At 32.9% G+C, this 72,089-nt stretch overlaps 5 protein-coding genes across 5 annotated transcripts; 2 read left to right on the forward strand and 3 right to left on the reverse strand.

Annotated features, from left to right (window-relative positions):
* Window positions 1-354: 354 nt before the first annotated feature.
* On the reverse strand, window positions 355-3,898 carry LOC11432266 (uncharacterized). Its single transcript, XM_003626437.3, has 7 exons — window positions 3,202-3,898; window positions 2,945-3,031; window positions 2,161-2,436; window positions 1,809-1,979; window positions 1,429-1,482; window positions 1,157-1,303; window positions 355-1,051 (listed from the first exon to the last, which is right to left on the reverse strand). The coding sequence occupies exons 1-7, from the start codon at window positions 3,409-3,411 to the stop codon at window positions 674-676; spliced, it is 1,323 nt and encodes a 440-aa protein (XP_003626485.1). The 5' UTR covers window positions 3,412-3,898; the 3' UTR covers window positions 355-673.
* Window positions 3,899-5,298: 1,400 nt separating this feature from the next.
* On the reverse strand, window positions 5,299-35,688 carry LOC25499723 (protein ILITYHIA). The gene is made up of 60 exons (XM_013595129.3): window positions 35,373-35,688; window positions 34,262-34,641; window positions 34,006-34,137; window positions 33,529-33,910; window positions 33,276-33,422; window positions 31,664-31,848; window positions 31,440-31,566; window positions 31,259-31,332; window positions 31,107-31,183; window positions 30,973-31,009; window positions 30,733-30,899; window positions 29,364-29,547; window positions 28,107-28,184; window positions 27,448-27,567; window positions 27,260-27,319; window positions 26,335-26,460; window positions 26,158-26,257; window positions 25,891-26,060; window positions 25,386-25,688; window positions 25,193-25,309; window positions 25,003-25,104; window positions 24,757-24,906; window positions 24,024-24,188; window positions 23,780-23,956; window positions 21,916-22,038; window positions 21,711-21,791; window positions 21,469-21,585; window positions 20,749-20,921; window positions 20,489-20,566; window positions 20,246-20,393; window positions 18,981-19,103; window positions 18,838-18,894; window positions 18,653-18,763; window positions 18,387-18,578; window positions 18,133-18,306; window positions 16,926-17,036; window positions 16,762-16,831; window positions 16,581-16,659; window positions 16,251-16,353; window positions 16,006-16,176; window positions 15,790-15,912; window positions 15,595-15,708; window positions 15,380-15,486; window positions 15,243-15,294; window positions 15,043-15,149; window positions 14,878-14,937; window positions 14,673-14,787; window positions 14,421-14,531; window positions 14,165-14,302; window positions 13,960-14,082; window positions 13,769-13,840; window positions 12,045-12,157; window positions 11,081-11,239; window positions 10,324-10,420; window positions 10,046-10,228; window positions 9,315-9,509; window positions 9,062-9,241; window positions 8,848-8,980; window positions 8,051-8,129; window positions 5,299-5,701 (listed from the first exon to the last, which is right to left on the reverse strand). Exons 1-60 carry the CDS (start codon window positions 35,494-35,496, stop codon window positions 5,659-5,661), a joined length of 7,899 nt encoding a protein of 2,632 aa, XP_013450583.1. The 5' UTR covers window positions 35,497-35,688; the 3' UTR covers window positions 5,299-5,658.
* A 3,776-nt stretch (window positions 35,689-39,464) lies between these two features.
* LOC11433340 (NAC domain-containing protein 101) lies at window positions 39,465-43,465 on the reverse strand. Its single transcript, XM_024771134.1, has 3 exons — window positions 43,028-43,465; window positions 42,667-42,828; window positions 39,465-39,770 (listed from the first exon to the last, which is right to left on the reverse strand). Exons 1-3 carry the CDS (start codon window positions 43,463-43,465, stop codon window positions 39,465-39,467), a joined length of 906 nt encoding a protein of 301 aa, XP_024626902.1.
* A 13,714-nt stretch (window positions 43,466-57,179) lies between these two features.
* Window positions 57,180-61,471, forward strand: LOC11434206 (GDSL esterase/lipase LTL1). Its single transcript, XM_003626444.4, has 5 exons — window positions 57,180-57,494; window positions 57,620-57,747; window positions 57,852-58,094; window positions 59,667-59,919; window positions 60,978-61,471. The coding sequence occupies exons 1-5, from the start codon at window positions 57,242-57,244 to the stop codon at window positions 61,208-61,210; spliced, it is 1,110 nt and encodes a 369-aa protein (XP_003626492.1). The 5' UTR covers window positions 57,180-57,241; the 3' UTR covers window positions 61,211-61,471.
* Window positions 61,472-66,423: 4,952 nt separating this feature from the next.
* On the forward strand, window positions 66,424-68,510 carry LOC11420861 (GDSL esterase/lipase At5g33370). Its single transcript, XM_003626445.4, has 5 exons — window positions 66,424-66,748; window positions 67,020-67,147; window positions 67,277-67,519; window positions 67,752-68,007; window positions 68,106-68,510. The coding sequence occupies exons 1-5, from the start codon at window positions 66,520-66,522 to the stop codon at window positions 68,336-68,338; spliced, it is 1,089 nt and encodes a 362-aa protein (XP_003626493.1). The 5' UTR covers window positions 66,424-66,519; the 3' UTR covers window positions 68,339-68,510.
* Window positions 68,511-72,089: the final 3,579 nt, after the last annotated feature.

Below are 72,089 nucleotides of genomic sequence, written 5' to 3' on the forward strand. Positions count from 1 at the left end.
TTTATTAGTGTTTAAACGGGTTTACGATCCTCTTAATTTCTCAAATCAATAGAGGAATACTGTCTCGGTCAAAATTAATGTAATTTATTTTTTTTGAAACATAGTATATATGATGAAATGCATTGGTTGTTTTTTTTTTTTTTTTACAAAAGTTACACATTTTCAATTAACATTTTTTACCGCTGCTTTAGCATTTTTCTTATAAAGAACTCATGAGTGAAAATGAACAGTTAAAAAATATTTGGGCGAAAACAATTTGTAGTTAATTTTTATTTTGAAAAGTGTACTTTAAAGTCTTCACTACTTATACTAGAAAAAAGGTAGGGGGAAAACAACATATTGACAAAATAAAAATTGGGGGAAAATTGAGCTTGGCATTTGATATATTAAAGTCATTCAAATGTTACCATTTCCAGTCATGTTTTATGCACTCAATCAACAAACAAGAAGGACGTAAGTGGCAGAAACAAGAATGGAAATGGCTCAACAACAATTTTATATTTACGTACAAGTAAAGAATATGTAACATGAAACTAGCTATCAGAGAAAGATGACTTGGACGTGAATTAACTAGCTAATTAATTTTAGAATTATACTACATATATATAATTAAGTACTAAACTGGAATGAAAGAAATAGTGATGATCACCAGTTTAATATAATCATTTGATGATCACGAGCATTGTGGATTGTTGCCAGGGCCACCATAGTAAAAGTATGTGCCCCATTTGTTGTTGTAGGAGCTCTTGATATTGTAACAGTTTTTGTTCTGGGCTAAGGTTAAGATGTTGGTCGCGGAGGTGAGACTGTTGTCGGTGTCTACGATCTCAAGGTTCCTGAAGTAGCTTGCTTTTCCAAAGCCATCTTCAGCAAAGTGGCCGGAACCCATTTGAGTGGAGGTGTGTTGGCCATTGGCGCGACTGTTCACTACCTCGCCACCCCATTGGACCATGGTGGCACGGTCGGCTAAGTGTGTGAATAACTCTACTGGCCAATACCCTATCAATGTGCCGTCACCAAATCTCATCCACCAGTTCCCAAGTTGTGGATCCTAAATTGACAATTATTAGGCAATGTATACTACATATATATATATATATATATTATTTTTACAATGAAAATGTATATAGTAAAATTGTATGTATGAGAAATAAACCTTCCAGATGAGTATGGTGATGTCAAATTGCTTGGCATTATAAGAAGAGAGAGGAGAAATGGAAGCTCCAATGGCTATCTTGCTATTTGTTTGAACAAAACCAGCACAAAGAAGGTTGTAGCATCCAGTTGCTTGATATGTGTCACTCTGCGTGCTTATAAATTGTTTAATCAACAAGAATTTTAACGAGTAAAATTAGAGAATAAACCCAACAAAAGAAATATAAAATCAAATGCAATGGAAAAAAGAGAAAAAGATGATGAAATGCTAACCGTCCAGTAAGTAAATAATCTGGGTCTGCTGTCACCATAAAGCTCCGGACTGACCTAACTAGTGCAATTATCAAAAGCTTCAGAATAATGTTTTTTTTTTTAATTTGAATTTCTTCATATCGAATAATGTTTCTTCTGACCTTGGTCAGATATTGAAAATCCTTCTTACATTTTTTTACAAATACTACTATAAAATAGTGTATTATGTGTCCTTTTTGTGGTGTATGAAAGTTTCTGAAAAAATCTTTTTGCATATGATGTCTCTATTAAACAATATGTACTTCATAGTAATTAGAGATATATTTTAAAGGATTAAATATTACTTTTGACACAATGTTACTATAATCTGAAATTGAAAATTGGAGTTTAGAATAAAATACCTGCCAACCAGCTTCAATGCTATTAAGATCTGAGCCACCAAAAGATCCAGAAAGAATCCAAATTTGAGAAAGACTAAATTCGTTGACTACTTCCACCGTTGGATCCCACACATTTATTGTTGCTTTTGCCCCATACACCTCTTCCCCCGATTTTGTGAACGCAATCGCATGCTACACTCAAGGAAATTAATGCAAATTTCGTTAATTAATTTATATTTTTATAAATGCGATATGGACAGTTAGGGACATAGGACCAACATAAATAAATGAATAGTAGCTATCCAAAGACCAAAAATAGAGACAATTAGAGCAAACAAAGCAATATGAAATGATGATTAATACTAATACACACCTCATGTCCCTCTCCGTTATTAACAACTTCTGGGGGCTCATTGCGACCGAATAAAAGTTGTGACCGTCGTTGTTTCTTCCCATATTCATACAAAGATTTAGCTCTCAACACATCATGCACCGTGCTCCGCCGTATCGGTACAGTTCCTTTTGGACAACGTGTCCCATTTTGGTGCCACATTTGCCATGCCACACCACTCTTACTACTTCTCTCATCTTCTCTAGACTCTTCATTAATATTCATATCCATTCCCTTTGGCATCGTCGTTGGTCTTTTCTGTTAATACATTTTTAGTATTAAAACAAAAACTAATCAACCCTAGGAGTCAAGTTAATTGGATTCAACACTCTTCCCTTTCAAACCAATAAATAAATACAAATCAATAGAAAACGTTTTGCTTTGGTATTTAAATATATATTTCATAGTATATAATTCATCAAAAAGTGAAATAACCAATATTATCTTATCTGTTGAAAACAAGTTAGTGACATTATTTTGGAAAATAATATCATGTTATATGAATCAGTATAAGGACTGCTTCAACTCATTACGAAGGAGTCCGAAAACCAACAGAAAAAAAAAAAAAAAAAAAAATTAGACATGCATAGCAAAATTATAAATTAAATATAAAATCTTTTTTGATTAATACTAACTACTCATTTTAGAGGGGACAAATTTATAATATTAAGGAATGCCAGGAAACGCTAGTACAAAATGAAAATAAAATGTAGATCAAGTTTAAAAAGAAAAGTAGAATAACCATATGTGTGATAAAAACATATACCTGGATTTTGTGATTCTTTAAAAGAGGGTGATCTAAGGCTGGTTGCTTTCTTTTGTGAACACAATCTATGAGATCACCATCTTGACTCTGAAGTAACAAGATTCAATAGCAAGTATTTAATTTATAATTATCATATAAGAATAAAGGAAAAACAACAATATAGCTAGGCTTAGCGTACACACAAATTTTAATATTATGAATTAATAATAATAATAATAATAATAATTTTTATAAGAATTAATTGGTAATAATATTACCTCTATAGTAAGGACAGGAGGCTTGTTAATCTTGTTCAAGTGCCTCTGAATCCTTTCAAGTCTCAAACTACTAACTTGCCTGTACTTAGTGTAGTTTAGGTTGATGCATTCAACTCTAATAGTTGTTTGTAGAAGGAAGGTGAACGAGAAAGCAAGAAGAAGATGAAGAGTGGAAATTCTTTTCTTCCTCTCAACAATAATAGTGTCCATAATTTCTCTTTCAACGCCAAGAGAGAAGAAATAGGTAAAAAAAAGGAGCTACAAAACCAATACTAGTAATGCAATCAGCACAAAGTAAATCTAACTTTCATGGACATTTCCATTTTACCATATACCCAAACAAATAAACCTAACAATGAAAAGGGAAATTGAAAAACGACTTTTCTTGAGAGGAAGAAAATAGGAAGGTAAAAAAACCTTCTCTTTCTATTTCTCTTTCTTTTCCTGTCTTAAATATTGTATTAATGGTGAGGAAAGGATGGTGGGTGAGGTTAATTAAATTTTTAGCTAAGAGAGACCCTCTTGGACTATCATGTTATGATTGCATTTTATTCATGTATATGATAGTAGTAATAATGGTACATATATGATGAATGAGCTATAAACACATTGATTTTATGATGCTAGCTGTTCAAGGTTGCACAAACGTTAAGGAGATGGGAAGAAAAGAGAAATTTGCGGTTGGCATGGCTGGCATCAATGTTGAAACATAATGAAAGCATTATAAAAACTCAAACCTACCCAACTGAAAACAATCCCCTTTTTATTGCACTCCTTCAATGTGCATCTGCCACCATACACATTTCCATTAATATTTCCATCCAAACTGATATCTACCCTTCTAGTAGTAATTTATTTCCAGCCTCTTTCCTCTATCCAAACTAGTACATACTCTCTCCATCCTTAATATTTATAGTCCTTTAAATTTTGACACACATTAAAAATGATAATAAATTTAGATAAGTATAAAAAAATTTACCCTTAATTAATTTACCATAAGTTTAATACATTCAACATTGTTTTTGTTTTTGTAAGGGAACTCCGATTTTACTGAACAAATAATGTATGTGGTCTAAAAAATAAAAGGTTGTTTATAAATGAATTGAAGGGGGTATAATTTATTGTATAAACAAGTGTCCTTACGAAATTAAGAAATCAAAATAAGTAACCTGCAAATAAAAATTATGAAGTTTTACTTTGTCTAGTGTTTGAATTATATTTCCAAGATAAATTATTTTTATTTATTTCTTTCATCTTAAATTATATGATATTTTGATCATTTCACACAAATTAAGAAGTGTGTAATTATCATCCATTAATGGAATAAGATAAATTATAAAATTGAAAGAAGAAAGAGTAGTAAATAATTTTTTATATTAATTCATAAGTTTTCACTAATGAAAATTGTATCTTCATTAGTTATTTTTCATAAACTACTTTAACAAGCTTATGAATAATAAATAAGAGCTTATTTATTTGCATAAATTGTTTTGTATAAGCTCAAAATAAGTTCAATTTAAATGGGCAACCCCGCGCGATCAAAATCCAACACAATTTAATCTTGCTAGTAAGGTAAAAACCGCAAAATGCAAATAAAACAAATGCAAATTTATTTAGGCCAAATATATAAGGAAAAAAAAAAGTGCGTGTTGAGTTAAATAGGAACAATTCAATAATAATAACTTATCTTATTTAGAGTAAAAGGCCTTTTAATAGAATGAAATTTGCATTTTCGTCAGATATAAATAAATAATCCCTTTGTCCCTTATTATAAGCATCCTTAATGCTTTCCATATATATTTAGAATGTTAGTGAATTTAATGGGTTAAATGTTATATGGTGATCTTCCACAAATACCTTTTGCATTTTAGTTAAACTTTAGTTTTTCAAATTCCAAGATAAAATAAATAAAATTATAAGTGGTATGTTTGGGGGAAAAAAATAAATAAAATTATAAGTGGTATGTTTGGGGAAAAAATAAACGCAACTAGTAATATGCATAGGCCTATATTTAGTGACAAAATTTCCTCAAAAGAGACTTATAACTAGGGATGGAGGAATTACCACAATTGAAAATGCAATAATTATATTGATGCGTAGAGTGAATAAACAGTCTATTGAATAAACGGCCATCAGAAATATAACCAGCAATTATGGAAATACAGTTGCAGAGAAGGCCTCCCGATTGACTAATGAACACAAATACATTACAGAAAAAATACATATTACCACCAAAATTGAATTGGTATTAAAAACAATATAGTTACAGACAATTTGCCACATAATTTACAATTATATTGACACAATCAAATACCCAGGCCGAAAAAATTGGGTAAAAGCCTCACATTGCGTATACCTATCTATATCTTTTACTCTAATGTGGTGCCATTACACATTTTGGTTATCGATGGATATTCTGTATCCCACCCTTTTAATGTGAAATGAAAAGCAAACATCTTAGCTAGTTGACATATCTTCGTCACTGTCTCCACTGTCATCACTGCATTGCAGGAAATATAACCACGAGAGAAATTCATTAATAATTTCAGATATCGAACAGAATTTCAGTCATAATGATAATGAGTAATTAAATTTTTTCAAAATTTTCTTCATAACTCAACTATGATAATCTAAGCTAGTAAAAAGAACTCCATACTTTTCATCTTTTCATATATTACCATTGCAGAATATAACCCTAAAACCTATCCAATTTTGCATATCTTTATCTTATATAACCACATTTAAACATATCTTAAAAGAAAAATGTTAAAAGTATTTGTAATGTTTTGACCATTAAAAAAATGTGAAGTATTTTTGCATTATGTATTTATTGTATTTCTTCCATAAAATTAAATATGAGCATCATTTATAAAAGATCAAATAAAAGATCTAAATTGAGAATCGAAATGACCACCTTAGGTCGTATGACTATCACGACAAAATGAAGATAAAGAACGTTACAGATAAAATAGGAGACCGGAGAAGGGAAACCACATAGGGAAACTACCAAAAATGAGGTGTTTGACACATGTCATTTCGGCATGAGTGTTGGCCCAAGTAGATGGTCACAATCCTATCTAGACTATACAATGGTGGGAACTTTCTTCGCACTAGGATGCGTTTTTTATGTAGCTTTTGTAAACTGATGAAACATAATTGCCATTGGTGCTGCAAACAATGGTTCAACCCATTAGATGGACCTACCCAGACTAAGTCTGAATGGGTTAATGTCAGGGTACAAGGTTCAGTCTGACACAACAAGCCTTTTTTTTTTAAGAAAAAATGGAAGGAGGGAAGTTAATGGAGAGAAAATGAGGTGATAATGCCACTCTCTGGTTTGATTGGGAAGATAAAACAGAGACAGCTGGGAAAATGCTAGGATTTGCATAAATATTTCTCCCTCATTTGAGAAAAGAATTGGAGAAAAGAGGAAATTTTGCGAGGATAACAAATTTATACATCTACCAGTGCCCACCACTTGTGTTTTCCCCCTTTGTAATTTTGTAGTCCCCCTCTCAATTTACTCCTAAATTTTGCAGAGGTGACATCATTTATTAGCGTGGCATCCAGCACTCATAGCCAGCGTGACTTTTCTTTGAGATTAAAACTAAAAAATGTCAAAAATCAACCAGTACAAGTGAGAGCGAATGAAATCCCTAATTAGGGTTTTAAACTTTCACGTTTTTTCGCATTTTAAACTACCAAATTATAAAGGGTGGAAATATATCACACAATTGCAATGCTTAAGGCCAATAGTGTAATTAAGCCTTAAATGAAAAGACAAAACTTGGGTGTTGTTCTACAGGTGCTGTTAGTACTGTTGACCGATTTTGAGAGTTGCACACTGAGATTACCTAAGAGAGTTTATAAGTAGGAGGATACCCTCACCTTACAAACCTGTTTTGTAGAATTGAGTTAAGCCCAAGACAAAAATCTATGAACCAATTTTAACATATCAACTGGATTGAATTTTACAGTTAAATTTGAATTTATATGGGTTCTATTAGTATTACCATATGCATTATCCATGTTCCCATTGTGATTAGAGAACAGGAAAAACAAAGCAGAGAGTTTCACCTATGTTCTATCCTAACTCATACATATAAAGGGTATAGAAAGTTTTAAAACAAACATTTCTTTCCTCTCACTTTGCTTTCCATTCAAGCTGCAGAGAAACTTACTTTCTTCTTAGATTCCTTTTCCGACCATCCAAACAGTACATAAATTCAGCCTATTTTACAGATTGTGGTTGAAAAATTGTGTTGTCATGATCATTAATTTGGGTGGTTTGAAAAAGGGACTAGTTTCCGGTATTATTAAGTTGGGCATAATTTGAAAAGTAAATTCATGAGGGGAGTAAAAAAACCATTAGGTGGGTTTGATAAAAAAAAGAGCATGCTGACCAACTTCACCAGGGCTCACAGGATTGGGTTTTCTCCAATCCACAGCTCATGGGTTGGATCTATGTTAAACTGTTCGAAAGCAAGGAAAGACAACCCATAATAGACAACTCTAATTGCCTAGCCATTGCCAATATACTAATAGACTGAAATGCATCAAGCATTATTCTTAAAGAATTTATTTGACTTGTTTTCAAGTGGTGAGCATATTTTTGTATGTTATCATTTTAATTTCACCCTAAAATATATCATGTCGGTGTTAGTGCAGCTGTGTGACTGCCTAGCTTTGTAGTCCAGAGGGACAGTTCGAATCCCACTGAGGAATATATGACGTAGTACCTCCCACTATATTAATAATAATATTCCTCCTCCCTGATTCTTAAAAAATAAATTAGATCTTTCTCCTAAAGTGATTATTTATGAAAATGCACATTTAATAATATAAGTACCTAAATTCAGGAAACTTTGATAGACGTCTAGCATCCAAGCCAGTAATATACTTCTGTACTGCTTGAACATTTTCAGAACCTGGAAAACCCAAAACAATACAAGAGTGTAAGAAGCATATATGGATTCCAATTATTAGTTTCTAAGGTATTGATAAATTGGTGGATTTTTTTATACATGCAAGGACAAGAATTCTCTGAAAAAGAAAGGAAAAAAAAGCTGAGCTATGTTGGTTCAGTAGGCCTAGGATGGGGCCAAAAAAAGCATATAAGAAATGTGGAGGAAAAAAAGGGAAATCCTAACTTGTGCCCTTGGGGCAAAAATTTAGAAACTAAACATAGAAGCTTTTTCTTGGAAATGATGCATTTACTATCTTAAAAATTTAAAATTTAATCTTTTCAATACAAAATTGACTTTTATTCCTTTTTTTGTTTGTTCCCTTTAGCCTTTAGGGAAGGCACAAGTTAGCATGACCCAAACATGAACAAACTAACCAGGGGATATTGATTCAAAAAACTAGAGTTATTCAAACTTGATATGAGAACATTATGGTGGAGCACATTACTAGTAGTGTCATGTGGGAAAAAAACAAACTGTTTGATTAGATTCAGATTCCTTATTTCTGTTTATGATTTCAAGACTAGACATGTTTATGATTTCAAGGCTAGACGTATAACTTAATTTGTCATCTTTTGTCATTAATCAATAGATGTTGAGAACAAATTTATAATCAACATAGCTCATCAATAATGTAAGAATATAAGATAAAGAGCATATGCAAAAATGCAAGTAAATGTACCCTTTGTTAGTTGGAAGGCATGTATAGCACATCGTTCTGCAGCAAGTCTAACTGGGGTATTTGCATCTTTTAAACATTCTGCTAATGCAGGGCCAATAACCGTGCCATGTGACATTATGGCTGAAGGGTTTGCCTGCAATGTTTCATTAATTAATCAGAATATAAAATTGTAACAATAATATTCTACAGAAGGCAAGATTGTTCAAGTTCATACTTTGGCAACAGCCTTTATGGCAGATAATGCTCTTCTCCTAACTTCACTGGATTCGTCACGTGTAGATGTAACTAACAATGAAAGAACATCTTTGTAAAGTACTGTGTCAGAGGGATCCTCTTGAGCTCTATAAAGTAGCAGCCTTCCCAATGCCTTGGTCGAACTTTCTCGAAGAGGGAACTGTTATACAGAAAATTAAAAGAAATTAGAAAATAGTATAATATAACAAGATAATAGTTCAAGGTTTACAAACCTTCTCATCCTTCAATGCGTCTCTAAGGCAATCGACAACAGTTTGGAACAACGACGATGAGAAAATTGGAGCTGGATTGCGATAGAGCAAGGAAGAGATTGTAAGGATGGAGCCATGCCTAGGAGGCCAGTTTGGTGAATTAGCTAAACTAGTAACTTCCTGAATCAACTCTGTGAATTGAACAGCTTCGAGGTACTGCAGTTAGATTACAGGGAAATCAGACAAAAACAATAACATAATCCATCAATGAAGCAAAGTTACGCAACTATGACGAATACATAGAATGATAGTAATGGTAATGACATAATCAAGAAACAATTATCAATGCATCTACAGTAAAATTGTATCTATCAAAACAAAGTTTAAGAGTTACAAATGATCATTCAAATACATAAATAAGATTAAGAAATGAAATATATAAAGCTACAGAAAGAACTGTAGCATGTATTTGCTTAGCTGTTCTAAAACCTTCTTCAGTCTGTCAGGATGTTATAGACTTTTCTATGATTACATGTCATTTATAATAGCTAAAGGTTTCTGTTCAGAGAATATCTTGCAAGGCAAACTTGGGTCTTTGTATTAATACTTCGGTGGCTATCTGACTATGGATTGCTATTTGAAAATTGTATGCTTAATTTGCTTTGTGTAAATTTAAGTCTATCTCTAACTTATTTTTTCTCGCTCAAGTTCGAACAGTTTGTAAATGCAATTCTCTTCAACAATATACAAACCTGTGTCAAGACACCCAATATGCTGGCAGCATACACTCGAACTCGATCGTCATCATGATGAATTAAATCCTTCAGGACACTGTAAATACGACTACTAACAGCAGAGCTCACATTCTTCCCGGCATGCTTCAATACACCTTTCAAAGCACTCAAAATAGCTTCACGGACACCACCATCAGATCCCTAAAACATTTCAAAATCCAACAGTTTTGCAATATTGCATTAGCTTAAGTCAGAATAATAGCTAGGGTAAACTAGAATAATAGTAATAAAATTACCTGCAGACTGGAAAGCAAATCACTAACTAAAGGGTCAACCCTGGTATTGAGCCCACTGAGCATCCCAAGGGCCACGGCAGCACCAGAACGAATAGTTCTGCAGTAACATAATACCTAATAAGCAACAATAAAAGTACATACAATAATCGTTTGCAGAGTGTATCCTCCTCAGCTACAGAAAATAAAATCTAAACTTTGACACAAAAAGTCAACCAAGTAAATTGAACAAGACCAACTTAAATAGTGATGCAGTTATATAATAGATGGCTAAGCCACTAATAATTCACTTGGATCTGATTTTTTTTCTCCCTTATGGTGTTGTTAATGTCGGATTTCAATTATTAATTTTCCTTTACTTGCCTCACTCAAGGGTCATTTGCCCCTTGTGTGAGATTAGTTAATACTTGTACTTCTTTCTAGCACTTTAATACTTCAGCTAGGCCTAGTCAGTTATATTGTACTTCATTAGTTAGTTAAAGCTCTGTTAGTACAGTGATAGTTGTCACTTGATGATTAGTTAGCTTAAGAATCTAGCACTGGAAGTCTTTCAGTTAGTTAGTGATAGTGTTGAGGCTATTCATTGCAATCATGTTATAATATTACCACTCAATACAAAATTGAATTCTTGTTATCTCATTCAACCACTTAAGTCAAAATTGAAGGGCCTCTGTTGTAACTTATTCTAAATATTAGTGTAAAACAAATGGCAGACTGACAATAGATGAAGGCGAAGAGTCAATTATTATTTCATACGAACCTTGTATTATCCTGTAGACACTTGACAAAGGTTGTTTGCAGTTGAGGAAGAAAAGGTTTCAGAGAGATGCCACCCTTTCTGATCATGATAGTCAGAGTAGACAAAATTGCACTTTTTACTTGCCATGGGAAACGGTCACCTATTATGCGAATGAGAGGCCTGTGATATACATGGTTGGTAAAGTCAGAATGTATAAAAGATCAAACATCCCAGATATAGTAAATAACAACTAGTATCTCATTTGGCCATGAATCATGGAGTGCCCGCTACGCCCGGTACCGTGAGGTGATATTACGCACAATAATAAGAATGGATGAGCAAGATCAAGCTCTTAATCTACTAGTCAAAGTTGCACTTACCATATAAAAACAAGAACTGTCTAACAAAAATAATTTGACATTTCTTACAACTATAAAATATTTGACTCGATGAAGATTGTGTGATTGGGCCCCTTCTATCAAAGAGAATTCTAAACAGAAAATATCAAAATCAAATCATTTTCAAGTCACATTTTGTTTTTTAGAGATTTTTGTGTAAAGTAGAAGTTAGTTCACATTTGTTTGCAATCATAAGTCACTTTTAAATTTTTCTTTCATCTACCACAGTACGACACCCATTACAATCAAATTATTTATACTTTAGCTTCTCATTTTGATCAGATTTTATATTTTGAAGATTTTCAAAAACTGAGGCATGTTTAATCTTTAGATTTTTCTTTCATCTACCACAGTACCACACCCATTACAATCAATTTATTTACTTTAGCTTCTCATTATGATCAGATATTATATTTTGAATGATTTCAAAAACTTACGCATGTTTAACCTAAAAATGATTATTTTCTTAAAATAAAAGTTTTCCATAAAATAATCTTCAAACAAAATGACATCATCTGAAGCATGCACAGTGAAAATATAGAGATTGAAATGTATAATCTACATTAACATTTTTTACCACCACATACCCTGTTATTGGGATCACAACCTCCTTGAGCGATTGTTCACCGGCCACCTCTATCAGTTCACCGAGTCCCAATGCTGCCTGCTCTCTCAATTCGGCAGACCCACTTATGAGACCCTGATAGCATGAAGTTTTAACTAAATGAGTTTTATGTATAATCTTCAAACAACAAGTATATCACTCAAAGGAGCGTTAAGACAGCAATACTAATATCCATCGAAAGCCTCTTGGGGAATAAATTTCATCAAAGCAATGCAAAATTAATTTATTGAACTTGATGAGAAACCCGTGAAAAGGTTTTAATAGAAAGGTTAGATCAAGGCTTGGAGCGGAGAAATTTTAATTTGGGACATGGTGTTCAGGAGCTATGAACAGCGAGTCAATTGCAGCTAAATGAGATCACTCGGCTCAGACAACTGTTGCAGAGGAAAAAATGAATTCACTCCAGAGGATGTTCTTTTCAGCAACAGAAATGAGAGGAGAGTTGACGCCTGTGGAAGAATAGGAGGTAGCACGCACCGCCACACGCGGAAGAGGCTGTGATTTTAAAGCAGCGAATATAGACAGCATGTGAATCCTGATCTTGGCGGAAGATTTTGGGACTAGGTAGATTGGTGCACAGTGACTCAAATGGCGGTGTTTTCATCATGAATCTCACCAGGAAAAACTAAAAACGTGGCGGGATAAAGAATAACACGACAGCAGTAACCGGTTGAAACAAAAAGTAAAGAAAAAAAAGGCCAAATTGGAAGAGTCAGAATTCTAGGAACTAATGGCTGGGTTTCAATAGCAGTTTCCAGACTTCCTCAGCAAGGAGATACTGTGAGTTATGAAAAGCAAGGGGAGTTGATAAAGACCCTGAACCCCAAGTTTACCAAGTACTCCCTCAGTCCCTAGTTATAGGATCTATTACAAAAATTGCTGTCCCTAAATATAAGACCCTCTACAAATTTCTAGATGCATTTATTTATCTTTTTTCAAAGAGTCATGCTAAATTGTGCCCTAAGGGCACATTTTAAGAAACCCAAAAGTAGAAACATTCTCTTAAATTATGCATTCAATTAATTACAAGTAAAAAAATATTTAAATTCAAATGCATTGATTAAAGCAATATTTCTACTTTTGACTCGTTAACATGTGCCTTAAGGAAACAGATTAGTATTTCTCTTTTTCAAATATATCCCTTATTAATACTACAAATTTATCTTGGAATATGAAAAGTTAACATTGAATATATCTATATGCAAAGGGCAATTTAGTAATATTCACACATTTGTGACAAATTTACTACGCCGGAAACTTTTCTTAATACGAGTGATTTTTGTTGGAAGGTCCTATAAGAAGGGACGGAGCGAGTATACAAGAAGAGACTGAATAGGTGCCACTCGCGTCGTTATCTTAAAAACTGTGTTTCACCTGATAAAAATTAGGGGAGAGAGAGAGAGAGAGAGAGAGAAGTTTTGGCCGGAATTGAAATCGTGGGGATATGCACAGACAAGTCACACTGAAAATTGTGTTGGTTCCTTTCATTTGGTTTCGTAAATTTTCTTCATTATAATCGCTATAAAGTGTATGACTCAGATCAGAACTTCTTTTCCATTAATATACCAAATACAGTTCATTTTTTATTCTCTTGTTGGTACATATCACCAAGTAACTAGAGTAGAAAACACAAAGGGCTTATACAAAACAAAAATTCAGAAATTTCAATGAAAATAAAAAGCATACTTGGAGAAAAATTGGCAATATGGGCTGCAGTGATTTAGGAAGACAAAATCCAGGTATGAGAACTGGTCCTCCCTGCAAAACAGTTACACAAAACATAAGCATTAGTAACAATCAAAGTAGCGCCATAAGGAACTTTAAAGACAATATATGAGCGCCACAATAATGAATAATTTTCAAAATTACAGCTCTACCTTCTTCTTCCTTCGTTCCTTGTCTCGGGAAGAGGATACAGCATCACGAACTAGTTTTATATAAGAAGGGAGTACCTCCTTGGGTACCGACATAATGACCCTTGACAAAGCTTCCCAAGCAACCTTAAGAAAATTAAATTCATAAAAAATATACTCAATCTCAACAGGGTATGCAAGTAAAATATCAACAACTAATTCAGCTTACAGTAACAGTAGATGAATCAGGATCGCTCAACAAGACAATTAGGGTAGATATCATGTTTGGAGCTTCATCAACCAGATATAACTTGCTATTTTTGAAGAAATATCCTATAAGATATGAACTGGATCTTCTGATAGCAGCCTGTTCACATAAATTGTCAAAAAAAAAAAAGTTTGGAGGACTAAGTCCTGCGGTGCAATTAAGTTCCAATGATTTTACTTATTACAAGACAGATTTAACTTTATTACAAAACAGGTACCTGGCTATCACTAACACCTTTCAAAAGCTCTGATATGAGTGGCTCAACACCTTCTTCATCAATAACCAAGACTACTGTTTCAGCAGCCTTCTTAGCAGAAGTTTGAACCTCCTAGAAACAACAATCAACAAAAGAGGATTAAGTAATAGTATACTTCTACATTCAATAGAACAAAAGTTCATGATGTAGTCAAGTAAAAATTGCAAACAAGATAAAAACGTATTATCTTCAAATTATGTGTGTACTTTATACCTGGTCAACATCACTCATTGCTGATAGCAAAGGAGGAAGCACAGTACCAAGATGAAAGTCAAGACCAGGCCCAGCAACCTCTGCTAAAGCCCCCAGAGCATGCGCATTGAAGGCACTGACCATGTACCAACAAATTTTTAGTTAAGATGCAGATGATAAATATCCAGAACAAATAAAAAAAAAAAAAAAACATAAAGACACGTACGACAATGGAGGATGAACAAGCTTGGGTAGAATGTGAGGCAAGACTGCACTTGTTCTTACACTATAAAAAGAAAATGAAATAGTTAAGTCAATTGACAAGTAGTTGGAAAAAACAATAGATTCACTATTCACCAGCCTATGACAGTGATAGCACCACACATGTTACCTCAGAATTTGTTTAAGGCCGTCAAGTGCAGTGTCAGAAGTTTTATCATCCTCCAATGCATGTAGAAGAGTCGGGACAATCTCGTCGATAGCTTGCATTCCAGCACTCTGCATTGCAATTTTTCAGGGATTAGGTATAGTAGTAAAACACTTGGGTTTAATCTCAGATCCCACTAGCATAAGCTTGAAGAAAAGGACAACCTTGTATAGAGTGCTGAAGGCTAGGCCCGCTGATTCACGAACTGCAGGCTCACTGTGAACATATCCATCCAAATATAAGATAATGGCATGCAGTCTAAAAAATTCAGAAATTAGTAAACTTGTTAAAATACACAAACCTATCACAAAGAGCAGTCCGAATAGTAGGGATGAGATCAGTCATGAAGGTCATCAACTGACTCTTCCCAGCGCTTGCCATCACTTCACTCAGACCAGAACATACACCCTTTCAAGCAATGCAAATTATAATTGTATCAAATAACATGAGCTATTGGCTTTTTGACATGTTCATTGAATATTTTTTATTCATTTGAAAACCATAAACAATTCTTACCTGTCTTCTGCTGCTGTCAGGGTCACTCAGACCTTGAGATAAAATTGGGATTATCAAGGGAAGCACGCGTTCACCAAGCTTTCCCACAAGCTCACCCAGTGATCGTCCAGCAACCTACATGAAAATCAGCAATAGGGACATGTAATTTCTAAAAGTTGCGACTGAAGATAAGTTGAAACAGATTCAAATGCATACCTGCCGCCTTTCAGATGATGCTGATGCAAGGGATGCAATTAAAGTATCCATCAAAACTGGCATAATTTCCCTAAGAGTCTTTGGAGTATTTGCCACAATAGTTTTCCACACGTGTAAAGCAGCCTGAGAAAAGAAGCATTCAGTTTTGACAGTCGAGATTTATATTCCCAAATAATAAACAACCCTGAAAAAAGTGATGAGTAGATAAACCATTACCTGCCGTACTGACAAGCTAACATCTGCTCGAACCATATACAATGCAGCAAGTATTTCATTACGCTTTTCACGGCCCAGAACCTCAATGATGGCACGTCCGTGAGCCTCAGTACTAGAACCTTCATCGTCACTTCCCCCTTCCAGTAAAGCTTTGCCAGAAGTTCCAGCAACCTGAAAGGAATAAATAGGCTCATAAATCAAATCAAGTTAGATAATTGAATTGATGTAATAGGACCACTGCATACTTTGAATAATAGGTCACCCAACAGCTCCACGGAGCTCTGTCGAATACGCCAACTATCATTAATTATGCCATCCTCAACAGCTGGTAGGAGAAGAGGCAGAGACCTGTGAAAGTTTAATAGAAAAAATTAATGGCAAGGCATTCATCATTAATATACTCCAAGAAATAGCAAAAAGAGCAACAGCTCTAACATGAATAATTCAATGGTTCGTTATCACTTAACTTCACACAGACACATTTTGTCATTTAACTTCAGACAAACACATTTTGAGAAAATCAAGATCAATAAGAAGTATAGACTGCGATGCATAAAAACAAAGATAAAGCGTACGTTGTTGCATAATGTTCGACCAAGACATGGCCAGCCCCTAGTGCAGCATCACGGACAGATTCATTCTCATCAGCGAGACCTAAAAAGATTAAAAACAAGGCATGCGAAAAAGTTTAGAGATAACAGACCATGGACAGAAATAAAAGCACATTGCCAGGCCCAAAATAGAAAGGTATCATACCATCTAAGATAGCAGGCAGCACCTGGGGAAGATATTTTTGGAACTGGACTCCTAATGACCTTGGCAAATACTATAATATTTGGGAAAACTGATTAAACAAACTTCTGTAAAAATAATCTTCCAAAACTCTAAATGAGAACAAAAATCCACTTTAATTGTTTCACCTTAAACAGTGTCAAGTAACCATCTCGAACAGATGCTTTTTGATGGGAGCAGTTTCGAATAATGTCTGGGAACACATGCTCAAAGAACTCAACACCAAGTGCAGCTAAGACCTGAAGTTTGTTCAAGTGATGAAGGAGTGCATCAAATAGGTTTAAATTAAACAAGGTGAAATTACATCCTCAAAGAGTATTGTTATAGTAAATTCGGACCACAACTAATATTTGATAAATAGTCGAGTCTGGTTCTACTCAAGTATCTAACTCACATAACATCCACATTATTTCTTTTCATTAATCAAAGTACATATAATTTTAGATGTTAGTTTTTGACAGTAAGACCTCTACCAACATCGATATAACAGAGTGCTTATGAAGCGAAATTTGGATATATGATGATGAGTGAAATGGGATAGAGGAATTCAATGAAACTTCCAATCATTGTTTGATTAGTTTTATGATTGAAAGAGGGAAGGTTCAGTTCCACCCCATATAACCCAAGAGACGGTAGAGGGAAAAAAACTTCTTGGACAGAATGAAATGAATATTTAATCAGGTTTCATTCCAATTCATCTTATTTTGAATAATCCAAACAATTGAACCTAGCACCATTCCATTCTTTTCCACCAATTTGATCATAGCTTCAAAGAACCAAGTCAACATCAAACTTCAGTTCAGCCATAAAAATATATGCGGATTCGTCATACAAATTTTGTTTTAATATCTCAACCCTCTTAACATGTATTTATTCAATTATGTCGGTTGTCCCTAGAGGCTTCTCAACAACCAAACAAATAAACCACAACTTGCCATACCAAATCAGAAGCTGTTAGAAACGTATTAAAAAATTTACCCATGTCTTTATTTACCCAAGAACTAAAATTTATGAAATAGTAGATCATTCATGACATGATATCAAAGCAACTTTGTCCAAGTGATCTAGACTAGAGTTTAATCCTTGCCATCCCATTCCTTCAACAACAAGCTAAATATTAGCACAAGTGGGGCTGCTTGTGCATTATTCATTTTTCAAGCCATAAGGATACTCAAGTTAAGGGGCGAGTCAGAAATGTAAAATAAAACAACTGATGTATTTTTAGCAAACAGCTTAAGTCTTTGGAAGAATTGGTTCATGATAAAGCCAAGGGTAACTATATAAAGGTCTAAGTTGCTTAAAAAATATAAAAATAAGGGAGGGGGAGAGACTGACCTCACTCAGGCCTTGAGCTGCTCCAGAGCGTTCAACATTACTATTATCAGACTTAAGAGTTTCAAACAACCATGGGACAAGATCAGGGAAATTATCTTCGCCCATTCCTCCTATAAGGGATCCAATGGCTCTAGCAGCAACTGACCGAACTTCTGGGATAGGATCCACAAGAACCTGATCTCATGATATAAACATGAAATGAACAAAGGGTCAGGGCCAATACAGCTACTGCAAAATCTATCATGAGAAAGTACCTTTTTTACTTCAGGGAGCAACAATCCTATGTACGGAATCATATCCTTAGGCTCTGTAACCAAGGAACACATGTTTCCAACTATTTGTGATGCTCTCTTCTTAGTGTCAGCACTCCGCACCCTCAGTCCTCTGTGTACTATTGGTACCAACAATGCAAGTGACGGGGCATCAATCGAATTAACAAAGGTTGTCTGCAACCAACAGATCAGATTAACAGCAAGAAAATCTAAAATTTAAATCACCAAAGTACATGCCATAAACCTACTTGGAGAAGAATATCAAGGGAATATTTTGTATGCTCATTAGGATCACTAAGTCCCTTAAGTAGTGTAGGGACAAGAGCAGCTATTTCTGGATTCTTTATCACACTTCCAACCTGAAAAAAGAAAATATAAAAATATAAATAAAATGCAAGAATAGTCGAAGCAGAAGATAATACCCAAGGCTAACCTGTTGAAGGGCCGTTTGCCCAGCTGACTGGACTTTAGGGTGGGAATCAGTCAAAACCTTCAAATAAAGAGATGGATTTAGGTAATACAACCAATAAAGTACAAGAAACATACTTGTCATAATGTGATTGTTTAATCTACTACCTCGGTCAATTTTGGTACAATCTTAGGAAGGCACTGAGACAACTGTTGAGGAGCACAGTAAGCCATAGCGCCAAGTAATTGTACGCTACTTTGTTTTGTTCTCCAAGCTTTATCTTCAAGACCCTGAGCAAAAAGATTAAATTAACTATAGAATAGTTCTTTGCAATACAAGCACAGTAAATGTCACACAAAAGACATAGTAAAACCTTTATAACTGAATAATGTTGGGACGATAAAGTCTTATAAATTTTGAGGTATTTTTTAATCAATAACTTTATAATTTAAACAGTATTTTCTCAATTTACAGAATATCTATTTTATTACGTAAAAAATCATTGGGTATAACTAACTAATATTACAGTACAAGTATTTATGAAAGCACATAATATTTTTCAAAATATGTTGTTGTAGTTTGAGCATATCAGTATCAATTTTGTTGATTCCAGATAGAGGTTAAGCGCATCTGACCGCAAAACTGGGATACCAGGGAGATGGCATGTGGTGGGATGGTTGCTATTTGAATAGTTTTTGGACAGATTACATGATTGACGGTGTCAACACATGGTGATCCTAAAATTAACCAAATAACCCAAAATTCATGAAATATTCATAATTGGCAACAAATAAAATTAATATTCACAAGTCTTCAGCAAAACATGCATGTAAATACCAACAAAAGTCAACGAAACGAACAAGTTTACGCCTCTATGACTTAAAGTACCGAAAGATTACGACACAAATTAAAGTTCTAGTCAATAGGGATTCAAAGATAAACAAAGTCAAGACTCAGATGAAGTTTCCATGGCTGAACAGAGGAATAAACACAAAAAACAGAGCCTACTCTGCTCTATTAGCAAAAAAAAGAGGAAAACATAGAGACAAGGTAGAAACACATATTGGGTCGCACAGAAAGTGTGTTGCTAGGAGAATATAGATGTGGTAGTAAGGGTCGACGGCATCCGGGTCAGCGGCGGCAGTTGATGGAAGCTGCTCAGGATGTCTTCACTCATGTTCTGCTCTCGGGTGGAGGAAAAGAGATGGAAAGGTAAGAATATGAAGTTATAGCACAAAGTACAGAAAAATGACTCTGAAAATCTCTATTTTAAGGTTTTTCTTGGGGCTTTGACACCCTACACTAAAGCAGGTCTGTTGGCAACCAGCTAATGTACTGTGCTGCACTGGCGTGATTCTGGCACTCAATGCACTATTGACATTCTAGATTTTCACACAAAATACCATTCATAATGATAAGCAATGTCAATCACCTTCAAAAGAGATGGAAGAACAAGCTTGACTCCTTGAGCACTAAGTTGAGACATCATTGCACGGGCTGCACATTCAGCTGCTTCTCGAACTGCAGCTACTTGATCAGAGAAAGAAACCAAAAGCAGTGGTAACATCTGAATCACGTACCTGAACACAATCATGGTGAGAAGAATATAAAAGCATAAAAAAAAAAACTACATTTACAAATCAATAACTTATGTGTCAAAAACTTGTCAACATACGGTTCAAATAGTTTTCCAAGCGTCTCACAAAGACACTCAAATCCAAGTAAGGCTCCTTCACGAGATTTTGCAGAGTTCCTGTAGTTTGAAAATAACAGAATATAAGGCAGGTATATTCCTTTTTCTTATACATCAATGGTCAAGGGTCTAAAAAAACACAAACTGCATCTTTTCTTAAAATTCCATACAATGCTGGGAATATTGAAAATCGTTGCTCGTTTAAAAATACAGAAAAAAGCATAAATAAAGAACACTCCAACCTTTCAGCAAGACACTCTTGAAGAATAATCACAATCTTATACTTTTTCAAGCAAGAAAGGCCAAATCCTTTAACCACTCCTGCGAGTCCAAAAGCAGCCCCGCGGCGCTCTCCGTATTTTTCACTTTTCATCATCTGATCCAACAATCGAGTAACAAGAGTATCTGCTTCATCCTAATGGTAGAAGATATCAAATCAAATAACGAAACATTACAATTCAGTAAACATATGGCAAATTTAATCATATGTTAAGTATGTAATTATGTTGATAATGGTGTGCACTGAATAACTAACAAACTTAAACTCTTGACAAAATGAATTGCTATCAATGAATTGCTATCAACAAGGAGATGGATACTGCAAGAATCTGCCAACTTGTTCAAGTATAACATTCAGCAAAAGACTGCTTGACAAGTATATAAATGTATCAAAACATCATGACCCAAAATGGGCAAGAATAATTGCACGCAAGGATTCTTATACCCCCCCCCCCCCCCCCCCCCCCCCCCCCCTCTCTCTCTCTCTCTCTCCCCAAGTATGGATCTCCCTCACCCACCGGAATCCATCTTCCTGTAGACTCTTTTGATATGGCTTGAGCAAAGTGGAAATTATATTTTTATATGATGGCAAAAGGAGCTCTTTTCAAAATGTATCTAATAATCTTCCAAAGGAGACAGAACTAAATGCATTGAATAATAACAATAAGACTGCTATTACATACCTGTTTTGACTGCATTAGGGGAGATAGACACGCGGAGACGGCCCGTTGAACAGACTCTGAAGGAGTGTTCAAAACATCCAATAATTTGTCCACAACAGCATGAACCTTGGGATCATCCTGCTCAAACAGGAGTATAACTATTATAAAACAGTTCAAATTAAACTTGCTATTAAAGCCAAAAACAATCCATTAAAATGGGACTTCAGTAATAAGTAATAACAGAGTGGAACATTAGTAATAACCTTTGCCAAGTGTTTTGCCAGAGCTCCAGTGAAGATAACCACGCCCTCACGAACCAAGTCATACTGTTCTTCGTCTGGTGCCTAAGAAATTTGGGAGAATCTATTAACAAAAGACCACCTATAACTCTTATAAACTAATTATGTGTCTGATTACAGAGAAGGCAAAATAACAGGAGGATTATTCACAATATGACATGGAACTCACCGTTTTGTTCAAGTAGTTCTCAAATATGGGGAATAACAGCGAGACATTGTCTTTTCCATTTTTATCAATGATCAATATACCAGAATTAATCATTCTGCCTCTAACATCAGCATTCAGATCAGCCTGCATATGAAATCAACCCCACAGTCAAAAGGTATTAGCCATTTAATGTTAAATTGCTTTACAAAAATTACCCTCTAGAACATGATAAAAGTTCATTAGCATAATTGACACAAACACTACCATCAACAAAGCATAACCGTGAAGATCAGAGAGCCTTAACATGTTTACTTTTAAATTTAGGCAGATTCTTTTGTCATGGTAATATACTTCCATTATAGAAAGTAACAAGCATTAGAATCCTTTTTAATAATTCAATTTTCTCATCAGATAAATATTTGCTTTACAAAATTACCCTCTAGAACATGATAAAAGTTCATTAGCATAATTGACACACTACATCAACAAAGTATAACCGTGAAGATCAGAGAGCCATAACATATTTACTTTTAAGTTTAGGCTGATTCTTTTGTTATGGTAGTATACTTCCATTATAGAAAGTAACAAGCATTATAATCCTTTTTAATAATTCAATTTTCTCATCAGAGTTTGGTACACTATATTTCAATTCTAATGAGAATACACCAATAGTTTTTTTTTTAATAAGCCAAACTAGCCAACCGAAATTGGCACCAGGGAGAATAGAACCTGAGACCTTGCGAAGGAGCATACTCCAAGATCGCAAGCCAACACCACCAGGCCAACCCAAGTGGGTTGAATACACCAATAGTTAATAATTATAAATTTATATCATTCTCTTTCTTTCATTTATCATATAGGAAGTGTTGTTTGTGTTTATGGTCTGTCAATCTTCACTGCTATAGGGGGGCATTTGTGTTCCTCAAATGTGATGTTTAAGCATGTAATAGTTGGCAGCTAAAACCTTGCTTAGCAAGCTTCTATTAGATTTAGCGACATCTGTTAGATTGTTACACCTGTCATAACTCTTGGCATCTATAAATACTTGAAGCCACTTCAGATTCAGTGAACAATAATAAACTCAATTACAATTCCAATACTCTCTCACTCTTCCTCTCTCCTCTAACTGTTTTCTGTTTCAAGCTTTCTCAATCTCATCACTGGAGATTCTCATCTTCTATCATGATGCAACAAAACTATTTTTCGTTTTTATTTGGAATTTCCACGCTTCTTTAGTAAGATTATTAACAGTCAAGGTCAGACTTCTTCAATAATCATCAGGCAAGATTCAAAAAGGCATTGATTTGACTTCACTTGAATATATTAATATAATGAACCTTGCAAAGCAAAAATTTAAAGTTCAATCCAAAAATATTGCTATTCACTTGACATAAGCTCAAACATACACGATGTACAGAAAATGGCTTCAATAAGATATTAAGAGGATAATGAATCCTATTTATCTCACTGAAAAAATATTTCATTTTTTACTTGGACAAAACTAATATTTACCCTCATCAAGGTGATGACTCTGTTTGAACATGTTCACTTTTTCTTTAAAAAATCTTGTTTGTATCCTAATTAATTTAGAGTAACTAAGACTATCTTCTTATATTTTGCGTTTTAAAACCATCTTTATATAGCATCACATGCCTCCTTGATTAGGAGGATTACGAGTGCAGTATCACTATAAGTAAAAATTAGAGCTTTGTCTTCTATGATTAACATCAAACATGGCATTCACATTTATATACATAATTTTACAATCATGAGTATTCCTAATTATATAACTTTAACAGATCCCAAATATCAGCAACTCAGCAGGAAAGTAGGTTTCAGTTTGAAAAATGTAATGAAATTTTTCAAAAATGCAAGTAAAAATTACCAGAGCTCTCGATATTAGAAATGTCATTACAACAGGTAGGTCTTTTGTTCTCAACACATCAGCAGCAGAATGTAGTGCTAGTGCTACACCTTGCCTACCCAGCCAACCAGCATCAACATTGTCATTTCCAATTCCCATGTCACGAATATACAGTGAAAATAAAGTGGAAAGGGACTCCTGAAAAATATTAGTAGTTATGAGATAAAATGACCAACGAAGGGTTGAAAGTAATAAGCAAGCATACTTGTATCAAATCTGGGTGCTCATCTAAGGCAGCAGCTAAAGCTTCTGCAGCTGCTAAGCGAACATTGTAGTTAACATGAGAAAGTGCTTTGAAAATTCCCGAAAAGTCTGTTCCAAAGTCAAACCCATAATGATCCCATATGTCTTCCGCCACTTCAGCAACTGACTGAAATGCCAGACATGGTAAATTAGTTGTCATAATATAGTTGGAATTAAAGGAATTGTATGAAAATTATACAGTAGACATCCAACCAAACTCTCCAAGTGCAAGAAATAAGAGCTTCTGTAGAGATATATACAAGAAAAATAATTGTTAACTGCTAAGACTCCATGTGCACAACATAAATGCTGTTGTAGTACGCAACAGCATTTGTTTAGTTAGGGACACGGAGCAATTAGATATAAAGAATAATTGTAAACTGCAAAGTAAAAGCAAAATTATTAATCAATGCACTACAGCAGAGAAATACTCTTAAAAGAAAATTTCATGTGACGAGGAAGTAAGAACTTTGAATAATGGAATTAAATCAGCCTCAGACCGCATATTTGACCCTGTCATACAAGACTTTCATAATGGTAGGTTGTTCTACTCAAAAGAGAAATAAAATTATATATAAATAATCCAATACATCATATCAAACATTTTGCAAGGCCTCGGTTTATTCCCTGGGGACATGAAAAATTTAAAGAGCAAGAATGGACCATGTAAATTTCGAGAGTAAAAGGGGGCAAACCTTCTCAGGATCATGCAATGCTATCCAAATACTTGTTGCAACCTCAGTATTCTGGGGTAGAGAACGACTAGAAACAGCAGGGATACACTTGACAGCATTTAAGCATGCCATTCTCACGTGAACATCCTTTGCATAAACCCCATAAAGTGCCTTTAAAATCGCAAATTGAGAACTAATATAAGCATTTTTACAGAGATACATTACTCAGACAGAGAGAGCAATTCAAATAGAGTAAAGCATACGTACAGAAGCAACTTCATCGGGCTGGAAACCAAGACTCAGCTCATTTAGAGCAGGTCCTATTGATGCTTTATAAGCTGGAACAACACTAAGGGCGTGGTAAAGAACCTACATAAAATAGTTTTAATACGATGGAAAGCAATTGGAAAAAACAAAACAGATGACTTAATAAAGCATGCAATGTTGGAAAAATTACCGATAGCATTCGAACCCTAGGAAGTGGTAGATGAGCATCCATGTGTAGGTAAATTAACCGAAGGACATCATCATGAAATTTGGTTTTCTTTGAGCACAGAAGAATTCTCTCCATTATCTATTCAGAAACAGAATAAGAAACACAGAAGCATTGCTAAATTGATTGAATTGTGTTTGAAAGTATAATTTCTTACAGGGAATACAAAAGTAAAAGAATCAACAGGAAGTGCTCCTGATTTACACGAAGTGGATAAGCCATCTATGATTCGCTCGAAAAGGCCATGGGATGGCTTTTGGTTGACCTGTTCCTCAGCAACTGATGGAACAAGATCCAAGAGAAGATGAACTTCATCCGTCACAACTAGACGTAAGGCAGTGGAAATGTCAAGGGCCCAATCACATAGAGGAGAAGCTGTGCATCTTGATAACATCACCAGGGTTTCAAAGGCCTCGTCACTTACAATAGGAGATCGCAATAAAGGTTCAACAAATTTGACCTGACAAATATTTAAACTCAGAATCGTACTAATACTTATTACATTCATATAAAAATTAATATACATCAGGAAATAAATAAATGCACTAAAAATTTAACGAAAAAAACACAATAGTTTTGAATCTCGGAAGGATAGTAGTTCAAGTGGCATCACATATATATGGCAACAAATCAACAAATATTAGCAGGAAGCATTCCAATACCATTGAAGGAAGTCTACTATGTGCAAATATTGAGTTCGCAATGGCCATATTTCCAAGAGTTCTTAGCATCAAAGACAAATTTTTCTGTATTTCACGGACTCTATCGCGTATGGAAGCCTCCTCCTTGAGTAGTGATTCTCTTGCCTCTTCTTTTGCAGTCTTCCCTTTGTCTAAATGAATCACAATAAGTCGTCAATCAAAACTATGCAATGCAAACTTCAAGTTCAAAAAATACAAATTTCAGGCCAATAGAAGTGGAAAACTTGCCAGCCTTCTTTGTTGTCTTCCCAGAATCCTTTTTCCCTGCACCAGCAGCTTCTCTACTAGGTTGATCTCTCTTCATTGAATGGTTAGATTGGGTATGATCCTGGTCAGAAGAACAGAACATAACTATGCAAAACTCACGACGAATGGAGCAAAGAAAACAGAAAAAATTAAACGTACCAAGCCATCTTCTTCACCATACATCCGGAATCGGCCCTTTGCTTGTTTTGTGTTCTTAAAAGCAACAGATTCAGCAACATAAATGCCTTGCTCGGTGGAAAGCATTCCTTCAGGCGTATGAAATATCTGCAAGTGACGTATAAAAAGGCAAACTGATATTGGTATGCCCATTGTACACTCTACATAAACAGATCAGGTAATTATGTTTGTTGTTAAGACTTTGTTACTACAACAGACTGCCAAGTGACAACTACCTGCAATTCGTTTTATCAATTGATATGCCCATTGTAAAGTATACATAAACAGAATCAGATAATTATTTTTGTTGTTAAGAGTTTGTTACAACAGAGTGACAAGTGACAACTATCCTGCAACTCAGCTTCTTGATTGACTGTAAAAATATCAAAACCCCATCCTGAGTTCATTTCAGAAATTGAATTGCAAAGAAAAGAAAAAAACTATCCCCTGTTTACGTTTTCTGAATTTCTTTTACTCTGCTTCACTTTCTCACTCAAAACACAAATATTACTTACAGAATAAATGAAATTGAAAAGAGTCATACTCACAGATATTTGAAAAACTTAAGTTCCACATTATCTAGAGATAAGGCCTAAAAAGAGCTTATAAAGCTTAACCATACCCCAAAACCTAAGGTGGTATATTAAAGTCTATCTTAAATCCGTCTAAGGGCCACCCACATTATCTACACATCAAGTTTTATAGTGTTCGGCTTGAGGGGGTGTCCTGAGAAAAACCCTATTGGGTCTTACATTGGCTACAGATAAGGCCTAAACAGAGAGTTATACGGCATTATCTTACAAGTCAGTTTTGAGAATTGACTTGGGGCTTAAAACCTAAGACAGTGTAGAAAAAACATCACAATTATAATATCAGTTGACTGTGCTATAGGCATCAGGTGAATTACCTGGATGTCATTCTCTGAAAGTGCATTATGAGAAAACCGCTCGGGAAGATTTAGCAAATGCTGGCATCAGGAATATGCAGTATGGTAGTCAGCAATAAGAATTCACATTTACAGATCAATCACGGGCTTCAAAGTTTAGTCTCCAAATGAACAATAAACAAACTAAAAATATAGAATAACATGCCAACCTTCTCAAACTCTGTATACGTATCTCCAGGGATTATAGACATCAAGTTGGACAGTGATGATATTGCTGCTTCTTGTTCTAGTGGATTAGCACTCCTCAAACCCATCGGTCCAAGTAAGACCTGCAACAAACATACCACCTGACCAGTTAGCAATACAAAATTAACCTTTCTCAAAAGAGATACAGTTGTATGTGATCAAACCAAACGGACAAAAGTAAACAATATACACAGCAAGACAAATATAGACGAAAAAAAGAGAAAAATGAAGTTTCCATAAGCTAGAATGTCAGTTTATCAAATGCACGCGCGTAATGAAAAAATAGTGTGTAGCCAATTCTATAGTGCAACTACTGTACCATCCCAAACAATAGGTGGAAATTTTGAATGATGCAATTACATATCAGATTCAATCAAGCGAACCAAAAATAATCATATGAGCAGCAGTACTTGTGCAAGTATGCAACCAACTAAAGCAGGTAAATAGGCTTTGCCATAGTACAAGGGAAAAGAAAATTTAGATATTTAATATATTAATCCTTCAGAAAATTCAAATCAAACATTTTAGATATTTAATATATTAATCCCTTCAGAAAATTCAAATAAAAAATCAGCTACTGATACCTAAACAAATGCACCAGAGATTTGCAGTTCATCATTACCTGTACAAAGTTTATCACATTGGCAGCAACAATATCGATTACATCAAAGCCATGTGTTTGTAGACACTTGCAGAGCCTCTGGAAAAATAATGAAACAATTCAACCAACCAAAAACAAACTTTAAATTACAAGACGCTAAAGGCGGTGACTAAAGATCTACTCACTGTGTATATTATTAGACATGCACAGACATGTGTGTAAAAACAATGATCAATATCTCATAACAAAAGCTGGAGTAGTTTACTCATTCAAGACACGTGAAAGAAAAAATTAAAAAAATACCTTGTTGAATTATTTATACTTTATACAGAAAAGACACAATGTATGGTATTTATGATAGGCTAAAGAGTTAAGACATACTTAGTCCTCTCTCCTGAGGTGTTTTTTGACAGCTTTAACTATGTAGTGGCTGCTTATTTACTTTTATACTTTCCTACAATTAACACCATCTGGAGTAAATGTTTATTGCTTTTAGTATATGAAAACAAAACATGTTTCCACCCATTAAGGCACAAACTCCTTTCATAAGAATTAAAGGGCTTTTCTAAAAGAGGGGCTAAAATTTATTAATGGGGATGTGCTGTCTGTGAAGGTTCTTGGCTTAATGGGCTTCCCAAATATGGCCATACCCTGTCTTCCTCTGTAATACTACTTTCTTTTATCTGTTTATTGATATGTTTTCTTTTTGGATCAAAAACAGTGTGCTCCAGACATGTAAAATTTCAATCTACAATAAAATGGTTAAATACTACTATTATTTTGATATAAGAAGAAACTGGTATGTGGGTGGCCCCTTAATGCCTAAACATCCTTCAAAATGATAGGATAGATCAGATCCCAGATAAATAGCAAGTTTGTCAATTTTTTTGTTACGGAAAACTAAGGCAGAATGGTCTATTAAAGATAAAATGTAAAATGTAAGAGAAAGATATGGACCCGGAGACTAAAAAAATAGAGATAAAAAACAGATTAAGAAACCAATATGGAAATAACTATCCATATTATAATGCAAACAGCAAAATGATCCGGCCGTAGGAAATATAATCAATAATACAAAGATTTAAACACTACTGCAACCCATTCCTAATTAATTAGGCTATAACAAGATTACATGCACAAGGTATCAGACTTCTTGTCTTTTCAGATGACCTCGAAGATATCATATGTTGATCAGAATTCAATTAGAAAATGGAAACAGAACAATAATAAATAAAAAAGAGTATCATGTAGCAAAACAAGACAACGCATATGTAGTACCTTCCACACTGCATCTCTTTTTGCACTACCAACTACACATGGGTGATGTGAACAGAGTATTATTCTGACAAATGAATCTGGAGCAACTTTCATAGCTGCAGGTGACATAATCAGTAGAGCCTTCACCAAAACCTCAACGGATGGAATGAATGGAACTTGAGGGTCCAAAGAAATATCAGTGTCACTGCAAATTCAAACATCAAAGCTCAGAAAACAAAAGTATGTTGTCAGTTTAAGATTAAAATGTTGTAAGTTTTATCTTTGGGGAGAAGTTGTAAAGAGAGAGAGGTAAGAGAGAGTGTGGGAAGAAAGAAGAAATGGAGTAGATTTGATGTATTGATTGGTACGAGAGAGAGAGAGGGGGGTAAAAGTATGTTGTGAGACGAGAGTGATGTAATTATTTTTGTATAGACATTATAACCCTTAAATTAAAAAGCTGTATACAAATTTGTGTTGCATGTAGATCATTTATTTTTGGGTAGTGTTAACTTTTGCCCTAAGAAACCCAAAAGAAGAAATTTTCTCTAAAATTGTGCATTTAATTCATTAAAAGGCTAAATATTAAATGTAATGCACACATTCCAATAATTAATTTCTATATTTGATTTATTAACTTGTGCCTTAAGGGCACAAGTTAGCATTTCAATTTTTTTTTAATTAAATTAATTGATGAATTTAATTAATATTTTAATTTAATAATTTTAAAATTTGAAATTAATAATAATATATTTAAAAATGTCTCCGCTTTATCTCTTGTCGTCTTAAAAAAGTGCAATATTAAAAAAAAAAAAATGCAATATCCCATCAAATTAAAATAATATCATGATCTCTTCAAAATCAAAATATATTACGATCAAGCTTCATCAGTTTTTTTTTCCATGAATCAAATGTAATATATCCTGGGAAGTTCAAAACAATACCAGAAAGAAAAAAATCAAAACAAAGCCACAAAATGTGCTCACAAGAAAAGGGTAGTGTTGGAAAGCAAAATAAAAGCTTGCATTTCTTCCCTCTTTCTCGCCAGAAATGAAAAGTAGGTGGGGGCCTACATTATTTACTTCTCTCTGCTCTGTTTCTTTGTAACCCAGTCAGGGTGACTTTACCACTTCTCTTTTAACTGTCTCTTCTCTAACTCTCTTTTCTGTAACTCTCAAACCAATCAGGGAATGTAGTTTCATATCTGAGTGTCTTGAATTATCTCTTAGGATCAGTTATATTTCTTAGTTATTAGTATAAATGAGGGTCAGTCATTACTATCGCCAATTTATCATATCCAATCATAATCGTAAGGTCTTTATTCATTATCTTCGTAAAGCCTACACAAATTCAAATGATAAATATTAAGATCTATGTACATTAAGCAATTTACCTTATTCTTAAAGCTGAAACTTTCTCTTCAACCAAATTAAGATACTTTGAAAATTCAGATAAAATGTCTTCAGATAATTGTGGGACAGAAGTAATAATCCTCTTAGCAACATTACAAGCTATTCTTCGAATATCCCACCTCGGATGACATATAAAAAATATCACTAACTGCATGAAGTTGACAATAACTGAGTCAATATAGACACCAACACAGGATCTGATTAAAAGCAAATTGACTTACCTGTAAGAGCGATGTGACTGAGAAGTTGGATAATGTACTGCAGCGCAAAGTCACAGAACAAAACATTATCAAACATACAAATCATAAGGCATAAATTATGGTATGGTGTTTTGGCACTATATACGCAATTTTACCGCTGTAAATGTTCGAGAAGAAGCACTTCAAGAAGATCAATACATGCAATGCTATCTTCAACTGCAAGCTTTGAAGCCTGTATGTCGAGCACACTTAGAAATGTAGAATATAGCACAAGTAATGATAATAAAAAATATGGTAGAGTAATTACCATGGAAATGGGAATGAGCGAAGGTTCATTTTGTGATATCGTAGCCCATATTTTTTCCTTTACCAATATTTCCTCTAGGGAAATAAAACACAGATGAACAAATGAAAATCTTGGCAAAAGAAATTAAACAAGACTAAGCTACAGCTATAAGTTCAATTAAATTGAATGCACTAATACTGACCAGCTTTAATATCAACAGCAGCTATCTTCCCAACTAATAACAATGCATATATGCCATCTAAACGTTGAACTGCTTTGGTAAAGCCAGTTTTTACAAGTTGGACAAGAGGGACAAGCAATGGTGACATCTGAAAATATTTAGCTGGAATGTAAGGGGATGAAGTTGACATGGTGTATATGCAATAAATTGACAGCAAAGAATAATTAATTAACATGACAAGTCACCTTTAAGACAGCATCTGCATTTTTGCATATAGCACGTAGACTGCGCAGAAAACCCCTCCTTAAAATTTCCTTCTCTTTGAGACCAGAAGCAAAAAAGGAAACTAAACTCTCTTGAATAATATTTGTAGATTTATCCGCCCAAGAAGCTATAGCTGACAAAGTCGCAATTTTAACCTCTTCATTTCCTGCCAATCCAGAGAGGAACATGAACCAGCAGAATATATGATCCATATGAGGACAAGTTTGTTTTGGATTTATTTCAAATATAAAGTTCTTCTCAATTAAAAAATATTGACGATTGAAGATAATCAAATAAGCTTTTGACAAAAAGAATACAATTACTCCCTCCGTTTTTTTTATGTTGATGTTTTAGTATATTTAATATTTTTTTCCCAAGTTTACCCCTGTTGAAAAACACACTAGAAAACTATTAAAGGAGTTGTGACCTTTGGCTTATCACATGTAAATTTAATCATAAATAAGGACATTTTAGTCAAAAACATACAAATATTTCTATACTTTAATTACTACTTAAGACTTGTGCCAAGAGCTAAAACATCAAAAGATAAAAAAACGGAGGGAGTACAAAACAGTAAGAATACAATTATTGTCTTCACGGGTGTTAAAAGATGTAGTTTAAAAATTTAAAATAAAAAGGTATATCATAAAAATGCAGATTTTCCAAAGCATATCCAAATGCCCCCTAAATACCAACCACAAGTGCATATAGACGGAGAGCTGACCATAAGGCTCTGTTTGGGAGTTAGGAGGGGAAGAGAGGGGAGGGTTGAGATTAGAGGGAAAAAATAGAGAAATCATTCAAAAAAATTGAGATTGTATTTTAGTAGAGCATGATAAATTAACACTTATAATTAATGTATTTTTAATTTTGAAAGTATTATAACAACATAGAGAATTTGGAAAATTTACCCAAACTCCTCCAATACAATTTTTTAGTTCCCTCAAATTGGGGGGTCATGTATTATGAAGAAAATTAAACCCCCCCAAAGCCCTCCCCTCCCAAAACTCTCCATTCTTTCCACTTCTTCCTTCCTTTTTTTACAAGCCCTCCCCTCCCCTCAAAACTCCCAAACAGGGCATAAAGAATAAACTTTGACCGATGATGGTGTCACATTGCCACATTTGTACATTGATTTACATCAAGAACATTAATAAAGACCAAACGATAATCTTTCTAGGCTCAAGTCTTCAGTTTGAAAATAGTCATTTGACAGCATTGCAAATAATATGCCACATAGTCCCAGACCGTAAACAACTCTTTCGGCTAATTTTGTGTGATACATACAGATCTAAAAAGAAAGTATTCAACTTTGCATTTTCATGACTCGTGTGAATATTTGTTTGGGTGTCCTGGTGAATATTGAATGTGGTCCTGTCACCTAAGAAAAGTTTCTTACATTATTATGATATATTTTTAAGATTTTCAATGCAAAGATTATGTGGAAGTCAGTGGCTTTAAAAGATCTTTTGTGAAGATGTTTGGAGAGGAATGCTCATATTTTCAGGGGTGTCCCATTGTCCTTTGAGTTAAAAAGGCAAAAAAAGAAAAATGGAGCAATTAAGAGGAATATTAGTTCATGATCGTGCTTACCATCATCCTTGTAGCATGATAAAAGAAAATCACATATTGTTTGAGACAGATTGATGAGGTATTTCCCATCAGGTGCATTAGATAATTCTTGTATCGCATTCACCATTCCAACTCTCTGGTATGGAAAAGCCAGCCTTCCTTCTGAACCTGTTTAGAATACAAAATATATTATAAGGCACCAACAACACAGTGAATCAAGAACCAAGATAACATCACACCAAGTTAAAAACACAAGCATAGGGTTACTTCATACCTTTAATAACAGATTTGATAGCATTGAACATTATGTCCAATGCATCTGGATTGCTAGATTTTTGGCTCAGATTCTTGACTATATCTAATGCCACATCCCTTCTCCCTTCATCAGCATGACGAGCCTGTACTAGCACTACCGAAAGAATTTCTGCAGCATACTTACTCAAATCAAGCTTAACCGACTTCAGAAGAATTCCAACAGACTCCAACACAATCTCCGGGTTGCGCTTAAGCATTTTAACAGCAGCCGGCAGAACAATAGTTCCAAAATCTTCGTGTGACATTTGCAAATACAGTGGATGAAATGCTTCAATGAGACTCTTTCCTGGCTTTGCTTTTGCACTCAATATTGCATTAACATATATATCAAGAAATGCTGACTGAAAAGTGCAGAGAGTTGCATTAGAACCTAGAAGACGGAAATTAATCCCATGAAAACAAAATTAAAGAAAGTTTTACAATACTACGAACTCACCTTGAATTCTCCAAATAAAGATGATGATCTGGTTGAAAATTCCAACAACAACAACAATAATTCTGGACTATCCTTATAAGGAATTGAGCCATTTTTCACTTCTTGTACGTAGACTTTATAAATATCCGGTAACTGAAAGCAAAACAAGCATATACATTTAAATTAGAATAATTTCTTTAATATATAAAACTAAATAACCAACACAACATTAGCAATTTATTGTTATCAAAATAACTTCGGTTAAATTTAACTAAACCTCTTTGAATAAATGAAAAATCTTTTTCTTGCAAGCCCTTCTCTCACGAAAAGATCTTCGCCAAACAAGATTAAGCAAAGAAGCTTGCCCCGAAGCAACTCTACACAAAGCATTCTTCGAAACAGTGGAAAACTTGCTTTTGCTCAAAAGCAAACAAGACCAACTGAGAAGTCTATAGCAGCCAACATGAGATTGAGACTTCAACTGCTTTTCCATACTCTGAACAAGTGCTGCTGCAAATGTCTTCATGAAAACCGTTCCGCTTAAAGACTTGACAATCACATCATCCACGGCTTTTCTCGATCTACGATCATCGTAAATCGCAACCGTTCTAAATATTATATCAGTCAATAACGAAGCTAGCTCTGTTGACATTTCATCTACAAAAACAAAGCAAACGCATTATTCAGACAGTTCAATTTTTTTCTAATTAGTAACTAGCAATGGAACTGAGTAATTAATCGCAATTTGATAACTAAATTGAAACAAATCAATAATTAAAGAGACCGAAACATAGATGCATTAAGACAGTACAATTTTTTCTAATTAGCAATCCAATAGAGTAGTTAATCGCAATATGATAGCTTAATTGAAATTTGAAACGAGGCACTATGTGAAGTAACCAAAACATAGATGCATTGAGAGAGTGCATTTTTTCCTAATTAACAATCAAATTAAGTAATTAAACGCAATCAGATAGCAAAATGGACATCGACAATGAAACACTAAGTGAAGTGACCAAAACATAGATGCATTAAGACAGTGCAATTTTTTCTAATTCGAAATCAAATAGAGTAATTAATCGTAAGCTGATAACTAAATTGAAACCAAACACTAAGTAAAGTGAACAAAACATAGATGCATGCATTTAGACAGTGCATTTTTTTCTAATTAGCAATGAAATTGAGTAATTAAGCGCAATCTGATAGCTTAATAGAAAGAAGAAAGAAAAAAAAAACTGAACACTGAGTGAAGTAACCAAAAAATAAACGCATTATTCAGACAGTGCAATTTTTTATAATTAGTGATTAAATTGAGTAATTAATCGCAATCTGAAAACTAAATCGAAAATTTAACACTGAGTGAAGTGAAATGGTAGTATGATCGTGACCTGAAGTGGATGATGAATTCAAGAACGCAGGAACTTCGCGTTGGAAAATTCGAAGACGTTGGTTAGTGGAAGAAGTAGAAACCAATTCGGAGAGAGAAACGAGAGATTGCAGAGATTCCGCCATTGTTGAAATGGCGAGATCTGAACGAAGCTGTCGAACTGAGAATCAGATTAATAATAATAACTAATGATTATTAATATAATATTCGAGCTTCGTCTTCAGCAAATACACGCACGCACGCAGGGTTTGAGATTGGCTTGCTAGGGTTTTGGCTTTCCGCTATATCTGTGACTGTCCCTATCAAATTCGGGATTTCATCGTGACGAAAATAAAACCATGGGGGGCAAGTTTTTGTTTTTGTTTTTCTATTTTTTTTTTTAATTAATTTTGTTTTTATCTATTTTATTATGACTGTAATATATTACAAAAATCAAATACATCAAAATAATGATATCAAATGAATGTCATTTTATTTTCAGTTATTTATTATTATTATTTAAACAGTAATTTTTTTTAACAGCATATGAAACAACTAAAAAAAATATAAGTATCGACATGAAAATCAAAACAACAAAGAGAAAATAAGTATTATATGGATACCATTTCTTTTTGTTTTTTATATGTATGATATGTATGTCGATGTAAATAAGATAAAGGTCATGCTCCCTTAAAAATAAAAATAAAAAAGGTTATGCTAATTAATGTCACATGAACATCAATTAAGGAAACCAACATTATCCCCGTGAGCATAGCTTAGTTGGTAGGGACATACATTCTTATATGTAGGGGTCGGGATTCGAATCATGGACACCCCACTTATTCACTTAGAAAAAATGTGAATTCTAACCACTAAGCAACTTGACAAAAAAATAAATAAAGGAAACCAACACTAAAATTTTACCTTGAAAACATCAACTTTACACTTTTAAAACATTAACCGCACAAGTTTCAAGATATTTGTTTACATTACAAATGTCTCAAGAGCAAGAACTCGGGTGTGCAGAACTCGGATTCCAATCCTTGTTAGAAGAAGAAGAGGAGAAGGAGGAAACCCCAACTTCACACACCTTAAAAGATTGACATTTCCTTTGTGTTGATGTCATTCTTCGTCAAAATTTTTAAAATCGTTAACATTTCCATGCTTAAGAGACGAGCCACCTTTCTTAAATCATGAACAAAATGCTTAAGTAAGCAATCGGATTTCCTCTTTGATTTACGTCTTAATTTGCTTGTCGAGGCAAAACACTTAGGCTTCACCTTTGAAGAAAAAACCACACTTACATTAACGAGATTGAGATCTTGCAATATGACAGCCGTCGTGACTAGTTTGATCCTCCGCAAAACCTACTGAGACCAGAGGAGAAATAACTTCATTACCACCTCCTGAGTAAGGAACCAAACATGGTTCTGCCTCATTGGTTGAACACGCGTTATCATCAATACCATGAGTATCTATTAGAGCTAAGCTTATCGTATTTTGATCAACATTAATAATTGGCATCAAAGTGGAAATGGATTCAGCATGATTAACATCCTTAATCTTACCAGTAGATATGAAAATACTAAGCATTTTCACGAGTCTTACTAGTACAAGTATACATTGTCTCAAGCAATGGTATAAAAAGATCAAACGCACGGGGATTAGGGCATTATAGCTTCTTGTAGCTTTTGAACGATAAAGTTGTTTGTGAGATATAAAATAAATCATTTGGTGTCACAACATTGTAAGTAAATATTAAAACAATAACAGTTGAGGAAAGCAGTGAAAATGACTAAGAATTTCTCAAATGTGAAATCGTGGTTTAAACAATGAAACTGTTATGACAGAGTTTTACTACGATATAGAGGGTTATAGCTTTTTATGGCTTCTTGGCAACCCCGTGACCTTGGAGAGATTTCCAACTCAGTCGTCATGTTAAGCATGTTAATACACACCTTTTGAGATACAATCACATGACTTAACATGCAACATAACTAGGTTATATCATTAGTAGTTCTCCATCCAGTGAAAGGCTTACGACAAGAATCCTAGATAGATCTTGGTGTGCATCTCTAACCGTCTAGTGAAAGGTCATAAATTAGAATGTGTGCATAATCTAACCTTTGTTTATCCCTTGTCAAAGAATTCGTTTTCAAAAAGGTTGCAAACTAAAAAACACAATTTAAAGAAATTTTCATTCCAAGCATGCACCAGTATGCAATATAAACAAAGTCAAACCCCTCTCTCGTAACAATGTGGATTCGAATTCCACTTATACAAGCTGCGAAAAAAGTACCAAAAAAAATCCCTCACTTCATTGAAAACATACAACACATTGTCTTTACTCGTACATCGTAAAAATACTTTACCACTGATCATAGAAATAACAGCAAAGTCACATAAACATGTGTCCATAATACATTGTTGAATACATGGAATAGGTTCCCCATTAACCAATGTAGCAATCATATCATTACATGCCCAGTCATAATCCTCTTTAATCGACTTGTACTTGCATCCTTATTTGAAACCAACACAACAACATAAGAACCCCCCTAACCTTTCGAACTCAAGAATCCACATCCCCCACCTTCGCAACCACTCTCTACGTCTCCACCACATGTTTCCCTAAAAGCTATATGTTTCTTTCTCTTCCCCTTCTCGTCCCCACCACCGGTATCAAACCTCACTCCCTCCCTCACAATTTTTTCTCCCCGTTACACCGTCTCAACACACTTTCTCCAAGAATACCCTATGGAACATTTTTTTCTCCCTCTTTATTCCCTCATCACGTCAATCACCCTCTCCTTCTCATATGCGTTTGAACCTTCAAACTCTCAAACCGAGCAACGCTCGCCATACCCGAAAAAATGCTATTGCAGACCTATAATTAGTCATCATTATTACTATTGTTACTGGCAAAGATATTGTTGATGCTTTTGTGATAAACATAGTAAAACTAAATTACATCTTGAATTTAATGGTTTACACACCTATTTCTCCGTCGTTATGTACTTTGGATCCTAGATATTTAAAATGTGTAACCGGCGGTGGTATGATATGATCTCAATTTTTTCTCGTCTGAGCTAAAAACGCTTCGCCCTTTGCTAAAATTACACTCCATATACTCTGTTTTTCTTCTGCTCAGGCAGAAGCCATGCATTTCTAAGACTCGCTCCAACCTCCCATTTAATTTCTCCTTCAACTCCAAACATGACTATATCATATGCAAAAAGCATCTCGGTGCTAGCTCTTGGATGTGCTCCGCAGGTACATCCAAAAGTAAAGTAAAAAGATAAGGGCTTATGGTTCAGCCTTGGTGCAATCCTATTGTTATGGAAAAATCACCGATGTCTCCATCCTGTGTCCTCACACTAGTTGAGACTCCCTTATAGATATCCTTCATAGCTCGAATATAGGCATCCTAACCCCTTTCTTCTCTAGGGATTTCCATGAAATCTCTTTAGGCACTCTATCACACGCCTTCTCCGAATCAATGAAAACTAAGTGCAAGTCGTTTTAATCCACCGATACTGCTCCAGCAACGTCATAGTAATAAATAGATTGCGTACATGGTCAACCATCAAGCATAAAACCAAATTGGTTATCAATAACTTGCGCCTCTTTTCTCTGTCTCCGTTTAATCACTCTTTCCTATAACTACATAGTAGGTCCTATAAGTTTAATCACTCTATAATTTGCACAATTTTGTATATCCCAGTTGCTCTTACAGATCAGAATTAAAGTGCTCATCGGACATTTGTTTTCTATGTTTTTGCCCATAACAATACTTCTAGCAATTTTACAAGCAAATCAAAAGAATCTGAGTAAATTAAGACCCTATATATTTTCCGGTTAAAAATGAAGCTCAGCTTTCTATGTTTTGACACATACCTTATCCTAAAACGTAATTTTTTTTTTAAAAAGTAGATACTCATTTTAATTGTGATGTTGATAAAAATTAAAATAACACTACCAAAAATCACCAAATCACTACCAAAAAAAAAGATAAAAATTAAAATAAGAGCCTTTTGATCTTTTAAAAATCTTCTCAAAAAAATAGATAGCATTTCAATTACTATAGCGATGTTTGCTAATTGCTACTACTACTTTACTCAAACTTAATACTTTCCAACAACAGTTCCTTATAAAAATTATTGGGAAGCATTTGAACTTCCTCTTCTTCGATTAAGCTTCCTTCATTCTTCTCTCTCAGTTCCTGCGAAAAAAGCTCAGGCCAAGACATAATGACACCACCATCTTCTTCTCCGTTCCTAATGTGATCATCATCTTCTTTGTTAAATTTGGAATCAATTGGTTTGAGACTTTTAACCACATCGGTCTTGATATTTCCACCATCAAGTTGATTTCTTGAATTTTGGTCAATATTTTTCTCCAACCAAACATTATTGTTCTCCTGAAAAAATGAAAATGAAAAAGCTCAATGATAAGGAATTGAATTATCATAATACATCTTTGAATTTCAATTTTTTTTCTTTGTAGCTCTTAAAAATTATAAGAATATATATATTTTTTTAAATTTTGGATGAGAGTCTAAAATACACAATTGATGTTAGTACATGAATTAAAAAAGAAAATCAGACTATTATAATAGATCAAAGTAAGTATATGTTAAATTTTTAGAAATGAAAATAGATATTTAACTCGAAAAATAAATGAGAGATAATCTGAAAATTAAAAATGATTATTGAATACAAAATCAATGATAGTCACATATTGGAAAAAGTACACACTATTTAAAGTACATTGTAATTTATATAATATTTAAAAGATCACTATTTTTTTCATAAAAAGTGATAAGATAACTGTATTAAAAAAGAGAGTAGTGTATTACATATCGTCTAAAAAAAGGTATCACCAAAGTGTAACAAAAAAAACTAGTGCAACAAAAAGATTCTCTTAAAGCTTTTTTTTTTGACAAAAGATTCTCTTAAAGTTAAACCCTTACCTATGTTCATTTGATAATAGTTAATTAATGAGTGATGATATTTGTACATCTATTTGATGACATCTTTAGTGACAATTTTGTTTTTCTCTCTTCTTATTGGTCAAAAACAATGGAGGAAAAAAACAAGAATAGATAATAAGAACATCAATACATCAACAAATCTCGTTCCTTCGACAAATAAATAATACGTATAAACAAACAAAAATAATACTTACACTTTTGGTGGTAGCTTCGGGTCCTAGAATGATGGTCTCTTTTGGACAAATAATTCCCACACGGAAAATGATTGGTAGACCACTCATACACCCCCACATATTTTAGAGGAGAGAGATGGATGAAAGAGAAGAGAGACAAAGTGTTTGTGGGGTCTAGGACACGTGTCACATGTTTATGTGGAAGTTTAAATATGTATGCCACCTATGGGTGTACATGTATCACCACTCTTCCCACACATTCATCTTTTTTTCCCTTGCATTGAGACTCTAAATTAACCACCTTTCTCCTTTTGTGTTCACCATTTGATTGACTTTTTGATTCTTCATGAATATTATATTTCCTTGAAACATTATTGCCCTAAAAATCAAGAATGCAAAATAGTACAACATTTACATCAAATTTTATTTTTAATGGTTGGGAAGAATAGGAAAATTGAAAGGAGGTTTTTGCTTTTTTAATCTCATCCATTGATTTTTAATGTGGCAAGATAAATCTGAGCAAAGGATTGGAAAACCGGAGGAATTAAGTAAGTCCTCGAGCATATCCGAACTATATAGTTTGATGTAGATGAACATGGATATCGAATATAATGGAAGTTGAATTTGGGTAAAAAGTGGAATTTGGAAAGACTCTTACAATAAAATCAATAAAATATCTTACTTGAAAAATCTCAATTTTTTTTTTGATAATTTGAATCAAAATCTAAATTCTTTTACTATTTTTTTTAATCAGCAAAATTTTATTAAAAACCATATCTCTGCTCAAGACAAACAGAGACCGGTGAAATAGAGAATACAAACGAAAGGCGTCATATATAGGCGGAACACCCTAAAAAACCCTACACATAGAACACCCAGTCGAGTCCTACCTGACAACACCCACCAAAATAAACATCACCACCTAAAAAAACAGACCCCTTCTCGAAACCACCACTAAAAAAATCCATAACCACCCATCGTCACTACTCAACCCAAAATAACCCCAAACACTCAAGCCGCGTCCCATAAGTTGAGCCACTATTCTAAAGATCAATCAGCTTCCACCACCTCACAACCTCCAGACCACCGAAAGAACAACATAAAAGGCCAAAACCAAACTTGAGCCAAAAAACTGACTTCCGATCTCAAATCAAAAGCGATCGACCCACCAGACTTCATGAAGAGGTTTGTTTACAAAACAACATGTTTTACTCCAAGCACAATCTTAACGGATTAGACAATCTTTAAGCAATATTTCAAGAACTTGCAATTTCTTGAAAACAGGTAATTCTATTTAAAAAAAAAAAAAAAGGATTAATAGCAGTTTTAACCCCCTAAGTTTCAACAAGTTGAGATTTTGGCCCCTTAAGAAAAAAAACTACAAAATCGTCCCCTAAGTTTTGCCTCTGTGGCAGTTTTGGCCCCTAGGTCAATTTTGACTTGGTCGACGCACACATGGACGCCGCATGTATTGTTTTATTTTTGTAATTCAAAAAATAATTTTTAATTTTTATTAAAAAAAGATTTTTTTTAATTATTTAAAATATATATTTTTTTTTAAATAAATACACACGTAGCATCCACGTGTGCATTAACCGAGTCAAAATTGGGCAAGGGGGCAAAACTTAGGGGGCGGTTTTGTAGTTTTTTTTCTTGGGGTGCCAAAATCACAACTTCTTAAAACTTAGGGGCCTAAAACTGCTATTAAGCCAAAAAAGAATTGGTTCTTTATTGTTTCTAACTTAAAGATCCGTTTTTTTAGTATATTGTTTTTTTTATTGAAAAATATAAGAATTTATGTTGCATTTGTTATAATATTTGTATAATTGAAAACAATAAACTTATGTTGCATTTGTTATAATATTTGTATAATTGAAAACAATAAACACTGTTTGTTACAAATTTATTTTTATAAATTTAAGGGTTAATACTAATAATAAAAAGGGATAAAATCCACCAAAAGAATTGCAGGGAACCCTGGGGGACGGGACAAATAAGACGGGGATCTTGAAAATAACTCAATCTTGAATCTTGAATGCATAAAATCACTAATTATCAATTTATTATTATTAACAACCAATCAAGCAACATAATCTATTACCTTAAAAAAAATATATATTAGTAGCTCTAAATATAGTGTGGTAACTTACAGATATGTCGTTTTCCGCATGTCCGGGAACAACCGTCTTTCCTTGCCCATCTAGTTCAACATTAATTCTTGGTATGCCAATGCTATTCATTAAGTGAGAATTGGATTGGTGTTGATTGATTTTCAAATTCTTTCTAAATCTGCACAGAACATAGTTGTTGGCCTGCAGGAAAAAAAAAAAAAAAAAAAAAAAGATACAAAAGCAAATTATAAACATGTTTACAGTAATCTTTAGCTTACCATATAACAAATTAAACGAATACATGCTCTGATAACAATTTTTTTTTTTTTGTGACAGATGATAGCAAATTATTCATGTTGATCCTAACTAACTAACAATATAAATATATCATATTGCTTACCAAAGTATTGTTAATCAAAGATTTGTCAAGGTTATATTCATGCAAGATCCATGCACCGTCATGGAAAGTGTTACTCTTCCCAAAGCGAAAACGTTTTTTTATACCTAAGACTTTGTTAGTCTCTTTGGCAACTATTCCTTTTCCGGTGTCTTCACCTTCCCACGTACCACTTCCAATAGTACGAATCAAGCGTTTACTAGTGGCAGATTTCTTCTTTAAGGTAGTGAAGAAATATAGGTCTTTTCCACAATATGAGTGAGAAGGTGCAAACTCTTCCCAAATCTCCCAAGGATTCTTTACGATACCAAACAATTCATAGTCGAGAATGGTGATATAGTTGGGCACTGGATTATTGTGAATTCTATTGTAGAGGAATGATCGGATAAGTTCATCATCTGTAGGTGTGAAATCATTATTTGAACGAGAATTGAGAGTCATTGTAAATTTTGAACAAAGTATTCTCTTCAAGTTTGACGTGTATAATGAATTATGTGAAGTCTCTATTTATAGAAAAAATTCACAATGTGAGAAACTTTGGGAACAATTAACTTACATATTAGATTTGGTACAAAAATATCTCTTATTGAGCATAGAAATATGACACCAAAATATTTTATATTCGGTACCAAAATATTGAGTACCAAATTATTTTGGATCAAGTGTCAAAATATTTTAGATTGTGTTTCAAAATATTTTAGATTATGCAACAAAATATTTCATATTGCGTTTCAAAATATTTTAACAAAAGTTGAGAATTAAGTAAACACTTTTTTTCTTTTTTTTCCTTAAAAGAAGAAACACTTTCTTATAATATTTAATTAATTATTTAGTTTAACATTTTTGAATAATATATATTATATATAAATGAGTATTTATTCCGTTCACAAAATTATGTACCCTTAAGAGGAATAAACACTATCAATGTATATATATGATCTATCAATGTGTGTATATGATCTATCCAACATGGAATTTTCACATTTTTCAATTTACACAACGCTACCAAATATATAACTTTATGTTTAATCTTTTAATGCTCAATTTCCACACTTGTTCCCTAAAAAAAAAAAAACACGTTTGTTATAAGAATAACCTAATTGACCAACTTTAATAACTCTTGTCTTTAGGTCAATGATTCTTTTAGGTTTTTAGAGAGAGAAACTCCAACTTCTCTCTAAACTTTCTTTATCCTTCGTTCATCGAGGAGAGGTGGTTTTAGGTCATTTTTTGACTTAGAATCACCCCACTACATATTTTTTCCCCTTTTTCTTTCAATCTAAATAAGTGGTTTTCACATCTATCAAGTTTTTTCTTTTGTGTTTTTGTGATTTCGTCGTCTAAGTGCGGCATTTTGTTGTTCGTCGTCTTATGCGACGTTTGATTTTGCGTCTTGTCGCGGTGTTTGTTTAGTTCCTATTGAAAGATCTACATTAGTCAATTACAAATTCAACCAATGGTTTGAGCGTCAACGTTGCAGATCCTTAAGCATGAGTATTTCGGTGATTTAGGTTTTATCATATTATTTGTAGGCATTTTGCCGTTGTATGCTATTAACTTGGGTGTTATGAGTTTGTTCGCAGATTCACCCTTTACGTTTTTAGAGATGTTTGTACCTGATGTACTCTATCGATTTGAATGAATGAATATCGTTTTGTTTTTGTAAAAAAAAATAACTTTGTCTTTCATCCATTTTTTCGTTCACCTAGCTCAAACTCAATGCATTAATCAAGGAGCACGATTTAAGTTCCACCGAAACTAACATTTATTGATAATCTTCAATTATTGAATATAGAATAGAATAGAATAGATAGATTTAAATGAAAAAGATAGAATTGTAAAAATGGTTTAAATGAGGGTTTTTTATCAGTTTCATTAGTTGCTCTTGCTCACGTGACAATCACCCTCTTCTTAATTTTTTTGCTTCTTCTTTGTTTTAATTTCCTAATAGGTCAAGTTTCTTCAAATAAAAAAATAATAACCATGTCAATTTTTTTAGAGGGATGATATTTGAACAATCATTTTTTTACAACTTTTGTAACAACTTTCTCTCTTATACTCATATTATGTTTTTACTTTCTCTCTCTATTGTTTTGGTTTTTGTGTCAATACCTCATTTTCTTTATAAAATTTTGATTGTCTCAAAAATTATCACTCAAACGGATGTTCAAATAACACAACTCTTCTTTTATAGATAAAGTTTCTTCAAATAATTGCTCATGCGAACCTAAAAGTTTGATTTTTTTTAGAATATATATTAGATTATATTTGATTTTAACTTCAAATATAAATTATATCATATTTGATTTGTTTCAAATTTAAGTTAAGATTTAATTTTTTTATCATTAATAGGGGAGGTCTTTTTATTTTTGAATAAAATCTTTAGGGCAATCCTTTCGGTCAATTAAAACTGATTACTTATATTTATATATACTGTGTTGGAACAAAATGTGTTTAACAATAATAATCCTTATGATAACAAAGTATTAAAAATTGTCAATTGAATATGTTAATATTTGTTCAAGTGTACATGACTATAGACAAAATTTGACATTTTAAATTGGTCTTGGAAGAACAAGTAAAGAGCAAGTACATTAACAAAAAGGGAAGCTTAAAGCGTCTGAAGAAAATTGCTCCTGAAGTGTGAAGTGCTCCTGAAGTGATGACGCCATCAGAAGCAAGTTCATCAGAAGCAAGTCCATCAGAAGCTGTGTATCACCAGAAGCTGCAGTTCATCAAGAGATGCAACTTAAAGCTTCAAAAGTTGTTTCAAGAATTCAAACTCGCCTAGAAATTGTCGAAGACTGGAAAAGTATGGCAACGACTATTTTGAAAGGCATTGGATGCTTATTCTTCAAAGAGCGTTGACATAGTACGTTTGTACGAAGCGTACAACCACTATCTCCATTACTCTGTTTCTGTCTCTGCTACAAGACAAGAAAAACAGCTCTGCCTGCAACAATGTTTATTCACATTGGGAACGCATTTGAAATTGATCCTTCATAGGACAATAACCATATCAGGCAAAGGATCATTGGTGATTGATCAAAAGCTTCAAACGACTCTATTTTGAATGTGATGGCATTTCAACGTATCTTTCACACCTCTATATAAAGGAGTGAAGACTCAGAGTTTCACAAGAACAATACTACGCATCAGCTAAGCCAAAACTCTGTTGAAATTGTTCTCCACTTCAAAGTTCACTTAGAATTTCTTAACAAAGTTTATATCTTAGGAATTCTAGAGTCTGTATCTGATTTGTATTGTGAACACCACTGATTGTATATCAAGTGTTCAACCTCAAACATTTTTCTTTGTAATTCTGTTTGAATTTAGAAGTCTCTTGCAGTTGTGCTTGAGCAATAGAAGTCTCTTGATTGTGTTCAGGAGCATAGGAAGTCTCTTGCAGTTGTGTTTGAGCAATTTGAAGTCTCTTACTAAGTTTAGTAGTGAGCATTTGTAATCAGATATTACATAGTGAACTCCCCTTGGAAGTGCAAGGGGGACATGACTGACTTTCGGTTTGTGGAAGAAACCTGTATAATTTGCTTGTGTCTTTCTTATCACTTTCTCTCTGTTTTATCCGCTGCATTTAGTTATGAATATCTCTTCAGAAGTAGAACTCTATCTGCTTTTGAACTGCATTTTCAGTTAGGAGAAAAAGAAGAAAAAACTAGCATAATTCAACCCCCTTCTTGTGTTTTTCTCACCTTCATACTGTGTTTCCTTACATTTAAAAATGCCCACAAAGTCTTTTAAGTTATCAATCATTTTTCTTCTCTTCTCCCTTTTGCTTTGTCAACCAATTGTTATTCTATTTATCTTCTTTTTTCCGTCCATTCAAAATTAAGAGTGTTCTTAAGACCATAAACCCTTTTTAGATATAATGTCTTTTCAAGAGCATAATCTATATGTAAATAAGAGTTAGAATGTTGGTAACATCATATTTGAGTGGTCATATACCATAATTGTTGATTTCAATATTAAATTAAGAGCGATTTTAGTACCATATCGAATGTGTAATTCTCGAAAGATTAGCTACGGTGCAGAAGTTAGTCGTATAGTTGTAGATAAACTTGTTTTATTGTGGAGACGACATGATTGATAGTCTGTCTTGCACAAATTTTGAACGAAATATCTTAAGCTGTCCGTGACTCAAATCAATAATAACTTCGGTAGATAATTATTTATTTTTTTCAAAAATATAGTCTGGAAATCCAAAATACAACAATTTGAAAATTCAGAACCAACAATTCTCATATAAAAAATAATCATAAAAAATGTCATAGATATTTCACATCAACATGGTTTTTAAGGAACATCAATAACATAGTTAACAAACCGAAAAAGTAAAAACTTCTATAATTTATGTAATTTAGACGATCTCGATCAACACTGACAACACATACACCTCTTTGCCCTCTCCATATATCTCTTAATTTTTATTTTTATTTTTATAAAAACACGATATATGGTTCAAGAACCGATTAATCTAAAAGATATCATCCACTTACGAAGATCCCATTTAAAGACATAACATAACTTTGTATGGACGTAACCCATCTGAATTGGCACTAAGAAAATCGATCTTGACACATTAGGAAGAACACACTACCAAGTGTCAAGTCAATACAACTAGACTAACCCAAATGAATTCCATATATCTGTTAATTGAGTAAGAGAGTATGATTATAAAATCATAAATTAACCAGGTTCGTGTTAGAAGGTTTGATTAAAATGTGTTCAGAATAATTTATTTAATAAATAATATATTATTTATATAAAGAGAAATTCTTACATGAATTCGTACCCAACACATTATTCTTACATCTAACCAATTAAAATAACACCTTATTAAAATAAAATAAAAAATTAATATCAGAATTTTTTCGCATTATTTTTAATATTTCTCTCTCCTTTTTCCACTTTCTTTAACCGTCAAAAACCACCCACCACCGTTTATGTTTCCATTTCCTCAAGTAAAATCAAACTTTTTTTAAAGTTAATAACATGTGTCATATTTTTATTGGTTGGGTGTAAGAATAATGTGTTGATGAGAGTTCATGCAAAAATATCTCTTATATAAATATAATTTATTCAACCTGATGATTGCTCGGTCTTATAAACATTTGATATTAGTCCTCGTGAGCTTAACTCAATTGGTATGGACAATTCATAATATATGCAAGGTCGGGGTTCAAACTTCAACCATAAAAAAAAAAATCATTTGATATTAATGTTTGGCAAAAATACATTTTTGATCCACCTATTTTTTAAAAATAAACTTTGGTTCTATCATAAAAACTAACTTTTTGATCTCCCAATTTAACTTTTTTCTTCTTTCTTTTGGATTTTTCACTCTCGTCTCATTTTTCAATATAATTTGATCTGCATCTAAATTTTTTTGGGTAATTAAATCTAACAACTTAATAATGTTTTTAAAATCATGTTTGATATGTTTGGTGAGATTGTAAAATCACCGTGAACCATCATGATTTTGTGAACCTGCATAGTGTAGCGTTTGCCATTCTCCGTGATTTTGTTAATTTGACTGTTGAACGAAATGTCCAATATATTTGATGTTCCAACACCTACCTAATTGTACTTGTTTCGGCAAGGTGCTAATTTAATTTGTCGACTAAGTTACACTTACAGGTGTATACCACTACCAGTTAAGCAATACTGGCAAGAAGTAAAAATATTTGTCCATGTTTGTAATTGTATGTGATTATGATGAAGAATAAATCTGACTGAGAGTCATTTTAAACTCTGGCTACATTGGCGGCTAGAAATTACATGTACTTGAAGTTAGATGGATATTTCCACTTCTTCTATCTAATTTAAGACCATCCATGACGATTGAGCGGTTTGCTTTAAATCATTGGCAGGTGGTAGAAACAAGACATTAATGAGTTTACATTTCAGAGTGTCAAATGATCAAACCTTATATATCCCCCTTCCCAATTGCATGATCCATACCAAAATGAGATTCACATTATTATACAAATAATAACACTCTTGTCACTGCTCTCTCTCTCTCTCACTCTCAATTAGTGTTGTAATAATAAGCTTGGTTGGTTTTATGCTCAACCATTTCTTCGTTTTGGGAGATTCTTTATAGTGGACAGTGGTAACAATGATTTTGTTGCTACCACTGCCATAGTTGACGCTACTCATCCGTATGGTCTTGATTAACCAGACATACCTAGTGAACATTTTTCTAATGGCCCAAACATCCTCGATTTAATCGAGTTTTATCATTACTACTAAAAATGTTTACACTAGCGAGAGAAATTTATATAAGAGAAAACGTGAAATTCTGCAATATATATTTCCAATTTTTTTATTAATGCTTATATATTGTCAAATAAATCCACATGTCAGATGTGTACGGTGTAATTATTCAATGTGCATTTTTTTGTTAATTACAGGTTTGGAGCTTACACTTCCATATTTGAGCCCACTGCTTGTCCGAGAGAAGCTTGTAATTGGTGCCAATTTTGCATCCACTGGATTGTATTCAAGGTTTGTAAGTGTAATTAAACTATTAATTCAATTCAATTCAAATTGTTTTAAACATCAATTTTGCCAAACTATATTTGTGATGGGTAATTATGAATAAGATAATTTTAACTTTGTTCTGCTCTAGATTAAACCTCATCATAAATCTGTCCGATCGTCACAAACAATTGCAAGCATGTTAACAATGTGATGCTGCCTTGCGATTTTTTTTTCTTCTGACCTTGTTGTCAAAAAAAATTTCATGTCTGACCCCCTATGAATATTTTATTCACCAAAATGACCCACTTTCTATTTCTGTTGGTTTTTTTGTCGTTTTCCTCATTCCCGCCATTTGAAACGGAGGGAATGAGCCCCCTTCCCTGACACTTGTCTGCGCGTGACATGTTTGAATAAAGTAATATGTTTTTATTTATTATTATTATTTGTGTTTTAAATAAACAAATGTTGCCCAAAAAAACAAAAAAAAAAAAATTCATTCCCGCCAATTCAAACGACGATAATGAAAAGAAAAAAAAAACAGTCAAATGGCCAGTCAGGATTAGACATGTGTCAGAGAGGCGGCTCATTCCCGCCGTTTCAAACGGCGGGAATGAGGAAAACGACAAAAAAATGGACAAAAATAGAAAATGGGTGAGTTTGGGAAATAAATCTGATAGGGGGTCAGAAAAAAAAAATTCCTGCCTTGCATCCCATAAGATGGATGAAATAACATTGCTAGCTTGTAAAGAAAACTCAATCAGAGAGATACTTAAGAAGAAAATGCGAGTGTGTGTTTAAGCATCAAATTGAAGTAAGCAAGTTTAAGACATGAGGTTTCTGAGAACAATGAAAAGCTTAGAGAAAAATATTGCAAAGAAAGTTCACCATATCTAGCTTTGATTGAGAAAACTGTGAGGAAAAGTCAAGAAACAGATTTGAAAGCCCTGAGATATTGTTTCCTTCGAGCATGGTTTGCAGACGGAAAGAAGAGTCGTCGTCTTCAACGTGTGAAAGTTGTTAAATGAACGAGGAAAAGAAGAACCCCTTAAATCTTAAACCGTCTATGAAATGTTGAAAAGGGTGAAACGCTCAAGAGAAGTGTCTTATTTTGTTTGTAGAGGAAGTTGTTGAGCACAAAGAATGCGTTTTGAATGTTTCGATAATAAACTTTGAGAGAATTCAAATTGTACAGTGTTCCTAAAATTATTTCAATAATATTTGTCCACCAAACATCATATAAGACAAAAATTGTTTAATACTATAAAAGTTTCTCAAGTGTTATTGTGTTGTCAAGTCTTGCGCTTTCTGTAGTACTTCTTTTTAGGATATCAAATATAATTAATATGTAGAATTTCTAAAATAATTACAATTTACAAAGTATTTTATCAAAGTTAAATTTATGAAATGACACGTAAAAGTTAAGAAATTTAAATTTCTTTACACAATCAAACCTTATTCTCCCCTAAAAAAATCATAGGAAATTCTTATTCCATAAGGAAGAGACAACTCGTTAGAAAAGATTATTCAAAATCTAAGATATTGAGTTTAAGTGGTTAACGAACTATTTATTCGATCCCTTCTCCTAAAAATTGAAGGGTTAAAAAATACTATTGAATAAGAAGATGTAGAAAATGAAAAATTATCATAAAATGAAAAGTAAGCAAAATGACGGCAACTCTTTATATATATATTTTTTGCAGGCGAAGTTCCTTCTTATTACTCTGATTACTTTAAATTATCAAGAACTTTAAGCACAAGTTGGTACTTTTATATTTTAATTTTCTCTTGACAACCGAAAATACTTAGCTGTCATTGGTGCCATTAATTTATGTTAGATGAGAGAAGATGATTAAAATAGATTATTTAGATGAGAGATAATAAGTGGTTAAGAGAGAGAGATATGAACAAAAACATCAATGACACCTAAATGCTACCCCTTGACAACTTCTTTGTCGGCTCCCAATTCAAGTAAATCTCTCTTTGTGAGGATTCTTCCCTGAGAGGACTAAAACTTCTCGGGCGATAGTACCTATAAATAATCTAAACCATGTCCCTTAGATAACTAACCTTACCAAAGTCTGACTAAATCAAAAGATCAACTGCGGTAAACTACATTGGCAACAAAGCATTAAGAAAAAATTTAGACTAAAATTATATAGAGAACATAAATCATATACAACCAGCCAAACTAAGAGTATTACACATATTATGAGCTATTTACATCCAATCCCAATACAAGAGAGTTTAGTTACCCATTTGTCAAATGAAGAATAACAAAGAGTTGATGAATCTTGGTGTTCCAAGCTTTCTTGACCCTCCAGAGGCTCTAGCCACTCTCTACCCTCGTTCTATTGGGTTTAGAATTGATTGAGTTTTACAATGACTTACACTTCTATTTATACAGATTATGAAGTTGTAGATTCACCAAGTGCAATAAGCCCAACTTAGAAAATCGAGGTTGCTTCAAGGGAGGGAAAAAATCAGTCGTTCTTTAGATATTTTTCTAGAAACCGACCTTGCTCGCTAAACATAATTTTCATGCTTAGCAAACCGCCTTTGTTTTTCCTTCATGGAGAGGTAACCGCTATTGCTCGCTAAGCACAACTCTCGTGCTTAGCGAATCAACTTTGTCTCCAATCTTCTAGAATTCTATTTTCAGGCTTGCTCACTTTTGCCATGAATGCTTAGAGAGTTGTGGATGTCTCAAGACGTCTTTATAGTGCTCTGGCATATCTTTGGCGCGTGCGCTTGCCTTCGATTATTGCGCATTGGCGCATTCATCGTCTTAGAACTATAAAAATTTATAGAAACTGGACGTAATAGTTGTTTGACAAATTATACTAATATAAACGATATTTGTATTAAATTGGGGATTTTTATGAATGATTTCTTGCAAAACAAGTCAATAAATATGATGGGAAATAACATTATTTTAGCACTTATATGTACCTTTGCGAGTTTGGTGTGGCAAAAGACTTTCAAATGGATCGGTATGGTGACTATATCTTTCCCGATAACCTTTCCACTCTTTTAGATTGCTTCACCACAACCCATTCTCGTGGAAAAGCATGTCGGAAGGGTCTTACCCTTATTTGGCGTACAACAATATGAATTTGGGAAGCAAGAAATAATATTATAATCTCCTCAAAGGTTGCGGCAGTAGAGACAACGGTGGAATCAATTCTCTATAATTCTTGAAAGTAGTTCCTTGCCTCTAAGAAAAGGAGTTATCGTTTATTTAAGAGTGTTTTTCTAATTTTTTTTTTTTTTGGTGGCTAGAGTTTCAATCCCAAACCTTACATATATTATGCATTGTTCATGTCAACTGAGCTAAGCTCACGAGAACAATCTCCTTCTTTGTTTGGCTAGATAGTCGGTTCCCTTGTCGTGTCTCTGTTTTTTATTTGGGTTGATTACCCTTTAACTTTTCCGTTTTAGAGGACTAAGAACTCTTTATATTTCTCTTTTTCTTTATTATAATTTTTTTTTTCTGTTAAAAAGAAACTTCTTATACCGTTTATATTTTAACGAACAAAATCAATCATTTTATTTTTTTATTTTTATAGAATTATAACCTCACATAACATTAATTAGAGTAATGATATTTAAACAACAAAAAGTTGACAATGGTAAAAAAAAACGAAGAAGAAGAAATGAATTTAACAAACACAGTGTGACCCAACAATATTTTTAATCCAGTATTCCTAAAAAAAATATATTTTAATCCAGTAATACACTTAAAACCACACATATTATTTTAATGAGACTAGCTTCTTGCAAACAAAACTTAACTAATACTATAAAAGAAAAACTTAAATGACAAAGTAACTAAGATGCAATTTTGAAAGAAAAAAACAGTACCCCAATAGTCTACTGTGGAAGGTAGTTCGCCCTATGGTCCAGTGAGTCTATGCAAGTAGAAGGATTACCCGTCTGCAATACAATGCGAGACAAGGCCTAGCTATATACCATTGACCAACATTGAATGTGATTGGTTGTTTCACACCACTACCTGGGTGTTTTCTGACAAATATGGAACTTAAAGCATTCATGCTTAGGGGTGTAAGTGGTTCGGACAAAATCGATCAAACCGAAAATCTAAACCGAACTAAACCAAAAAAATATCCGACCTTGTTTGATTTGGTTCAAAACCGAACCGAACTAACCTAAACCGATCTAGTTTGATTCGGTTCTCGGTTTTTAATTTTGAGATCCAAAGAACCGATAAACTGAACCGATGTTAACCTCACTCACCATTTCAGTAATAATATCCCTCTTCACACACACTTATGATTAATCTCAAAATTAAAGTCCAACATAAAATACTTCTTAATTCATTCACTTTCTTTCATCCTCATCTTATCTCATCACACTTTATTTCGTTTCTACTAAAAAAGAACACTAGCCGCCATTCACACCTAACTCATCGTTCCTCGTCGCCGTCGGGATCGTCCATCTCGTTAGTATTTTCATGTTAATTATACAAAGTATTTTGAAAAACAGATAATATGGAAAACAAAGTTCTATAAATATTTGATTATGTAGTGTGTATGAAATACAAATTTGTGAAAATATGGTTTTTTTATTTGTATTTTCAAACAAACCGATCAATCGAACCGATCGAAATCGATTAATTTGGTTCGGTTTCTTTTTTAAAAAAATAGTAAAAATCAAACGAAACTGAGCTGATGAAGATTTCATTGGTTCGAACATTTTTTTGACCAAACCCGACTCAATCTGAACCGTTACACCCCATTATATATATATATATATATATATATATATATATATATATATATATATTTTGGTACAAACTGTTGGGTAATCAAGTGTCAGTGATTATGTCCCACATCGACTAGGAATGGAGGAAACAAAGGATATATAAGAGAGGGAACTCATAAACCTATTGTCTTAAGGTTTTGGGTAAGAGTGTGATGTTTAAGTCTCTTATGATCTTGGACGTTTGGCCCATTGCCGCTTCCGGGACTCGCCGGACCTCCCCAACACAAACACCCCATTATATTTATTTACACTGTTTATAAGCTTTGTGAAATTTAGCGAAAATTGGGACAAGATAAACAAGGTATTAATGAGCAGGAATGATAACTGAACACAAGTTATCAAACATAAATACAACACCATGGATAATTTTGACATTTCAACATTAAAGTAGGGGCAATTTTGTAAAAACCCATCTTATCCTCTTTCTTCTTTACAGTTTCTCTCTCAAACCAGCAACCGCGTTCTCTCTCTCTTCTCTGTTGTAAGCTCTGCAGCCACCGTCCACCACCATGGTCCTCCCCCACCACCGTCCTCATCAGTTACCACTACTACCATCATCCTCGCCATCATCTCCATCCCTTCAATTCTTTCACCACGACCAACGAATCATGACCACCGTTGAGAATCCGTTCAGATCACCACAGTCCTCACCACCACCGAATCATCATTGAGAAAACTTATTTGTTCAAATCTCCGACGAAAAACGAGCCAAGATACATCTCACCACCACACAGATCCGTTTAGAACTCACGAAAACAGGACAGAAAACAGATCGAAGAAAATACAGCGCCGGTGACGACGGCAGTGATCAATGAGAGAAGTTACGACGCCGGTGGCTAGTGATAGAGACGGCGAGAGGTGGTGTTGACCAGAGATAGGGATGGTAGGGAGAGATGCCTTGAAGGAGAGAGAAGGAAAGGAAATTAAAAAAAAAAAGAAAAAAGATGTATAATGCTACAGTCACATATGGTGTCTGTATTGTGTTTGGTTTTTTGTGTTTAACTATCATTTCTGTCGGAGAAATATATGGTTATAGGAAACAGATTCCACTTGTGTACTATTAAGGTACCAATAGTATACCATTGATCAATTAGAGTGTGCCACATTTCAATGTTATTTTATAAATATTTTATTTGATGTATTTTTTTAAAGGGTGTGCCACGTGGCACATTCTAATTGGGCAATGGTATATACCATTATGGTACACAAGTGCTATCCAATAGGAAACGCAGTGTCGTTCTTAACTTTTTTGGATTTCATTTAATAAATAAAATAAATTAATTTTATTAAAATTTAATGATAGAAAATTATTAGTGGAATCTAATTTTTAGATGTTGCGTTGAAAAAGATTGGTGTATTAAATACTACTATAAAATGAGAGATTTGGACATGCGAGGCTCACTTAAACAAATGTGATACCTATCATATTTTTAGTGATGTTGGATTTGTGTTTTTTCAGTGTACTATCCCAATTCAAATGAATAAATATCAATTTTTAATTTGTAATAAGGTCAAACCTAAAAGACTAATTTATTAAGTGGAAAAGTCGTATGGTTACATGTCCACTTCAAGTTTTCTTTAACTTCATATGTGACGCATAACATTGTCACCCCTCTAAACAGATGCCAACCATCAATGATTTTCACTATACCAACGTGAGAAATGATTTTCGCACATTCTTTGTTTATTAGAAACACATGGAAATGACCAAAAATACTCTAGCGATAGTTAACTATTACTGGCTTATAACTAGAAAACTGGCAGTAGTTAATTACCGTTTGTTTTATTAGTCATTTCCATGTGTTTTTAGGAAACAATGGATGTCAAAAAGCAAGCTTCTACTATCATTGACGCGATGAGAGAGCCCTTTTTCCTTTAGTGTTTTCACTTGTCTATTAATATTTGAGGTGTACCTTAATCTAGAGTATAGATGGCCATTTTCATAGTCTAATTTTCAATGAGAGAACCATTTTTATGACTTAAATTTACTAGAAGAGTTCAACCCAAAAAACTAATTTACTATACACATTGAGTTTTCTGGCTTATTGAATGTGAATTCATAACAATGCATATAATTTATGAGTTTTAGATCATTTTTGAAGTAATTTCAATCGTTAAAATTTTAAAATTTACCTTATAAAAATGATTGTGTTAAAAACATATTTGATCTATAATAATATTTACATCTAAGAATTATACTAATATTTTTTTTAAACAGAATAGAGTGCAAAACCATCATCAAATGACAAACCAAAATATCTCAACTATAAAGATACGCCTTGACCGCCACCTACCATAGGTTAATTTTATTTTTTTTTTGACAAAGGAATAGTAGTAGTTTTTTTGACATTAAAGGAATAGTATAGTTGTACACATTCAAATGTGTGTGTCAACAAGGCGTTCTAAAATAGATGTATCTACCACATTGAAATGTGAAAATTATCTATGGTATTGTATTTATGTCTGATAACTTGTGTTCAGTTATCATTCCTGTTCTCGGTAGGCATCCAAATTTTTTACTCCCATGTTGAGGTGATTATTTAGTACGATGGTATATAAATGAAGCACGCATCATTGTATGGTCATAGTTGGTAGTTCTAGCATAGTAGTATCTGTAAGAAAACTATGAAATAAGTAAAAAGATAAAAATAAAACAGATCTACCTAGATGTAGTGCAAGCCATGGTGTGCATTTAACACACACTAACACTAGTGAATATAATTAGATTCAAAATAATATTGATAGGCGTTTCTTTATTTATGGTGACTATGTCCATTTGTTGGGGACTTGGGGTGGTAGCAGAAGTCATTTAATTCAGTACATCAAATATCACAACAAATAACCTCTATATAAAGACACTCACACTCATTCACAAATACTCACAAACAAAGGGTAGTCTCTCTCCATTTGTTTAGAGGCACTAATCCAATATCCATGGACCAAAACAACCAAAGAGTAGTTTTTGTTTCTTGTATGTTAATATGCTTGTTGGTAAATTTCAACACTGTTGTTCCACAAGTTGAGGCTCGAGCATTTTTTGTTTTTGGTGATTCACTTGTTGACAATGGCAACAATAACTACTTAGCAACCACTGCTCGTGCTGATTCTTACCCTTATGGCATTGATTATCCAACTCACCGTGCCACTGGACGCTTCTCCAATGGCCTCAACATGCCTGACCTTATCAGTATATAATTCATTCATTTTTTATACTTACATATATACATATACTAACTAAACTTGATTTAATCATTGATAAATTAATTAATTATATACATATAGTTACTATAAATAATTGATTAATGCACGTAGGTGAGCGAATTGGATCACAACCCACATTACCATATCTGAGTCCTGAACTCAATGGAGAGGCGCTACTAGTTGGTGCCAATTTCGCTTCTGCTGGAATTGGAATTCTCAATGATACTGGAATTCAATTTGTAAGTGCTACCTTAAAATATATATATATATATATGTCTTCTGTCTACTATAAAAACTAAGGATATATAATTAAAATTTGTGAATATACATTTGTTTTTGGCAGTTTAACATAATCAGAATCACAAGGCAATTGCAATACTTTGAGCAGTATCAGCAAAGAGTGAGTGCACTAATAGGAGAAGAAGAAACTGTGAGACTGGTGAACGAAGCACTATACCTGATGACTTTAGGTGGAAATGATTTTGTGAACAACTATTTTCTTGTACCTTTTTCTGCAAGATCACGCCAATTTAGACTTCCAGATTATGTTGTGTACCTCATTTCTGAGTATCGTAAAATTCTTGCGGTATTACTCTCTTCCGATCTGTTTGCTATTATTATTTTTAGTATTATATCTCTCTTTATTTTTTGACCTGCAATGATTATATATGAATCATCCCAAAAAGGAAGTGAAGGAGAAACTTTGAATAATGTAAATATATAGGTAGAATAGGGTATGAGACATGCTTTTTTTTTTTTTTTTTTTTTTTTTTAAATATTGGGAGTGAGCATGAACAGATCTATTTTGTTACAAGTTTTTTTTTTTTTTTTTTTTTAAATATTAATACTAATTGTTAGTAGTATTTTGTTACAAGTTGTTTAATAATTTTATTTTTACTCTCATTTAAGTGTTACTCTCAATTATCTACGAATTATATTTTTCTAGAGTCTTGTAGATAATTGGGTCTCTTCAATTTTTTGGTATAAATTACATCATTTTTGTTTTCTCTACTATTTGGTTTAGTCATAACTATATCATCGTTTTATATATCATGTATCCATTGATATATTTGTTTTTGGTATAAATTACATCATTTTTGTTTTCTCTACTATTTGGTTTAGTCATAATTATATCATCATTTTATATATCATGTATCCATTGATATATATTTTTTTGGGTATAAATACATAGTTTTTGTTTTCTTTACTATTTGGTTTAGTCATAATTATACCATCATTTTATATTTCATGTATATCCACTGATATATTTTTTATGTGAGCATTTAATATATAGCATATAGTCTTGTCCCCACTAATCAATATTTTTGGGCGATCAAGTTATCCTTATATTCCTTAAGCCATTTTCATTTTTATTTGATGACTAAATAATGTTTTATTTTTGGTCAACTAAATCTTTATAATATAATTATGTTTATTCTATGAATTTCACATATATCAAATATACACACACACGTTCATTTTCTAAACTTCCCTTTTGCAAGAGAGATAAAAATTCAATTTATTCTATTTTTTTGGTTGAAATATTTTGATTAATAGTTTTATAAATATCACATTATTTACTTCTTACATGAAAACCAATTTCACCCTATTTAACTCGAGTGTAAAATGAAAGTGCAAAAGTTTACCTGTACGACTAACATTTATGGTTGACGATTCTTGCATAATAAGTAAATCAACTTATAGGAAGAGGGCAACTATGCCCTACAAAAAATGTAAATATACCCATTAGTTAATATATTTTTTTCTTTCTAAAGAGTGTAGAGGTGAACTAACACATACAAAATGTTGCGAAGGAGATAATTGTGATTTCAAATCTGTGCTTCAACATATCAAATATGTTTATCGTTTTTATCACATACAATAATATTTTTGAAAGGAACACACATTAATGTTAACACACTGCTGTTTTTTAAGCATAACAAGTTTTTTTATTAACCATACGATTTTTTTTTAAGGAAACCATACAAAATTAATAGTTGTTTCTGATCCCCAATGGCATCATTTATATGAGAAGCATATGCATGTGGGGAAAATTAATGTGTTATGGGGTCTATCTCTTACACATTTGTCTTTTTTAACGTACGTCAATAATTGTGCAAGTAATATTAAATGATGCACTTACTCAAATGCATTGCAGAGGCTTTATGAATTGGGAGCAAGAAGAGTTTTGGTGACTGGTACAGGACCGTTAGGCTGTGTCCCAGCAGAATTAGCTCAGCATAGCAGAAATGGCGAATGTTATGCAGAATTGCAGGAAGCTGCCAATTTGTTCAACCCTCAACTCGTTGACTTATTGGGTCAACTCAACTCTGAAATTGGTTCTGATGTCTTTATTTCTGCAAATGCCTTTGCAATGAATATGGATTTCATTGGTAATCCAGAAGCATACGGTATATACATGTCCTTCAACCTCACTTTTTATTGTACCGTATTTCTAATATACACATTTTTATTTTATTTTAAAGAGACTAACAACTAAATTCACATAAACTAAATACAAATATAACAAACATATCAAATCGGTCTTTTACGATGTGAACTTCACCATGGATATTCCTGAATTTTAATGGGTAACAAATATTTCAAAGACTAAATGGAGAATGAAACTGGGTGAAATTTGGAAAATATTGGTGTGACCATATTTAATTTTCCCATCGACATACATATCATATCATGAGTATAAAGTGGAAATAAATAATTTACTCTGTCCAATCCAAATCCAAATCCAAATGAAGCCACCACTTGCAGATCACGTTGAATGGGGAAAACAGTTTCCAGGAACCACACTTCATATCATGAGACTAAAGTCGAAATAAATAATTTATTCCTTAATTTTAAGTATATTCATTTTTACTAGAAGAGCAATGCTATATATCCCAAAGGATAATATAGCGAAGGATTCACGATCTGGAGTGCAACCAATCAAAGCAGCTGAAGAAAGGGAAACATATGTATATGCTGCAATTAAAATACATAATGTTAACTTCATATATTAATTAATCAGGGTAAGGCAAACATTGAAGCTAACAAATTTTTATTTTTTTTGGTGAAGTGAAGCTAATAAGTTATGTACTACTAGTACTGAGAAATAACTTAGGTTTTACGGTATGAATAGTGTTTTACATATCAAACTCTTCACCACATTATGAGAAATAGCGAAGACATGTATGTGCTTATACATTAACATTAGTACATTTTCATGAGGAGAGTTCTACAATTCAAACACGTACGTAGAAAATTTACAACTACTTGCATAATTTATATCTGTCAGTATATATATATATATATCTATTAGTTGGTACTTGGTATTTAAGACTTTAATTTGGAGCATTCTTGAGATGGCCATGGCAACTATCAACCTCCCACATTATATAGGCTATTATTTTACCTCATAAATTTGAAAATTGAAATCACTAATTACGTACCTTCTATATCATATTATATGTAGGATTTGCCACATCAAAAGTTGCATGTTGTGGTCAAGGACCCTACAATGGGATTGGACTATGTACTCCAGCATCCAACATATGCCCAAACAGAGATGCATATGTATTTTGGGACGCTTTCCATCCAAGCGACAGAGCAAACAGATTGATTGTAGAAAGGTTCATGATAGGATCAAGTGAATACATGCATCCAATGAACCTCAGTACCATTATGCTTTTGGATTCAAGGACTTAATTATTTAAATAGTAATACCTTGTTCCAATTAATGTCTTTATACTTCCAGCACAATATGATATATTGTTTGTTTAGGCTACATTGTTTCTAGGTGTGCAAATTATAAGCAAATCCTTTGAATTCATTAGGAATTTTTTCTCTAAGGGTTTGCTTTGAGAGTATTATGGCGATGAATGTCCCAACTTAGAGAATATATAAATGGTTTTTAAGTTGTAAGCTTTGTATCATTTTGGTTTGATAGACTAAATGGTAAGAAAATTACTATTCTCCCTTTTAAAATTGTTCATTCCCTTAACCTATCTAAAGTTAACTATGGCTTGACATCTTCCAACTAAGGTTAACTCCCACTAATACTTTTAAGATCAATTCAATCACTTTTTAAGTCGGTTCAACCGATCTTAAAAGTGCCAACGAGAGTTAACTCTAGTTGAAAAATGATTGGCGGAAGTTAACTCTAACAATAATTTTAAAAGGGAGAAGAACAATTTTCAAATGGTAAGCCAAAAGTGTTAGTAATGGGCTTGTAATTTAAAGTCTAAAAACTGTACTTAGTTATTGTATTTATGAAAATTTCTCAAGTGGCTTACTATTAGCACCCCTCTTTTTTAGTACACATCAACAAGTTAATCTAATTCTTTTCGCTTTTCAAAATACTCAGATGCACATCTACCGGTTGCTATGAAGTCCAGATACACAGTATGAGTACGATATGATACATATATACATATAGAATTTTTAAAAAAATTTAGGACTCAATACGATTAAGATTCGTTAATAAAATCTTTATAATAAAACTAATTTGCATGTAAATTACTTGAAAGAAATATGCATTCACACTCTTTATTAAATATAATTATAAAGACTAGAATTTACAAAAGATAATAGTTGAGAGTAAAATAGAAAATGTATAGTTTTCATATAAATCATATTCTATTTCCATTCTTACGTCATGATATCAACAAAATCATCATAGAACTCAATAAATTTTGTCTAATGTACTCTCTCTCTCTCTCTCAAAAAAAAAAAAAAAACCCCTAATTATAAGTTCTCTTTCAAATTATTAGATGCGTTTTTATTCTTTTTCCAAACATAATATTTATTATTAATACTAATTTCTTTTGAAATATTAAAAATCAATATTGAATAATTCTATATGAAGCTTATGGAAAAAGTTAAGCTCCACGCTTATTGGTGGTTAAAGGCGAATAACACCTCTTTTGTGTATGGTTGTAAGCAGTGGCGGTCAGACTTATTATATTGTTTGGGTATCGGTTGATGCTAGTATTTTGTAATTACTTGTCAGACTCTTTGTAATTGAGCGTCCTCTTTAGTACATCTTGTGCTTAAGAGGCGTCTCTGTTTTTGTTAATATGTTCCATTTTAGTTTCTTAAAAAAAAACCATTTGAGTTGGCCTACTGGTAATTGGCTTGGGACCTGGGTGTGTGGTCCTGCTCGAGGTCTCAGGTTTGATTCTCTCCGGTGCTAATTTGAGTGGGCTAATTTAGCTTATTAAAAAAAAAAAAATTCTATATGAATAATAGGGAAACTTAGTAATAGTTATACATAAAATGTGCACATTAGTTACACCGCAATTTTTTTATATGTATGTTAAATATGCAATGAAAATTTTCTTCTTTTGAAAAAAGTTACAACCCTAAACCTAAAAAGGACAAACAATGATATACTCATGTCTATAGGATAGGATAAGAGAACATTCATTTTTATGATATAGTTTAATCTAAAGTTGAGTTGGGTAGCTTGTATATATGGAATCAAAGGAAAGACAAAGTTGAAATTGATTGATATGGTGGTGGAAATGAAAAGAAAAAGAAAAGAAAGACAAGCTTCTCTTTACAATCAAAATGAAAAAGAAAGAAAATAGTGGAGAAGAAGAAAAAATAAGCAGAGAAAAGAAAAATGTCAAAAGAAACAACAAAAGAATTACCAAATGGTGTTGAGAGTGGAAAAGGAAAGAAAGTGTGGTCAGGATATGTAGTGTATATTGAAAAAATGTTCTTTTAACCTTTTAGGCTTTTTGCGTTCTTAGAAAAACAAAGGATTTTGTGAAGACTAACATATTACAACCCAAGGAAATATATTAGTGATCCATGATTGATTGCATGTTTTGTGATAATTGCTTAGTTTATTTTTAAAATTGATTTGTTGTGAATACAAGGTACACGTTGAGTGCAACATTTGTGAGGATTGTGATTGTGAATAATCAACTATTGGTTGGAATGTTTGACATCACACTTTGGTTTAGCAAATTGTTTTATAAGCATTGCTTTGATTCATTGACATCATGATATTTGTCTTTAAAAATACATTTCATGAATCATACAAACTCAAAATTATGATTGAAAATAGAAGTTCTTGATTGTTTATAAACTTTGAGTGTTTGAGTGTTCATTGTACACAATTGATGTTTCAACCTTGTTTTGAATTTTTGTTGGGACATTTTTTAGAGATCAAACAAAACTCTAAGATGGGAAGAGTTGATAAGTGTCAAATTTACTTGTTTTCTAATATATTTTCTAAGGAACTTATCAACTTGAATTGAATAGAGAAGAACATGGGGTAGCATGTTTAGAATTTAGGTTTTTATTTTACATGTACTTTTAATATTTCCTTGTGATTATGGGTTTAAGAGACTTAGCACTCATGGGTGGGTACACTTGAAGAATTGGAGCTAAAGAAATCAATAAAATTGGAAAGTGTACAAAAGGATAAGCGAGCGCGAGCACCAAATATGCAACGAGTGCTTATAATTATGGACGAAGAAGAAATAATTATATGCATCAATACTCTTTTCTGTTGTAAAATGACAGGAAAGAAAATCTATATAATTACAATTTTTATTTTTTTTGAAAAATACATGATACACGTAGATACCTCATAACTCGTCAAATATATTCCATCTATCGGATATCTGCAAAGATATAGAGCGAACACAAATATCGTTTTTATGCAACAGTGTCAACTGCCAACAAATGACTACAAAAATTAGTGACACTGGAGGAGGGTAGCTGTGACGAATACCATGGTATTTATGTTGAACACATGCACAATTATATCTGTCTGCTCGTCGTCCCTACCACCTAATTGAATTATTGTTTTAGAGGGAAAACACTTCGTTATTTCTTTAAATCATGTTTAGCTCAAAAGGGACTAATATGGACCCAATCGATTTTTGTTACTTATTCTAAATCAACCAATTTTTGAGTGTGACATTGTTAATAGTTTAACAGAAAAACTTGATTATCAGTCATTAATGAGGAACATAAGATCCTGTCTATACAAGAGAGACCTGTTTATTTTTGGGTTACATGTTATTTTAGTTTTCTGATGATCTTTCTATATCACCACTTAATTGTCGTGCATGCATATATGTCATGGAGATGTTAGACTTAATTTAGACCGTATGGTTGGAAGTTTCAATCAATATCTCATAATCAACGTATCAATGTTTTTTGAATTTCTAATGAAAGTTCATTTCATTATAATTATTGACGATATTGATTAATACCATGATAGTGATACATTTGAAATTAGATTGATTATGACTGATATTTTATTTATGATTTCGACATCTATATCTAAATTTCAAACATTAACTAACATTACATTGTTCACTGAGTGATCAAATGACTCAATTTTTTTTTTAAGCAATATCTCGAGTTTGAGTCATTTGATTTTGAGAGAAGACCCTCTTAAATATGTATGGTAATATTATTTTTTAGGAGACTTCATACTAATAACTTGGTTACCAAAAAAGTTAAGGAGATTAAAAACATATAGCAGTAGTATTTTTTGACGGAAAAAGTTAGTATTAAGATTAAATTTGTTAATTTGTGGTATTATTTTCTCTTTTGAGAAGATTATTTTTTCAATTTATGCTCTAAGAGAATGATCATTTTATCTTCTAATAAAAGTATTTATTATTACTGTTCCCGTGAGCACAATTCAGTTGGTAGGAACAACGCATTATTATATGTAGGGGTCGAGGTTCGAATCTCGGACACCGTTCACTGAACAATTCTAAATAGCATAATATATTTAAGTATCATGCAATGACAGTATAGTGATGCTATAAAAACGAAATGGTAACAAACAAAGTTGCAGAAGTGGCTTGACAACAAAGCTGGCAGAACATAACTCTACCATTCTATTTGCCTCAAATGTACATATAATAACAGCCCTCCTAGCTATTTTTGAACACATTGACGTCAACTGTTTTTAGATCTACACTTATGTTTATCTACTCTCTCGTTCTCACATTAATGTAAGAGGTAAGACAATACTACTATAACAGTTACAGAGGAAATAAAAATTCAAAAAATTACACCTTAATCTTTTTTAGGTACATTGTATTAGTGGTATATTATGGAAGATATAACATCAATTTTAAAATATTAAACACCATTATATTGAATTACATTTTTTACCACCTATTCAAACATAACTTAGTCATTTCAGAATGAAACTAGTTGTCTTATTTAAAAAAAGAAATAACGTACTTTTATAACACGTTATTCATATATGAATTTAAATTATACTTTCGGGTCTTATTTATAAGAAAAAGTTGACTTTTTAGATTCATTGTGTAATTAATGTATCATGTGTAGAATATAGACAAATACACCATTTATGTAATGAATAAAAAAAGTCAAATATTTATTATAAATAGGACCGGAGAGATTATATACTTCTTAATGATAATATGTCTGCACAAATTAGCAAGACCCATAAAAATAATGTATATCATGTACTTCTTGATGAACCTAGCTAGTTGCATTATTTGATCATGGTAACTTTGATACCTTGTCCAAACAAAAATGTGCTAACTTTGATAAATTACATTAATTCAGTCAGTGTACATGTACGAGTTAAGCAAGTATATTGTCAAGAAGTGGTAGTAAAAATAAATGTCCATGTTTGTCTGTAGTTATGATGAAGAATAAATCTGATTGAGAGTCATTTTAAACTCTGGCTACATTGGCGGCTAGAAATTACATGTACTTGAAGTTAGATGGATGTTTTCACTTCAATTCTATATCTAATTTAAGACCAATGATCATTGAGCAATTATGTGAGGCACTTGAATTTTCTTCATTCGGCGGTTTGCTTTAAATCACTGGGAGGTGTGGTAGAAAATAACATTAATGAGTGTTATTTACAGAATGTGTGAATTCAACCTTATATATACCCTTCTCATTTGCATGTTCCATACAAACCACGAGTTATCAAATTGATACATCACATACAATTTAGTAACACTTCTCAGTCCTCTCAATTATTTTGCATTGCAATGGCTACTTCTTTGGTGATTGCTTTTTGTGTAATGATAAGCTTTGTTGGTTGTGCTTATGCTCAACCAAGAGCTTTCTTTGTTTTTGGAGATTCTCTAGTGGACAGTGGTAACAATGACTTTCTTGCTACCACGGCCCGAGCCGACAATTATCCATATGGCATTGATTATCCAAGTCACAGGCCTACAGGGCGTTTCTCTAATGGCTACAATATCCCTGACCTAATTAGTAAGATCGAGTTTACCATTGCTACTAAAAAAAACTTGTATCGGCTAGGGAAATTTGGAAAGAGAAAACATAAAATATTTCTCTAAATTAGTCACCAAATTTAGTGACAAGAGAATTAGCTAGAAAACTCAATTTTTTCAATCACTATTTTTTGTCGCTAATTTATTTTTCTAGTATATATTTTAAAATAATTCAACATGTAATTTTGACTAATCATATACTTGTTTCTAACATTTGTATAATTAATGTGCTACTCTATTGTTAATTGCAGGTTTGGAGCTTGGGTTAGAGCCTACACTTCCATACTTGAGCCCACTACTAGTTGGAGAGAAGCTTCTAATTGGTGCCAACTTTGCATCCGCTGGGATTGGAATTCTCAATGATACCGGATTCCAGTTTGTAAGTGTAACATTAAACTATTAGTAGTAATAATTCAAATTGTTAAAACATTAATATAATGCTACCAAATTGATCATTATATTGTAGTAACATATTAATTAACACATGTATGATTGGTTGGTTTGGCAGATCCATATCATTCGAATCTACAAGCAGCTAAGGCTATTTGAATTGTATCAGAAAAGAGTAAGTGCACACATTGGTTCAGAAGGAGCAAGAAACCTAGTCAACAGAGCACTCGTACTCATCACTCTTGGTGGCAATGATTTTGTCAACAACTATTATTTGGTTCCTTTTTCAGCAAGATCTCGTCAATTTTCTCTCCCAGATTATGTCCGTTATCTCATTTCCGAGTACCGCAAAGTTCTCAGGGTATTATCACTATGTTTAAATTTCAGTCATGTTCTCTGTCACATAACCAATTGACAAAAGTGTTAAAGGATATTTAATAATTAATATGAACATGGTTGCATGTTTAACAATGGCTGTTAGTAGAGGAATGAGTGTGTCACTTTCAAACATGTCTAGTATTATCTATCTATCATTAAAAAAAAACATGTCTAGTATTAATAAAGTCTGGTCAATGTTACTCTACCATATGCAGAGGCTTTATGATTTGGGAGCTCGTAGGGTTCTTGTAACGGGAACAGGACCAATGGGGTGTGCACCAGCAGAATTAGCTATGAGAGGAGGTCCAAATGGTCAGTGTAGTGTGGAACTTGAGAGAGCTGCATCCTTATACAATCCTCAACTTGTTGACATGATCAGATCACTAAACCAAGAGATTGGCTCTGACATCTTTGTTGCTGCTGATGCATATAGAATGCACATGGATTACATTACCAACCCTCAAGCTTATGGTATGTAGTAGTGTAATGCCATATTCATATTCCTTTAAATTGTTTGACTTTGACCAACTCTATCTATATATGTTATGTATTGAATTGGGCTTTGACAGGATTTGCAACATCAAAGGTAGCATGCTGTGGACAAGGGCCATACAATGGACTTGGGCTTTGTACACCAGCCTCAAACTTGTGCCCAAACAGAGAACTTAATGCTTTTTGGGATGCATTCCATCCATCTGAAAAGGCAAACAAAATCATAGTCAACCGAATCCTTAGGGGCAGTGCTCAGTACATGTATCCCATGAATCTCAGCACTATCATGGCCTTAGATTCCAGGACTTGATCAATCCATCCAAGACATTTGGTTAATGTTTTTTTGTTAGTTTATGTGTGTATTTTCTTTATCTGTGTCCTTTTGTTTTGTATTCCATAGCTAGTGGTTTGTCATGCCAAGTTCTTGAGTACTGGTTTTCCCACTCAAATTGTCAGTAATAAAATGTCTTCCTTTGTTTCAATCCTAGTGCAAACATTTCTTTCTGTGATCATCACATTGATATAACTTCTTTTTAGTTCTAAACCGAACATTAAAATCAAGTTGACCTATGGATATTATACAATTTATCAACTTATTAGTATTAAATTATAATTTTTTTTTTCTTGTTTGGAGATCTAAAATAAGGGTTTTGACGATTGGACGACCTTATGTTTACTCAATCGATTCTTGAATTGTTCATTGAACTAAAAAAAATGCAACTTAGTCCATATTTTTGTCATTGTCAATAATTTACAATTTGAGCCTTAAACTTTTAAAAAAATTATAATTAGATGGTTTTTTCTAAATTACCTTTGAAGAATGGTGGGTAATTTACCCACCAACCAATGAAAATGAGCAATTTATTTGTGGGATCAAGATAGTTCATGAATATGTGCTTATGTGGCTAATGTGTATTGGTTGGGGTAAATTATCCATCATTCTTTCATGGGTAGCCTAATTATCACCTAATTAGATTCACAACTTTTTAACTAATCTGTAGCTGATCTCTAAACTTGTCACCAAATATGAACCTGATTATAAATGACTCAAAAATATTGTAATTATAATTCTAAATTATTGTCAAGTTCAGAGATACAAGTACAATTTTTTATTTTATTTTTATTTTTTAAGGAAGATACAATTACAAACTATTGCTATTGCAGATCAACAAAGTAATTAAATCTTACTTTCAATTATTTTGAACAAAATAAAATATTTGAAACACACTGATTTTGAAGTTGTTTACATAAACTTTGTGAATTAATGTGTTGGGATATCTATACGAGCTAGCAACAAAACACACACGTTATTAAAGACTAAAGAGGGATTCACAACAATGAGAGTGACACGACAAGGAAGGCTGTCTTGAAAAATAATACCGCCTCAACCCCATATTAATAGACATATTTCACCATTTTACACAAGAAATATGTACAAATGAAACTTTTATTTTACTGCATTACCCTTATTAAATACTAGTGGAAAGACTTGACAAAAAAAAAAAAAAAAATACTAGTGGAAAGACTTGACAAAAAATAAAATAAAAAATACTAGTGGTAAGACGTTTATCCCCTTTTTTTTATTTATATTTTATGTTGCTTTTAATTTTAAATTTTTTTAAAAGTTAATAAATTGCGATCATAAATTCAAAATGAAAGATATTATTTATAAATTTACTATTAATTAGGTGACACATCTATAAAAAAACTTAAAATAAACACTTCTATAAAAAATTACTAGTAGACACTACAGTTGAAAAAGTACACTCCCCCATCCCCACAATCAGTGACTCGTTTATGTATATAAAAAAGAGAAATGATATTTGTATATCTGTGATAACTTTCTCTTTCATACTCATATGATGTTCTTTACCTCTCTTTTTCTTTTTCTCTCTCCATTGTTTTTGACCAATAAGAAAAGAGAGAAACAAGATTGTCATCAAATAGATGTACATATATCAATACTCTATAAAAAAAATGTTCTAAAATGTATGACATTTTTATTTTTAGAGCAATATTAATTATTTGTTTTTCAATTTTAACTCAAATTAAGATTAATTTCATATATGGTCGTGATGAATACACCAATACATTTTAAATGATAATTTAGTAAAAATGTTATTTTCTCTCATTCATTTATATATTGTTCTTAATCTATGTGAAATTGTTAAAACTCGTTGTGAGATGAAGGGAGTAATTGACACCACTTTCAAAATTTAAAGTGACGCTTATTTTAGGATGAATTTTATTCTTTTAAATATGTCAATTATTTTGGGATGGGAGAAATAATATACTCTCTCGTCACATTATAATTTATAAGTATTTCATTTGCAATATTTTTATATCTCAAGTTATTATATTTTTCTTCGTGATTGGATAATTTCTACATGCAACTGCAAAAATCAATCTCTCAAACCGAGTAGGACCACAACGATCGGCAAAACTCTCCATTTGAAAAACTAATGCAGAGATTTAGTCTTGCACATTATAACGTGATAAAAAAATTGGTTCTCTCATAAAACAATTCTTATAATAAGTCCATAAACAGAGGTCTCCACCATTTCTGGAAAGTTTCTAAAAGGTAGGCATGCATCTAGGTAAGTTTCAAGTCTCAACACACCAAAAGTGAGTACATCAAACTTCCACATAGTTAGCTCTATTGGTAAATTGAGAAGCATTGAAGGAGTTTTAAGAACGAGTTTAATGTTCAAATTCTAAAAACTAACATAATTCCTACTTTTACTACTAACATGGAATGGAAGCACAATGTACATCCAAATTAAACCCCCCAAAAATGCATTAAAGGGGTGAGCCAACAATAGAAGCTTGGTAGCTAAGGACAATATTGGTGAAATAAATATCTAAGGGACCAAGTCTATAAACTCATCAAACTTTTGTGACATTAACTCTGCCTCCAAATGCGATATACGGAGTAAATTAATCTAATTACAATTTTGACCATGATCCATCATGAAATAAAACAAAAAGAATTAATGTTATTTATTTTTCATGTTACATTGTGCAGTGATTGCCATGTGAATTGCATCAACCATGTTGTTTCTTACTAGCTAGAGTGAGGAGGAAACAGCTAGTTTTAATTCAAGTTTACGACTTAATTTGCTTGGAATCAATTAAATAGCCACAAAAGTTGGTTGAATTGAAGAATCTAAGAGGAAGGGGTCAATAAAATATCAAATTATTAACATTTGGTTGTGGTGAAGGGTAGTGTTGGTTGAACCATTTCTCCAGCTGAATTATGTGATGTCAAGGATATTAGGTGTAAGAGTAGTTGGTATTATAAAGTCTATACAGCTCATACTATTGCTTTTACTTTGAGATCGATCATATATAGTATTACATTACCCATATGATATAATAATAATAATAATGTGGTCCTTATAATCACCACTCAATTTTCTTTGGATCCAACCAAGAATTGACCCTTGTTACTGCCTAGTGCCTGCTTGTGTCTTTCTATACGTCTCTACTAGATCTTGAGAGTTATACATACATTTGTGATCAAGTGTATATAAATGGAAGACATATTTATCTTATAATAAGTCGTCGTGAGCATAGCTCAGTTGGCAGGAACATACATTATTATATGGAAGGGCCAAAATTCGAACCCCGGACACCACACTTATTTATTTTGTCTCTATCCTCTATAACTGTTTAACTTTTTTTATATTGGAGATGTGCTCTCACCAAACAAAACACAAAATAGACAAAGGCCACACCAAGAAAGATCAATAGTTTGTCCGGATTGATTTATTTGAAGGTGTCTACACACATGAGTGCATATGAGATTGTTTGGAAAAATTTATAGAAATAAATTATGGCGTGTTCATTAATAAAAAAACATATATATATTGATCTTATTTTACCATTTTTATAGAATTAGTTTATACATAAATACTTTTCATATAACCTATAAGTGGTAGACATGATATTAATTATAGAGTACAAAGAAATAAAAAGTTAATTAAAATTACAGTTAAAATGATAGTACAGTACTTTATTCCGGACAACTTTTGTATGTGCAAATTTAACGGCTGTGTTGA

This window comes from Medicago truncatula, chromosome 7, assembly GCF_003473485.1.
Source record: "Medicago truncatula cultivar Jemalong A17 chromosome 7, MtrunA17r5.0-ANR, whole genome shotgun sequence".
NCBI lineage: Eukaryota > Viridiplantae > Streptophyta > Magnoliopsida > Fabales > Fabaceae > Medicago > Medicago truncatula.

Coding starts and splice junctions, on each gene's coding strand:
- LOC11433340 (XM_024771134.1), bottom strand. CDS start 43,465: ATGACTCTCAATTCTCGTTCAAATAATGATTTCACACCTACAGATGAT. Junction 42,829..43,027: donor CTTTGATTAACAATACTTTG/GTAAGCAATATG, acceptor TTTTTCCTGCAG/GCCAACAACTATGTTCTGTG. Junction 39,771..42,666: donor ATGCGGAAAACGACATATCT/GTAAGTTACCAC, acceptor TCATTTTTTCAG/GAGAACAATAATGTTTGGTT.
- LOC11432266 (XM_003626437.3), bottom strand. CDS start 3,411: ATGGACACTATTATTGTTGAGAGGAAGAAAAGAATTTCCACTCTTCAT. Junction 1,980..2,160: donor ATAACGGAGAGGGACATGAG/GTGTGTATTAGT, acceptor CCTTGAGTGTAG/CATGCGATTGCGTTCACAAA. Junction 1,304..1,428: donor GATTATTTACTTACTGGACG/GTTAGCATTTCA, acceptor ATAAGCACGCAG/AGTGACACATATCAAGCAAC.
- LOC11434206 (XM_003626444.4), top strand. CDS start 57,242: ATGGACCAAAACAACCAAAGAGTAGTTTTTGTTTCTTGTATGTTAATA. Junction 58,095..59,666: donor AGTATCGTAAAATTCTTGCG/GTATTACTCTCT, acceptor AATGCATTGCAG/AGGCTTTATGAATTGGGAGC. Junction 59,920..60,977: donor TGGTAATCCAGAAGCATACG/GTATATACATGT, acceptor TATTATATGTAG/GATTTGCCACATCAAAAGTT.
- LOC25499723 (XM_013595129.3), bottom strand. CDS start 35,496: ATGGCGGAATCTCTGCAATCTCTCGTTTCTCTCTCCGAATTGGTTTCT. Junction 13,841..13,959: donor AGGAACGAAGGAAGAAGAAG/GTAGAGCTGTAA, acceptor ACTGTTTTGCAG/GGAGGACCAGTTCTCATACC. Junction 9,510..10,045: donor TATTGGGTGTCTTGACACAG/GTTTGTATATTG, acceptor ATCTAACTGCAG/TACCTCGAAGCTGTTCAATT.
- LOC11420861 (XM_003626445.4), top strand. CDS start 66,520: ATGGCTACTTCTTTGGTGATTGCTTTTTGTGTAATGATAAGCTTTGTT. Junction 67,520..67,751: donor AGTACCGCAAAGTTCTCAGG/GTATTATCACTA, acceptor TACCATATGCAG/AGGCTTTATGATTTGGGAGC. Junction 68,008..68,105: donor TACCAACCCTCAAGCTTATG/GTATGTAGTAGT, acceptor GGGCTTTGACAG/GATTTGCAACATCAAAGGTA.